Raw genomic sequence first — 52,801 nt, forward strand, 5'->3', positions numbered from 1 at the left:
GGGCTGCTCGGTGAGGGCGTGAGTCCCCTGTCATCAGAGGCATGCAGGCCAAGACGGGAGGCCACCCATGTGGAGGCGCAGAGGTGTTTATAGGGTATAAAGCAGGTCATGGGAGGTGGGCTCTGAGATCCGCCTTTGGGGGGAGGGCCGCGAGTTCGGGGGGGCAGAAATAGAGGCCCAGGCTCCACGTGAGCGATCAGCACGCAGTCCCGTTTGCCTTCCAGACAGGCCCATGTGGCGGGCACAGGTAATATCGCCACCTTACGGACAGGAAGCCCAGAGGCATTAAGTGACCCACCGAGGAGCCACAGCTAGAAGTGGCAGGGCAGGGGGCACCACCCGACCCCATCAGACTCCACGGAGACGAGTACTTCCTCCTCGGAGACCCTGAGCACCTGCCACGTGCGCCTCCTCATAACCACCCTGTGAGGCACGTTCCCAGTTTACAGATGAGCAAACCAAGGCTCCGAGAGGTCACGCAGCTTTGCTAGGCTCACTCAGCGGAGCCAGGGCAAGACCCACGTTCACTCCCAGGCCCGCACACTGCCTGAGAGGCCTGCCACGGTGCAGAGGGTGGGCCCAGTCCTAACGAGGGGCCAGAGAAAGGGGCCAGAACGCTGTGGCTGGAAAGAGCCGGGCTGTGCAGTTTGGGCCTCAGCAGCCCCGTCTGTCACATGGGATGGGTGGTGCGGGACCCTGGAGACCTCCCCACGCCAGCATCCTGTGAGGCCGGAAAGTGCCACGGGCCTTTCCAAAGACCCCATCTCCCCCTGCACCCCTGCCCCAGGCCCCCTGTGTCTCCCCACCCATCTCTCAAGTGGAGGAAGGCACACTGAAGTAAGGGGACACATCTGTACAAACCATTTTTAGAAAACGGGGTCTTTTGTTACAAAAAAACAACAGTTCTGAACAGTTAACATTGTAAAAAGGTATAAAAATACAGGGACTCTGAGGAATTTCCTGACAAACCCTCTGAACTAAGGCGGAGAGATCTCTGGGAAACCAGGGGGGAGGGTCTGGGTCTCTGACTCCCAGGCACCCCTCCTCTTTCCCATGAGCCCATGCTCTAGGGCCAGCCAGGGGCAAGGGGGTCTCCCCGACCCCCTGGCTTTGGCTCAGACACTCAGGTGACCTGGATGCTCCTCCCAGGGGTGGGGACTGGACTGAGGTGGGGCCCCCGATGCCGCTAAGAAGCTGCTACCGGAGTCCCTGGCATCCAGCACGGCCACCTGTCCAGGGGGCCACCCAGGAAGGGGCTCATTCTCCTGGGGGACCGGAGGTTTGGGGGAAGGATGCTGTGGACACCTGGGAAGAAAGAGAAAGTAGGGCCAGCCTGGTCCCCGGCCTGATGCCAGAGAAAGGGGCATGTGGCTGCAGCTGGGACCCCAGAAGGGACCCAATCCTGCCCGCTTCAGGAAAAAAATGGGTCTCATTAAATAACACCAGGGTGCTTCCTACCCCTTCCGTCCCGACCCACGTGGCAGCTGCTGACTGCTCCTTGGCATCTTGTCAGGAGCCACCCGTCCCCACTCTCATCACCTAGGCAGGCCTGGCACCAGCCCCACCAGGGGTGCCTGTGACCCAGGCCTGGCCCTACCCAAGCAGCCTTGTCCTGCACACGTCAGGTCAGGGATGGCTGGGAAGGAGTCAGGGACTAAGCAGGCCAGGAAGGGTCATCCCTGGGACTTCTGCTGTTGCTCTAAGGAAAAAGGCCCCCTCTTTCCTCTGGGATGGTAGCTTGTCGGGATAACCTAGGCTGGGGCTGCTGAGGCCACGTGTGCCACCCAGGAGACAACAATGAGGACAGCAGAGCCACAGCACGGGGACGGAGTTCCGGTGACATCACTTGAGCCCGTGTCCAGCCATGACGGAGACCAGCACAGATTCCCCTGGACCACTGCGGTCCTAGGTGCCGCCGACTGCTCCCACCCGAGGTCACAGCCAGCCCTCTCCCGCTCCTCCCCCCGAGGGCGCTTCTGCAATATCCTGGGGCAGGGCCAGAACCCGGCCAGGCCTGAGCACCTGCTCTTCCAGCCCGCGCACGCGCTGCCGGTGGGCCCGCTCCCGAGCCTCCAGGGTGCGCTCTGTCTGCACCTGGGCACTGCGCAGGCGCTCCACCTCCCGCTGTTGCTGCTCCGCGGCCTCCAGCCGGGCTGGGCTCTGGTCCTGCTCCAGTGCCACCACCTGGGCCTGCGGGAAGAGGAGCAAGTCAGGGGTGTGGCCCTGTGCGTGGGGGGGGGGGGGGGGGGGGGGGGCGGACACTCCCAGGAATGGGAGCCTAGAAGGCCCCTGAGGACAGTGCAGGCGGGGGGGAGCAAGAGATCCTGGTTTGTCCCCCATGTTCCTGGCCCCCCGGGTCCGCGAATCCGGGGTCAGGGTACCCAGTGACCCCGCTGACAGGCGTGCACATGCGCGCAGACGTAGTCAAACGTGGACACGCCCACATTCGTACCGGCCCCAAAGCAAGCGCGGAAGTACTTAGGCCCTGGTCACAGGGACGCGTGCCTACGAGCAAAGCTCCAATACTCCTACATCTACAGACAGGAAGACTTCGGTACAGGAAGATACACACACACCTGGAACACGTTCCTGACACGCAGACTTGTCACATCTGTGCACAAGAGTCCCGTTACGTGCAGAACACTCCCATGCACGCTCACGCCTCCATGTTCCACAACACGCAAGCACACAGGCTCACACGCTAACCGGCATCTCTCTCCTCTCCACTCTGGGGAGGACCCCTCCCTCTAGGACCTTGCTCTGGGCTGTGCCCTGCAAGAGTCTGGGCTCGTGGGTTATGGAGGTTGAGGACCCTGGGCCGGCTGAGCCATCAGCAGCTCCTGGGACGGTCTGGCACTCAGGCCTGGGGCTGGGGTGGGGCCCGGGTCCAGGGCTAGGGAGAGAGGGGGTGGCCAGGGGCTGGACCTCCAGCAGCTGGATCTGCCTCTGGGCCTCAGCCAGCTCCAGCTCGGCCCCCGTGAGCGTGCGGTCCAGGCGGCCCTTCTCGGCGCTCAGCCGCACCGTGTCCTCATGGCTGCGAAGCTTCTCGCGCTCCACCTAGGCCGGGAGAGGAGGAGGGCGTTAAGGCCCCCCGGGGGGAAGGGGGGGGGGCCTCCCGTGAAGAGGGAGGGGCGCAGAGAGGGGTGTTAGGTTAGAGGCAGCAGGAGCAGGGGCCGGAGGGCACCTGAGGCCCCCGGCCCCGGGGACGTAAGGCCAAGACCCCGAGGAAGTGGGGGGACAGCGCCGGCGGCTCAGCCCACCTTGTCCAGCATCCTCTTGAGGGCCACCCGGTCCTTCTCCAGCCGCAGCGCTGACCGCTCCACCTCCCGCTTCTCGGCCTCCAGCTGAGCGAGGGCTCGCTGCAGGCCGTCCAGGCGCTCCTGGAGCAGCCGCCGCTCCTCCTGCAGCTTCTGGACCGCGTGCAGGGCCGCCGCCTCCCCCTCCTGTCGCTGCCGCAGCACCTGCGGAAGCCGGCAGGCCCCTAATGCCTCGGGGCCTCGGTGCGCGTGCGTCTGAAGCTTGGGGATGGGGAGGCCAGCCTTGGCCCCGCAGGGGGGGTGGTGAGGCCCCCATCAGAGAACTATCACCCGAGGCCACGCTGTTCTCTGAGCCTCAGCTTCTCCATGTGCGTGATGGGGGCGCGGGTTGAATGAACCACGCTTCCTCACGGGAGGCTGGGCCCGGGTTCGGGATGCGGTGGGGATACGGAAGGTCCCGCTGCATCCCGAGGGCCTCGGCGTCCCGGGGACAGAAGGGGCCCATCGTGGCCCTCACCTCCTGAAGCTGTTGCAGCTGGCCCCCTGCCTCTGCCCGCTGCACCTCCAGGTCCGCCAGCTCGCCTCGCATCGTCTGCACCTGCTCACTCAGGGAGCTGCTCTGCTTCCGGGCCTCCGATAACGCCTGCCGAGCGGCCTCCAGCCGTTCCTGGGGGGCAGGGGCGTTTGATGCCAGGATGGAGCAAAGGCTCCCCTCTACTCTGTACCTCTGGGTCAGGGTTCCAACCCACAAAACAGCCCCAAAATCTGGAGGGCGAGGCAGACAGCAGGCCTGGCCCACTGACCTGCAGGACCCTGGATCTGGGTCCCTCAAGCCTATACCAGTAGGCGTATTCTTACTGCCCCCGCCCACCCCAAGCCCCCTCCTATTGGCCAGTGCTCCTACTGGGCCCACCCGCCTCAAAGCGCTCATGGACTGGCTCCCTGGGGTTCCCAACTGACTGTCCTCCAAGGGCCCCTCCAAGCCTGCCCTTGTTGGCTCTCACTGGGGCCACCCCCAGCCAGGCCCTGGAACCCCCCGTACTTGGAGAACTTGGCGGTCATGTTCACAAGCGGTCAGGGCCTTCTGCAGATGCAGATTCTTGTCCTGGGTGCTGGTCAGGTTGGCGCTACTCTGGGCCAGCGCTTCTGACAGGCCCTGCGCCTTGTCCCGCAAGGCCCCCTCGCTCTCTTCCATCTTGGCCAGGGCCCCGTTCAGCCGCTCCACTGTCAGCTGCAGAGTCCCCGCCTTCACCTCACTGTCTGCCACCTGGCAGGAGGGGAGACAGGACAGTAAAGTGGCTCTGCTCTCACCCTGGCCTCCAGCAGGAACGGTGAACCCAAGCCAAGCTCCTCCCACCCCTGCCTAGGCCTTCATCATCGACCCTCGTTGTTCCCATGCGCTCCCACTGGCTCAGCCCACTGCAGCCTAGGCTCCATCCCACTGCTGGGTTTAACTACCCTCACCCGGAGTGCCACAAGCCCGGATGTCCCAGACCCCAGGGTCTCCTCCCCTGCCAGGGAGGAGAAAAGGTAACCACCACAATCCAGAAATGTTCTGTGTTCTTGACTTTGGTGGGTGCCCTTGTAGGACTAGCAGAGTAACTGAACGTTCTAGTTAGAGCTGAGCTTCCTGGCAGCCAAGGCAAAAAAAGGGACATGAGTGAAACCTATATCTCTAACTTGTCCCACATGTTTCCTAGGAATGAAGATTCTGGTGTCAAAGAGTCCTAAATTCTAATTTTGGCTGTGTCTCTTATTAGCTATGTGATCTTGGGTGATGGCAGCCCCTCTCTGTCTGTCTGTCCACGAAATGAGGATGATGCTTGCCTCGGGGTTGTTGGGAGTATTACGTAGTCCCCGTAAAGCACCCGGCACTGAGCGTGCAGATGAGAAACCCGCAAAGGGTAATGGGGACCCACCTGTCTCTGCAGGGAGTCCACCCGATCCTGGAGGGCCTGGGCCTGGGCCTCACGGTCACTGAGGCCCAGGCGGCTGCGCTGCAGTTCCCCCTCGAGTGAGCGCCGCTGCAGCTCAAGCTTGATGGTGCGGCTCTCAGAGGCATCCAACACCTCCTTCAGACGTCGCTTGTCACTCTCCAGCTTCACCTCATTGGCCTTCATCTTGCTGATCTTCTCCTGCGGGTGGGGGAGGGGTCAGGCCCCGGCCGCCCGGCCACCCCCGACCCCGCGCCTCCCACACCCCGTCAGGACCCTCAGGAGAAAGTGGGGAGCAGCCTTGAAGAGGCTGGCCCAACCCCTCACTGTGTGACCTGGGGCCAGCCTGTGACCCTTGCGAGGCCCTCCACCTCCCCGCATGTTCACAGGATGGGTTGGCCTGAGGATCCCAGAGCGCTTTCTGGATTTGGCTGATCTGGCCTTTCTAACAGGCTCTGTGATCTAGGATGCTCCCTTCCTGCTCTGTGGCCCTACCGCACATCTGTGCAGTGGGGAGACTGCACGGGCCCAGGGGTACCACGAAGTGTTCGCAGAGCCCCGGGGTGGGAAGGGAGGGTGAAAAGGCAGATTCCAGGGCTTCCCTGTTCTGCTGCATCACTCCCCAGAGCCAGGCCCAGAAGCTGCATTGTGTGATCTGAGCTGAGTCAGGTAGGAGCCTTGGGCCCCCCCTGGTTTTAGGGCATGATGTTCCTCCCTCCCCCACACGGGGTCAGACAGTAAAAAGAGGCTTGAGGAGTAGGGAGAGGACAGGAAGACAGACTGAACCCCCCCCCCCCCAGGCCCGGCCCCCTGCCGCCGTGCTCAGAGCCCCAACTCTGCCATGTCTGGGCCTGGCAGCCCCACTCTGGCCCCTGCCCAGCTTTGTTCCTGGCCTCCTCCCGCGGCCCCTGCGGCTGGGCCGGAGGCCAGACCTGGAACCACAGACATAACAATCCAGCTCAAACTTGACCTGGAGCCAGAGACAGGGGGTGGGCTGTCGGGGCAACGATGGAGAGCTGGGGAGGAAGGGGGAAGGAGTGAGGGGACCTTTGGCATGAGAAGGGCTCAAGGCTTCGGTGGCCTGGACTGTCGCCCCCAGGGCCAGGGTGTCCTGCCCCGGGCACGCACACATGCGCGTACACACACACACACACACACACACACACATGACACGTGTACACAGATGTCCCCCAAACACATATAAAAACCCCAGAACACCACTCATGTGGCTATACAGAGACAAAGGAAACCGACGTCCCCTGAACACCATATGTTAAAAGCATTCACGGGGCGCCTGGGTGGCTCAGCCAGTTCGGCATCCAACTCTTGATTCCGGCTCAGGCCATGATCTCACAGTTTGAGGGATCAGGCCCCGCATCGGGCTCTGCGCTGACAGTGAGGACCCCACTTGTGATTCTCTTTCTCCCTCTCTCTTTGCCCCTCCCCTGCTCGTGCTCGCTCTCAAAAACAAATAAACTTTAAAAAAAAAAAAAAAAAAAAAAAAGAGCACTTGTGTATCGTCTCTGGGAGACGATTGCTGGCCTCCCTCTTTTACGCAGGAGGAAAACGAGACCCGGCAGGCAATAAACAGCACGGCCGGGGCTTGAACAGACTTTCTTCTGTCAGGCTCAAAAGCCCAGGCCTTTTCTTCTGCAGCCTAGTGACCTCAAGGAGGAGCGAGCGGGTGCAATCTGAACGGGCTTCCGGACAGGGTCACAGGTGGCTCACTTCAGTGGGTGCTGCAACCCAGGCAGACGGCAACGGAGACGCACACAGTAGGACTCCCAGACAGCCTTTCAAGCACAGGCGGACGCCCCCCTGCCCCCGCCGGCCCTCAGCTCCCATCTACCTGGCTGGCCCGGAGCTCACTCTCGGTGGCCTGCAGGCTCCTCTCCAGGGCGGCCACCTGGTCCAGGGCGGCCCGGCGCTCCCGCTCGCTGCGCCGCACATTCTCCTCCTGCAGCACCAGCTCTGCCTGGGCCCCGCTCAGCCGCCCGTCCACGCGGCGTCGGGCTGCAGCACCCCAGCCCCGTCAGGCCTGGCCGGGCGCACCCCGAGACCCGAACCCGGACTCCAGGTGCCCGGCCTGCCCTCCGCCCGCCACAGGGCCTGCCTCTCCGAGTCCTTGAGGGTCTGCCGGTCTGCACACGTGGAGTGGAGCTGACCAGGGAGGGACCCCCAGAGGAGACGGCCCCCCATTCAGGTCACGGTGGGCAGGGCAGGGACGGAGGAGCCGCTCAGGCCAATCCCACACGTCCCACCTCAGCGGCTAAGAGCACAGAGAGCAGGGAGCCGGGGGTGGGGGGTCAAACTCACCTTCCGCACCGTCGGCCACAGCCTTCTGCAGCTGCCTCGCCCGTGAGGTGGCACTGTCCCTCTCAGCCTCCATCTCAGCCAGCTGTCGACTCAGGACACCGGTCTGGGCCTGAAGCTCATCCTGCGGCCCCGACGTGGGGCGGGGGAGGAAGGGAAGACCCCTGGTCTGACACCTGCAGCCCCTCGCAGGGCCCTCAGCCACCCGGTTCCCTACCCAGCGGCTCACACCCAGCCTCACCCGTTGCCTCTGGGCACTCCGCAGCTCCTGCAGGAACTCCCGGAGGGCCCCCCGTACCGCCTCCGGGTCCAGGTCTGGGGATGCCGGGGAGGTGGCAGGTCCTGGGGATGGTGGCTCGGACCCAGGGCTGCGTTCCAAGGGGCTGGGGCTGCTGAGCCCTTCGCCGCTTCCTGGGGGAGGCGGCATGCTTAGGGCTGCGGGAACCCGAGCCTCTCGGGCCTGGGTGGTGCCTGTGGGCTGCTCGCACCCCTCACCGCACACACCCCCCCCCCCCCCCCCCCCCGCCGAGCCGCACCCAGCAGCTTGCAGGAGCTTCCCACCGCACGCTGGCCCTCACCTTCTTGCTTAACCCTTCCCTGGTCCCAGGCCCCTCAGAGTAAGCCCAGCTTCCCTGCCGTCGTGCAGAGGCCCCGTTGCTCACCCTAGCACAGCCCTCTCACCTTTTACAAGCCGTCCATTCCACACGACCCTCGGCTCCCAAGTTCTAGAACATTCCCTCTTCCGGGACCAGGGCCTTCGTGCATGCTGTTCCCTTCTCTCCCCACGGCCTCTCTTTGCCTGGCCCATTCCATTAGATCTGCTCCCCAGACGTGTCCCTGATCCCAGGCTGGGTCATGAGGCTCCAAGGTCTGCCTCCCCGCCAAGACCAGGGGCACTGTGAGGGCTGCACACCCAGGACCCAGTCCAAGGGTGGACGTTCCACCACCTCAACATCTCCCTGCTTCCTATCTGCCAGGCACTGACGGCCTATCCCACCTTCACGATAATTCTCTGAGGAGTAAGAACCTTCACAGGCTGGACGTGCTCAAAGCAGTTAAGCGATCTGCTTGGTCTCAAAGCTGGGAAGATCCCACAATGGGATTTAGAACCAGGCAGCCCTACTTCCAGGCAGAGAAATGAACGCGGTCTGCTTGAAGAGGCCGGAGGGGCGCACAGAGACAGGGCGCCACCTGGAGGTCAGCATCGGAACCACAGGGCAGGGCGTCAGCCTGCCCATAGCATCCTCCTGCCTTCGCAAGGGACACCTAAGCTGCCCCACAGCTCCGTCGACAGCCACAGGACCTGGAGCAGGATGTCTACCCACTGCCCCCAAGGGCCCCTACCACAGAGTGGCCTGCAAGGATTACTCAGGTGTGTCCTTTGTCCTCATGTCCTCACCTCCCACTCGTCTGTACCTGTTCACTGCCCTGTGCCTGCTGTCCCCTCGGTGTTCACAGGGGAACTGCCAGTCAGGACCTTCACTTGTCCCTTGTCCTCAGAGTCTCCTCTCCCACCCATCCTTCCCCCACCTACCACCTCCTCACCGGGGCTCTCCATTTCCCACACAAACACCCCTACCCCTGCCCTTGCTGTATCTTTAAAAATTACTGGGGCGCCTGGGTGGCTCAGTAGGTTGAGCATCTGACTTCGGCTCAGGTCATGATCTCATGGTTTGCAAGTTCGAGCCCCGCATCGGGCTCGGTGCTGACAGCTCAGAGCCTGGAGCCTGCTTTGGATTCTGTGTCTCCCTCTCTCTCTGCCCCTCCCCTGCTTGCACTCTGTCTCTCTCTCTTAAAATTATTTTTTAAATTTCTTTGCTGTGATAATACATATAACATACAATATGCTTTCCTAGCCATCTTTTTTTAGGTTCTTAATTTTAATTAAGTAACATTTAGTAACATTATGGTTAGCAGGGTGTGTGTGTGTGTGTGTGTGTGTGTGTGTGTGTGTGTGTGTGTCTTAAGAAATCCTTTCCTGTCCTAAAGCCGTAAGGATATTTTCCTATGTTGTCTTTTAAAAGCTACAGTTTTGCCTTTTGTATTTAATCTTCAAATCTACTTAGGAGTGCCTGGCTGGCTCAGTCAGAAGAGCATGCGACTCTTGACCTTGGGGTTGTGAGTTCAATCCCCACAAGGGGTGTACAGATTACCTAAATAAATAAAAAACTTAAAAAAAAATGCAGTGCATCTAACTGAAATTGATGTTTATCTAAAAGGTGATGGAAGGGTCTCTTTCTTTTTTATTTTTCTGTATGGATTCTCAATTATCCAAATACTTTTGGGACTTTTGGGAAAGTCCATCACAGATCAAGTTTCTTTGGACATGCAGGTCTGGTCCTTGACCACACAGCCAGTGTTGGTCTCAGTGGCACAGCACCTGAATTACTAAAACTTTATATTAACTTTTATCTTTGGCAAGGCAAGCCCCTACCCCTAGCCATCTAGTTCTTTTTCTTCAAGAGTGAGTTGGCTTTCTTGGCCTTTGTTTTTCCATAGATGTTTTAGAATTGGCTTGTCAAGTTTCACACACACAGAAAGAATTTTGCCGAAATACCATTCAATCTATAGATGAATCTGGAAGAACTGACATCTTTATAATAGTGAATTTGTTGATACATACAATCATTTCTCCTATTTAGCTTTCTTTTAATGTCTCTCAACAACATTTATGGCTGTCTCCATAAAAGTCATATTAGATTAGAATTATTTTTTCCTTGGATAGTAGACCTTATCTGTAAAGTCATCTAGATCTGGTGTTTTCTTTGGGGGAGAGATTTCTTAGTGCCAGTATAAATGATATTTTATCAATTCTGCTGTTGGCAGTAAACAACAAACGTGTTCTGCTTCTGTTGATATAATAAAATATAATTAACTTTTGTATGTTGATCTTGTTTCCAGCAACCTTACTAAAGCTTCTTACTTGTTCTAACAATTTGTTGTAGCTTCTCCTGTATTTTTTTTTACAAATTTTTTAACGTTTATTTATTTTTGAGAGAGAGAGATAGAGCATGAGCAGGGGAGGGGCAGAGAGAGAGGGTGACACAGAATCCAAAGGAGGCTCCAGGCTCTGAGCTGTCAGCACAGAGCCCGACACGGGGCTCAAACTCACAAACCATGAGGTCATAACCGGAGCCAAAGTCAGATGCTTACCTGCCTGAGCCACCCAGGTGCCCCCTCCTGTATTTTCTACATAGAAAAATCACGTGATCTGTAAATAGTGGCAGTTTTGTTTCTCCCTTCCTGAACCTTAAAACATTAATTCTATGTTTCTTACCATAGTGTACTGGCTAGGACCTTTGAGACTTCCAGTACAATATTAAATACAGGAGTCAAATGTAATATTTGCTGTAGGGTTTTGGAGAACTAGTTTATCAGCTAAGGAAACCTTTTTCTAGTTTTCCAAGAGTTTGGATCATAACTGTATGTTGAATTTTATCAAATGCTTTTTCTACATCCATTTTGGTGGCCTTTTTTTTTTTTTTTTTAATTTTTAACGTTTATTTATTATTGAGAGACAGAGCGTGAGCAGGGGAGGGGCAAAGAGAGAGGGAGACACAGAATCGGAAGCAGGCTCCAGGCTCCGAGCTGTCAGCACAGAGCCCGATGCGGGGCTCGAACGCACAAACCGCAAGATCATGACCTGAGCAGATGTCAGACACTTAACCGACTGAGCCACCCAGGCGCCCCAATGTGGCCTTTCTAACCAATTATATTCACATTGTTATGTGACCATCACCACTATCTGTTCCCAAATCTTCCATCATACCTATTTTGGGTTGAACTATGCCCCCCCAAAATTCATTAGTTGAAGCTCCAACCCCTGGCACGTCAGAATTGAATTTATTTGGGAGTAACCTTCTTGGAGACGTAATTAGTTAAGAGGAGGTCATCGTGGGGATGCCTGGGTGGCTCAGTCAGTTAAGCACTTGGTTTCAGCTCAGGTCATGATCTCAGTTTGTGGCTTCTAGCCCCGTATTGGGCTTTGCACTGACAGTGTGGAACCTGCCTGGAATTCTCTCTTTCCCTCTCTCTCTACCCCTCCCCTGCTCTCTCTCTCTCGCTAAAAAAAAAAAAAAAAAAAAAAAGACAAGCTCATAGTTGAGTATGGTGAGCCCCTAAGGGGGAATTTGGATACACACACAAGAAGGCCAAGTGAAGCTTGGGTCCTGCTGCCACAAGCCTAGGAACTATAGGCAGCCAGGAGAGAGGCCTGGAACAGATCCTTCCCTAGAGACTTCAGAAGGAGCATGGTCCCGCTGACACCTTAATCTGGGACTCTGGCCTTCAGAACAGTGAGACACAGACTGAAGTTTAAGGTACTCTGTTTTGCAGCCCCAGCAAACTGACAGGTACGGCCGCAAACAGAAACTCTGTGCCCACTAAGCAGTAACTCCCAAGTGTCCCCTGCCCCCAGTCCCTAGTGACCTCTAATCTACTTTCTACCTCTATACATGTGTCTCTTCTAGGTATTTCCCGCAAGCGTCCCTTTGTGACTGACTTTTCACTTAGCATAATATTGTCGAGGCTCATCCCTGTTGTAACATGGATCAGAATAGCATTGCTTTGTAAGGCTGAATAATATTCCTTTGTGTGGCCACGACACATTTTGTTTATCTACTCATCTGTCGATGGACACGGGTCGATTCCACCTTTTATGATGCTCTGAATGGTTGGTGTACGCATATCTGTTCAAGGCCCCTTTTTCAGTTCTTTTGGTTATATATCTAGGGGTAGAATTGTTGGGGCACATGGTAATTCTAAGGTTTTTTTTAAGGTTGTTTTTTTTTTTTTTAAACCGTTTATTTTTCAGAGAGAGACCAAGCACGAGCAGGGGAGGGGCAGAGAGAGAGGGAGACACGAAATCCGCAGCAGGCTCCAGACTCTGAGCCATCAGCACAGAGCCCAACGTGGGGCTCGAACTCATGAACCGCGAGATCGTGACCTGAGCGGAAGTTGGATGCTTAACCGACTGAGCCACTCAGGCAGCCAGTGAATCTAAGGTTTTTGACGAACTGCCAAACTGTTTTCCACAGCAGCTGTGCTGTTTTACATTCTCACCAGCAATGTCCTTGAATGCATTTGTCCTTGCCTATTCTCCAACCCTTACTACCACCCAGAACATTCTCTATTTCATCTCTATATCACATTTATTGTCTGCTCCTCTCCCTAGACTAGAAACTCCCTAAGCGCAGAAACGCTAGTCTGTTTACTGCTCCATCCCATAGTGAAGCTGTCTTAAGCACCCAGCCAGCGCTTAATAAGCATTGCATAACTGATCGAATGTGATCCAGGGGTTAAATCTGTGGATTCGAAGAGGCAACAACTCAGTATCCCATAGTGAATTGCCCACAGTGCTAAGATTCCAGAGGTTCTATTCTAGGCCCTAGGAGTCAAGATAGAATTATGTCAGGCTGAGACAAGGATGCTCTCCAAAGGTGTGCTCACCCCTGCTATAGCACAGCGCTGACCTTCCCGGAGTCATCCACGGGGCCCTGGGAACAAATGGGACTGGAACGATTTCTGAAGGAGTTGCTGGAAGAGGTTTTAGGCCGGGTAGGTAACTGTCTGGCTGTGATGCTGGGGTCACAAGTCTAGTGTGGAGGGGTATCAAGCTAGGGGTGGGAGACTGATGGAGAGAGGGAGTGAGGATCAATTATAGAGGACAGAGCCTCAAAGTCTCAGAGGAGTCAGGGGCATTAAGAACAAGCACCATCAGGTGCGCCTGGATGGCTCAGTCGGTTGAGCGTTGGACTTCAGCTCAGGTCATGACCTCACGGTTCCTGGGTTCAAGCCCCGCGTCCAGCTCTGTGCTGACAGCTCAAAGCCTGGAGCCTGCTTCGGATTCTGTCTCCCTCTCTCTCTGACCCCTCCCCCACTCTCTCTCTGAAAAACACTTTAAAAAATAAAAAAAAAAAAGGGGCGCCTGGGTGGCTCAGTCGGTTAAGCGGCCGACTTCGGCTCAGGTCACGATCTCGCGGTTCAGGAGTTCGAGCCCCGTGTCGGGCTCTGTGCTGACAGCTCAGAGCCTGGAGCCTGTTTCAGATTCTGTGTCTCCCGCTCTCTGACCCTTCCCTGTTCATGCTCTGTCTCTCTGTCTCAAAAATAAACGTTAAAAAAAAAAATTAAAAAAAAAAAAAAAGGCACCAGCACCTCCTTTAAAAATGAAGCAACCAGAGGAACACAAATCAGCGAAGGGGAAGAGCCTGGGCAGACTCCCCAGAGGGAAGGAAAGTGATACGGGGCGGGATTGAGACTGGTCCGTTAAAGGAGAGGCATGGCCCAGACAGCAGCCCGCTCTCAGGCGGAGCCGACCTAACCGGGGGCGTGGCCAGAGTGAAGCCCGCCCACCGCCCCGCCCTTTCCCTCGTGGCTCCACTCACCTCCAGCGGGCGCGCCCCGGGCCGGCGAGCCCGGCGAGGGCAGCGGGGCCGGGCTGGGAGTGCGCCCGAGGCCCAGGCCCCGACGCAGAGCTGAGCGCAGGCCGCTCAGCTGGGTCTCGGCTGCGCGCCGCTGCGCCTCCACGCGGGCCAGCTCGGCCTCCAGGCCTTGCGCCCGGCCCTCGGCCGCGCTCAGCCGCAGCCCCAGCTCCGCGGCTTCGGCCCGCACCGCCTCCAGCTTCAGCTCCAAGCTGCGGGCGTGGTCCAGCTGCAGCTTCTCGGCGCCGCGTGCCTCCTCCAGGGAGGCCAGCAGGCCTCGCTCGCGGGCCCTGAACTCGCCCTCCTGTTCCTGCAGCTTCCTCTGGGCTCCCTGGAGCTGGGTCGGGCAATGCCGGGAGGTGGGGGTCAGCAAGGCCACCCCCAACCCGACGCCCCGCCTCCCAGGCCCAGCCTGGAGCCCACCCACCCAAAAGTGGCTGGCACACCATCTGCTTCTTTAGTGGCCTCCACCAGGCAGTTTGTGCGGGAATATCCGCGGGAAAGTGGGAATTAACTACTAGAATCTTTTTTTCTCTTCTTTCTGTGTACATGCCTTGTAGTATATACAATTCATTAGTAATAAACTAACAGCCCACACTTCCCTGGACAGGACTTATCAGTGCCAGGGACTAAGTACTTTCCCCAAAAAACTTTACCACCATGAATCATCTCCATTTTACAAGGGAGGAAACTGAGGCACAGAGCAGCTGTGCCAAGGCCAAACTGCTAGTAAGCTCAGAGCCAGGATTCAAAGCCAAGCACAGTAGCTCCAGTGGCCGTTTTCTTTCTTTTTCCTTCTTTTTCTTCCTTCCTTCTTTCTTATATTTTTAATGTTTGTTTATTTATTTATTTATTTAAAAAAAAATTTTTTTAACGTTTATTTATTTTTGAGAGAGAGAGAGAGAGACAGAGCATGAACGGGGGAGGGTCAGAGAGAGAGGGAGACACAGAATCTGAAACAGGCTCCAGGCTCTGCACGGTCAGCACAGAGCCCGACGCGGGGCTCGAACCCACAAACTGTGAGATCATGACCTGAGCTGAAGTCGGACGCTCAACCAACTGGGCCACCCAGGCGCCCCTCCAGTGGCTGTTCTTTCAACCATTAGGCTGTACTGTCTCTCAGTGCACATAACTTATCAATAAATCACACAATGAGGCATGTACTAAAAAATTATTTTCTGATGGAGTGCATGATCCCACACACCCCCCTCTGGTTTAGAGGATAAATCAACCACTCACAGCCATCAGTTTCACTAGAAACCACCATTCACAGAGCCCCTGGATGCCAGGACTTATGCTAGGGCCCCCAGCCCATCAGTGCTCTGAACCACAGAGAGGTTAAGTGATTTAGTCAAGGTCACACAGTAGATGCACTAAGGTGAAAACAGCCAGAAAAGCAGAATGGAAAGAGTATAGGCTTGGGAGTCAGACAGACCTGGGTGGCTGTGTGATCTTGAGTAGACCCCTTGACCTCTCTGAGCCTAAGTGTCTGGTTCTCTGTGAAAAATGGGGTAAGAGAGCCTGCCTCATTAGGCTGCTGAGAGAATCAAACAAGCTTATGTCTGCAGAGCTCCCCCTACCCCCCTCACCCCTGCTACACAGTTCCCGCAGCTGTTATTACTATTATACCTGGAGAAGAATCTCAAGGAGTGGAGGACAGGAACGAGTCCTCGGAAGTGATGTCTCAGAATGACTCCAGCATTGGAGTCCCCACCCGCTTCTTGACGGGGGGAGGAAACCCGGGGTACCCCCCAATTGCCTCCTAAGACCCTCCCCATCCACACCCGAGTTACCTCCTGCCGAACGGCCTCCAGGCTGGCCTCGCCCTTCAGCAGCTTCTGTCGGAGGCCCAGGGCCTCCCGCCGGCCCTCCTTTTCTGCCCGCTCGCCCAGGGCCAGGCGGCCCTGCAGCTCCACCAGCTCCCGGCCCAGCCTGGTGTTCTCACCGTCCAGCACCTTCATCTGTGAGAGACAGCAGACAGGTAGGACCCAGCATCCATTCTCGGCATCCACAGCCCCTTCTAGCCCAGGGTGGCAAGGGCCCGTCCAACTCTGCCCCTAGACCTTGTCCTGTCCAGGCACAGGGAGCACTCAGGGCCCACCGCTCCAGGGACACAGACATTGAACACCACCTCGAATCCACTGGGGACCTGCTCCAGATAACTTCACCAAGCTCCATGCCAGGCACCTGGACACCAATCACCTCCATTTATTGCCTCACTGCAACTACTTATCATGGGGCGTGCTGGACCCACATCAGAAAAGGAATTCTGCAGGGCAGGAAGCACAGGCCTCCTGGTCACCTTCCTCTACAGTGATGCCTGACCTACGGAGTGCTTACCATGTGTCCACATCTGTTCTAAGCGTTTCGATTGTACGAACTCATTTAGTCTCACATAACTGTCTACAGGGCAGGTACTGACATTATCCTTATTCAATAGATAATGGAGCCTAGAGAGGAGAAGTGACTTGCCCAAAGGCACACAGCCCACATGCAGCAGACTGGGATTTAATCTCAGATGCGCGGAATACAAAGGTATGTTCTAAGCCCCCATTTCCCCACAGGAGCAGGTGGGGGGTAAGGCCCATCTACCCCATGCCGCTAGAGTGAGGGGGCTGCATGCACAACACCCAGCAAGAGCCTGGCACATAAATGTGACTTCCTTTCAGACACTCCTGTGGCTTCCCAGGACTTCAACCCAACAGGAAGGCGCCCGAAGCGGTAAAGCGGGGGCCCTGGTGGGAGATGAAGAGAGTTTGGTAGTCACGCTGTGATATCTCTGGACGAGGTAGAGCCTAGGAGCCAAATGGGGCTCTTGCCTGTTCTGTAAGTCTTCTGGGAAAGCCTGAGCCAAGGACGGTTTTTACATGTTTGTAAATAGTTGGACATGGTTCATTTTGAAATGGTGGAAAGAAAATCCAAGAACAGGGGCGCCTGAGTGGCTCAGTCGGTTAAGCGTCTGACTTCGGCTCAGGTCATGATCTCACGGTTCGTGAGTTCGAGCCCCGCGTCAGGCTCTGGGCTGACAGCTCAGGGCCTGGAGCCCCCCTCGGGTTCTGTGTCTCCCTCTGTCTGCCCCTCCGCTGTTTGCACTCTGTCTCTCATGTCGTCTCAAAAATAAATAAACATTAAAAAAAATTTTTTTTTTAAAAACCCAGGAATATTATGTCTTACACGTGAAGAATGATATAAAATCGAATTTCGGTGCCCATCAACAATGTGTTCATGGAACACGCGCCCACACACGTACGTACTGTGTCGGGCTGCTTTCTCGCTCTGCTGGCAGAGTTGAGTAATCGCGACAGAGACCGTATGGCCCGTAGAGCTGGAAATAGTTACTGCGGGCTCTTTACAAGTGTTCGCCAGCTCCCGATCCCTCTCACAGGGTCTACACCTTCTGTTGTTCGTGGATTCCTCTGAGATTTGGACAAGAGGCAACACGCGGCAAGGGCCCGGGGCGGGTACCTGCCGCCGGAGCTCCTGCAGTTCCCGGCGGGCCTCCAGCCGCGAGCGCTCCACCTCCTGCAGTCCGGTCCGCAGCTCCTCGGCCTCCCTGCCCGCGGCCACCCGGGCCTCCGTGAGGAGCACCAGTTTCTGCTCCCTGTCCTCGTTGGCAAGCTTCAAGCTGGAGTGGGGGGGAGGGGGCAGAGGGCAGAGGTCAGCGGCAGCCACGGGTCCCGGGAAGAGTGCAGGGTGGGGATCTACACAGAAGCCTGTTCTCCTTGGGGGCCTGGGTGGCTCAGTGGGTGAAGTGTCTGACTCCCGTTTCGGCTCAGGTCACGATCTCATGGTTCGTGAGTTCAAGCCCCGCGTCAGGCTCTGCGCTGACAGTGAGGCGCCTGCTTGGATTCTCTCTCTCCCCCTCTCTCTGCCCCTCCTCTGCTTGCTCTGTCTCTCAAAATAAATAAATAAACTTAAAAAAAAAAAGTCTGTTTCCCTAATCCCTGGAGTTGGTCGGACTGGCTCTTGGCCTAGAGGTGCCCCAAGTGTTACTTGCCCCTCATGAGCTAAGCCCTGTGGGGCCGGGGGCCAGGCCCGAGGCTGCCAGAGGCCAACAGGTGACTCCAGGGTTGGGGCTAGTCTCCAGGGTGACACCAGCAGGTGGGGTCAGCTGCTACCTTTCCCCTTCTTTCAGATGGGAAAATTGCCTAAAACCACCCACGTGGCCAGCTGTGGTTCAAGGGCACAGACTCCCCATCTGTGTGATTTCCCCAGAACCCTGGGGGTGAAGTTAGCTTCCAGGGACGTGATCCAGGGTGAAGGATGGGCCCGGTGAAGGACCGAGCTGGCCCCTGCCCCCACGTTGCCCCACCTGATCCGTTCGCTCTCAGCCTTCTTCACGGCCGCCCGCAGCTCCTCGTTGGAACGCCGCAGGGCCTCGCGCTCCTTGACGCCCTCACCCAGGCTGCGCCGCAGCTCGCTGGCCTCCTGGCGCTGGGCCTCACGGCCATCCTGACCGTCTCGCACCTTGCGCTGGGCCTCGAGCAGCTCCCGCCGCAACCCGTCACGGGCGTCCTCCAGCAGGCGCAGCTGCGTCCGAAGCTCTTCTGCCTGCGAGGGTGGCAGGTTGTCACGGGACAGGGTACGGGCCCTGCCGGAGCCGGCACTTGGCAGAAGCCAGCCCGCACCTGTATCCCGGGCCACAGGCACCTGCCCCGCGGCTCTGCAGCGACTCGGACCACAGGTGTGAGTTCTGATTCGGGGGCAGAGCGTGCTGGAGTTAGTGGTGTCTGGGCCTGAAATAATCATCCACCAGGATCTTTCTATGGAGGGACACCAAGAGGGCAGGGACCCCACCAGTGCCGAGTCCCAGACAGATACAACGAGCGCTTAATAAAGGCTTACCGCCTCCTTTCTACATTGGCCGTTCGCTCGTTCTCAAATGCAGGGACAAACCTTACATGTTCTTCTGGGCCCCTAGTGGGCCAGGCCCCCCGCGGCATTTAGGGTGTGCTGCCCGGAACGGCTCACCTCGCGCATGGAGGACTCCCGCTGCCTGTCCAGGTTTCGGGCCTGTTCTTGCAGCCTCTTGGCCTCCTGGGCGTGGGCTGCGGCAGCCTCCTCAAGCTGGGCCCGTAGGTCCCGCAGCTCGGACGTCAGCGCGTTCACAGTGCTCTAGGACAGACAGGACTCCTCAGACTTGGTGCTCCCGTCCCCCTCCCCCGGCTGTTTCCAGGAGGGTCGGCTCCAAACGCGGCCCTTCCCGCGGGCCTGCCACACCGTCTGCTGATCCCTTGATGCCCAGTGAGTGCTGTGCCCACAGCCGCTCTCTCCCTCAGACTAGGATTCACCGGGCAGAGTTGTGCCACCTCCCTCTCATGGGGGGCCCCACGGAGGGGCTGAAGCTCCCCCCACAGCCTGGGAGAGGGGGCCCCTCCAAGCAGGGTGGTGCCTCCTGGCTCGGATGGAGGCCCACCTGCCTGGCCTGCCCTACCCGGTCCTGCTCCTGCCGGCTCTGGGCGTCTCTCTTGTGCCGCTCCAAATCCAGGGAGACGGCGGCCAGGCTGTGCTGTGTACCCATCAGCTTCTCCGACAACGCCGTCTTCTCGGACTCCTTCAGGGACAGGGCCTGGGCAGAGGCGGGGAGCAAAGGGCTTGGGGGCTCGGCTGGTCATGGGGGCACGCTTGGGCCCTTCCCCCACCCTGCCCTGGGAAATGTGCCCCCTGGGGGCTCGGTGCCTTGTCTGGGTCACCACAGGTGGACCCGGGGCAGCGGTGCGGACTCACCCCCTCCGTAGCCCCCGAAAAGGGCACGACCGCCATAACAGCAAGTCTGGACGTGGACACAACTTAGAAATCCTGCCAACTTCCCACGGTAATCCTGGCCCTTCGTTATTCCCCTTTTACAGATGAGGAAAGGGACTCAAAGAGGCAGAGTGGCTTGCTCAGAGTGACACAGCCAGTAAGGACAGGCCTGTCTCCTTTACGGTATGGGAAAGTCAGGAGTTAGCTCTTTTGAGGAGGGTTCAGCTGCTACACGTGGGCAACGCAGGGACTGCTCAGAAGGCAGCCCCGGGGACACCATGGCCAGCCTGGAGTGGCAGAAGGGAGGGCAGACTGTGGGTCAGCTTTCTGGGACCCAGTGCTCACAGTGCCACGAATGTGACAGCCGCTCCGGGAGTTCCCAGGCACGGCTCACTGAACGTGGTCTCAGCAATGCTTCACACACACCCCTGGAGTCCCCCCATCCTGCAGGTGAGAAAACTGAGACCCAGAGAGGGACTCCCAGCTCCCAGCTACTGAGCGGCTGAACAGGGACCAGCCTCGGGAGAACAGGGGCCCCTGGGGCAGCAGCGGAGGCCACCCCGGGGCTCACGAACCTGCTGCTTCTCGCTCTCGGCCAGGAGGAGGCCCTCGTCACGTTCCTGCTGCAGGGCGGCGATCTCCTCGCTCAGCTCTTCCTTCTCTGCCTCCAGCCGTGCCAACAGCTCCTCTCGCTCCCGGTGCATCTGACCCTGCAGCTGGGCCCGCTCGGCCTCCAGCTCCCGCCACGCTGCCTCCTGTGGGCCAGGCCCCGGGCACGTGTGACCCGCAAGGCTGGACTCAGGCGGCCCCTCACCGACCTCAGGCCAGCGAGAGCCACTTGTAGCCCAGAACCTGAGCGGCAGGGCAGGCCACCAGGCAACTACAAGGTGGGGTGAATGATAAGGGCTGTGACGGGGTCGCGCCGGGGCTGTGTGCGCCCCAGGGAGCGGCAGGAGCCTGGCCCGGGGGCCAGAGAACGCTTCCCAAAGGACGGATGAGCCGCAGTCCCGTCAGGTCAAGAGAGAAACAGAACCCCAAACCCAGAGTCCAGCCCCGGGCCCGGAGGGAAGAGAAGACCCGACACACTGTATCTAAGGTCACTGGAGCTTGAACTACGAGGGGGACATGCATCAGAGCCATGGGCAGCGGCCAGGCCAGACCAGGCCCTGTGGGCCGTAGAGAGGGGTGGGCTGATTCTGAGAAGGGTCGGGGCAAGCCAGGGATGAGCCGGATCGAGGGGCGGTTTGGAAGCTGTGGAAGAGGGATGGGGATCGGGGCTGAGGTAGTGAGGGGCGGGGTGGGCTGTGGGGAGCAAAGGGGGTCTGGGGATGTCAGAGCAGCCCGACAGAAGAGAACAGATGCGGTGATGTTAAGAGGCCAAGCCAGAAGGCACAGGAGGAGTCAGAGAGGACACAGGAGTCTGGCGCCCTGGGGACTGGGTGGATGGGCGAGTAGGTAGAACCCACAGGCAAAGAAAGAACGGCCCCCTGGTGGTCCCAGGCGGGTACTCGGCCCCAGCAGCAGGCCCTAGCAACCTTGCGAGAAGTAGGCCCAGGTGCCCCTTCTTCAAATCTTTGCTGCCCCCTGCTGGAGAAGGGAAATACTATCCACCCAAATCTAAGACGACCGACTCTAGGCGCGATGGGGTGGCCCCTGGAGTCATAAAGCAACAGCCTGAACTGCTGAGAGACGCAGCCCTGTCCAACACGGGGCTCTGGACAGTATCTTAGGGCCATGGTAATAACAACCAGCGTTTATGGAGCACTTATGAAGTGCCAGTCATTATTCCAAACCCTTTTTATGGATTATCTCACCTCACCTTCACAATACTCTATACTATCATTATCCCCATCGTTACAGGCACTGAGGCCGTACGCAACCTAACCAATATATGACCAAGATCAGGTCCAAACCCAGGCAAAGAAACTCTAGAACCAGTGCTCTTAGATAGCTCTGTTTGGTCTTCTGGTGACCTGGCTCTTTGCCTAAGTGCTCAGGTCCCAGAGTGGTCTTTCGTATGCAAACAGCACTTCTTAGCAAATGAAAGTGTTTTCCAGGGGTGCTTAGGTGGCTCAGTCTGTTAAGCTAAGCTTTAAGCGTCTGACATCAGCTCAGGTCATGATCTCAAGGTTGGTTTGTGAATGAGTTCGAGCTCCGCATCAGGTTCTGCACTGATGGTGCAGAGCCTGCTTGAGATCTTCTCTCTTCTCTCTCTCTGCCCCTCCCCCACTTGCACACACGCTCTCACTCTCTCTCTCAAAATAAATAAATAAACTTAAAAAAAAAAAAAAAGTGCTTTCCTACTATACATTAGATCAGCGTTTCCCAAATGTGGCTGTGGACCCCCTGCATCAGGATCACCAGGGCTGAACCAGATTTGGGGCCTGGGAATCTGCATGTTTGATAAGGCATCCCCAGTGGATCCTCACAGGTGCCCTCAGGGCCCCTGGGACAGGGATGAGGTTCCGTTTCACAGATTTGGAGACTGATGCAGAGTGAGGAGGGTGAGTTGCCTGAGGTCACAGAGGAGACACCGGTTCAGAGCCCCGCCTGCCCCAACCAGCTGCCCGAACCTTCTCTCGCTGGAGTCGTTGCAAGTCCTCCTCATGGGCGGCCCGCTGCTCCCGCAGAGAGGCCTGGGCCTCCCGCTCAGCCTGCACCAGCTTCTGGGCCATCAGCTCCTTGTCCAGAGCCACCTTCTCCTCTGTAGTTGTCATCTGTTGCCGTAGGCCCACCAGCTCCCCTGCACAGGACGGGACAGCCTTGGGTCAGAACCTCCCCATGGGCCAGCAGACTCAAACCTGATGAGCCACGTGGGCAAGTTCCCAGATGATCGAGGGTCCCCCTGGGATCTAGGCTGAGTTCCCTTGGAGAAGCTCCCTGCTCTCTCTGGGCCTCAGTTTCCCCATCTGCCACATGAGTCTATTGGCCCTGTCTCCCTCCCTGTCGACTGCGAAGGGCATCAAAGAAACGAAACGACATGAGGAAGACCTCCCTCCCCCAAATGGGGAGGTTAGCAAAATGGGGTTAGCAATAATGGGGTTGACTGAATTATTGACTGAATGCTTACAAGGGGTCAAACTCCTGGCTGGGCACATGAGAGATATATTCTCACCACACCTTCGTAACACACCTACGTGGCTTGTCTCATGCCCAATCTACAGATGAGGAAATGGAGGCTCAGGGAAGTCAGGTAATTTTCCAAAGCTGCACGGCTTTCCATAAGGCGTCTCCTTTAATGACTGATTGCGATAAACATACTTGCTGGGCTGTCAGCACTAATGGAGGTGACCATGGGGAAGTCATACCCCACTGGGAACAATCTAAAAACCATCTCCTGGGTTGGAAGCCCACCAGAGACTCTGTCAGCACGCCCCTTCCTGGTTCTGTCTGGCTCAGGTAGATGTGGACAGCAAAATTAATTTTGACGGCCCAAGTAGATGTCTGGTAAATGCTCGTTGAGTAAGAGGAACCCCTGAGTTGAGACACTGGGTGGGGAACGCGGAGGGAAGAGGGGCTGCGGGTGGGGGGCCGAGAGAGTCCGTGGCTCTGCAGAGAACTCAGACCTAAGTGCCCTGACGAGGACAAACAGCCACCGCTGGCTGAACCAGGCCCTGGGCCAAGGCCTTCACACGCTTTTCTCGCCTCATCCTGGCAACAGCTGTAGAGGAGGAGCATTATCACCTCTAACTGCCAATGAGGAACCTTCGGCCCAGAGAGGGAAGAGGCTTGCTCGAGAGAGCTCAGATCTAAGTAGCAAAAGCAGAATCGGAACTCAGGTCAGCCAGACTGCAGGGCCAGTGCTCCCAACCTCCAGAGCCCCCAGAACCCGATGGGTTACAGACCGGGCTGGAGCCTGGGGTTCCCTACCCCCGATTCGGGCCCCCCATACCAGTCAGGGTCTCCTTGGCCAGCAGCAGGGCCTGCCCGTCGGCTTCCAGCTGCTCCCGGCGGGCCTCGAGCTGCGCCAACTGCCGCTGCACCTCGAACAGGCTACTCTCCAGGGCTTCCTTCTCCAGGCTGCGGCACATACAATCCCTGAGGCCTTGGGACTCAGCCTCCTGGGCCCCAGGAAACTGTGGCTCCCAGGGCGTGGCCGGCCGTGGGCCAGGTGCCAGCCTACCTGCTCAGCCAGGCCCACGCTCCCTGGGGGGAGGCTGGGCCCTAGCTAGAACCTGTTGGCAAGCCTGGCTCCTAAGTAACTGCCCCCATGGGCCAATGCCAGGGCGGGCCCAGGCAGACCCCCCTCCCCCCCGTCCCCCCGCCTGCCCAGGGTGGGCTGGGCAGAGCCTAAGGCCTTACCGCAAGCGTGTGGCCTCCTCCGACAGGGTCCGGCTTTCTCGCTCAGCTGCGGCCAGCTGCACCGCCAGGCCGGCCCGCTCTTTGGCCAGAGCCTCCTTCTCCCGGGCTGCCCGCTCCAGCGCCTCCACCTGCCGCTGCGTCTCCCTCCGTGCCTGTTCCAGCTCCTGCTCGCGCCCGCTCAGCTGCCGGGAGAGCTGGCCCCGACCCAGGCACCATGAGTACCACTCCCCCAAACTCCCCGGCTTCTCGTCAGGCAGCACCCCGACCCTGAGCCCGACCCGGGCCTGGCCTGGCAGGCGGGAGACCTGGATTCAACCTCAGGCTGTGTGTGCTGTGTGTACTTGGACAAATCACAGCGTTCTCTGGACCTACGATGTACACGCATACAAAATAAGCGTCAGGGGGCGCCTGGGTGGCTCAGTGCGTCGTTAAGCGTCCGACTCTTAATTTTGGCTCAGGTCATGATCTCACGGTTTGTGAGATGGAGCCCGCCCTGGGCTCTGAGCTCACAGCACAGAGCCTGCTTGGGATTCTGTCTCTCCCTCTCTCCCCGCCCCTCCCCACTCATTTTCTCTCGTTCTCTCTCTCTCTCTCTCTGTCTCTCAAAACAAATAAATACAGGGGCGCCTGGGGGGCTCAGTCGGTTAAGCGTCCTGACTTCAGCTCAGGTCATGAGCTCATGTTCATAGGATTGAGCCCCACGTCAGGTTCCGCACTGAGCATGAGGCCTGCCTGAGATTCTCCCTCTCTCCCTCTGCCCCTCTCCCCCATTCTCCTTTTCAAATAAAATAATAAGTGTCCTCACTCAGTTTGGGGAGTGCCAGAATGCTTTCTGTGCCCGAAAATTTCCAGAGGAGCTGAATACACAAAACAGAGCGGAGCCCTGGAGCCCTGTGTCCTGTGCCCCGTAGCCCATCGCCTAGAGGTCCCTCCCAGGAACCTGGGCTCTCCAGGACAGGCACTATATCAAGGCCCCTGGATCCCTGAAATCCTAAGGTGCCTTCCCACTGGGTCCCCAAAAGTCTAAGATGCCAATTCAAAACTTCTCTATCTGGTATCGTATCATGAATTTTTACCGGGTGGTGATCCGTCCACCAAGTGCCTCCGCGACTGTGCTGTTCAGAACAACACTTTGTGGTAAGAACTATTAGCCCCACGTGACAGAGGGCTCCCAGCTAGCAAAGGGAGGGCTGGACTTAAACCCAGAATCACGCTCCTAGGCCCGGGAGCTATCCCCTGGATCCCAGGATGCAGGAGGCTGGGAGGCTGAAACCCCTTCCCCCTCCTCGCTCCCATCCCCATCCCCCCTACACCCACCTGGGCCAGCTGCTCCTGCAGCCGGCAGCGCTCCTGGCGCAACGTGGGGAGCTGGTGCTCCAGGGCCTCCCGGGCCTGCTCGGCCACCCGCAGGGAGCCCTCCAGGCCCTGCTGCTCCACCTCCTGCTCTAACCGTAGGTGCTCCAGCCGTTCCTGCGCCTCCCGTGCCAAGCAGGCCTCCTGCTCCACCTGCCGTTGCCGGCCCAGCAGGGCCGCCTTTTCCTCTTCCAGCTGCGTGCAAGCAAACCAGCCGGAGGCTCAGCTCAGCCCCTCCCCACCAGTGGAAGGACCGCGGACGCCCCCTCCTCTCCACCCCCCACCCACCTACCCCGGGGGAAAGGGTGTGGGGACACTGAGGAGGAGGCAGCAGGGAGGAGGGCCCACGGAGCTTCTTTTCTCTCAGACCACGAGAGAGAAGACACAGACAGAGTCAGAACAGACACAGAAAGAGAGGCAGTGACCAGGACAGGCACAGATGGACCAGGCACAGGACAGGACCAGGACCTGTCCCGACAGGTACAGGGCCAGAGGTGTACAGGGAGATATGCAGCGAGGGTGAGGGGCAGTGAGTAGGGCTTCTGAGTGGGGCACACGGTGGGCGGCCTGCGGGCACACGGCATACCTGGGCGACGAGGCGGTTCAGACCCAGCTTGTCCTGGGCGAGGCTCTCGTTGAGGGCGCTCAGCTTGGACAAGGAGTCCCGCAGAGAGGCCTCCTCGACCCTCAGCTTGGTCATTGAGAGTTCGAGCTCCACGCGGCCGGCCTCTGCCTGCGGGGTGGGGGCCAGGGTGGCCAGAGACAGCCGGATGGGAGAGATGGAGAGAGGGGAGAGGCGGGGAGAGGCAGGAAACGACGTGCAGAGGCACGGAGATGGGAGAGGGTGGAGGCATGGAGGCGGGAGGGTGGGGAGAAACACCCTCAGAGACGGGGTGGGGGGCGAGGGAAAACACACCATGAGACAGAAAACAATCGCTACAGGCCGGCTGCCTATGAAGTTGCTCAAAAGAAGCCATACACAGCAGAGCTGTGCGGGAGCCAAGGGAACCCCAGCTCTTGTAGGGCAGGGCGGGGGTCAGAGGGTCCCACAGAGCGGGGTCTAAGGGGACACTGCTCAAGACCCAGAGTACAGGGGTGGGGCAGGCACCCGCCAAGGACTGTGTCCCCAGCTCTCACAGACCCCAGGACCTGTGTCCAGAGGTGGGATGGGATGGCCTGAACAGCACTGCCCCAGACGCATCTGGAAAAGCAAGGACATGACCACTAATAGAGGTCCGTTCACTTATGACTGGGGTCCGAGGACAGCCTGTGGTCTGGGGGGCCGGGATCAGCCTGTGCACAGGGTCAGAGGCCAGCCGGAAACAGGGGGCAGTGTGTGGCCAGAGGGAGAAGGCCTGGGGCCTCGGGGACCCACCTTGGTCAGCGCCTCAGCCACCTCGGCCTTCTCGGCCTGTAGCATGTCCCTCTGCAGCGTGGCACAGCTCAGCGCCTCCCTCACCTCCACCAGCTCCTTCGCCAGCCCTGAGCGCTTCATTTCCAGCTGCTCTAGCTGTCTGTGGCTGTGGGACACAGGGTGGGCGGGTGCCCCACGTCACTTCCCTGCTCAGAGTCTCCCGCAGCCAGACGGCGCTGGCACAGGCCAGGGACCAGGCCTGAGACGGGAGCCCTGGAGGCCAGAGCCTCACTCACAAGGACAGCCAAGCCCACCACTCTTGGCTCTGGGCCTCTGGGCCTCTGGGCCTCAGTTTTCACATCTGCAAAATGGGGTAACAGCTGCCTCATGAAGTTGTTATAAGGATATGTGATCTACTGAACATGAAATGCTTAAAACAGTGCCTGACATATCTCCCCAACAGTCTGCAGAAGCAAGAACAATATTCTCTACCACAAGGTACTAAACAGCACTGTTACTTATGCCTCAGAGGAGGAGGCAGTGCAGTGGCCAAGACGTTAACTCTGAAGGCAGAACGCTTGGGTTCAAAGCCCGGCTCTTTACTAACTAGCCGTGTGATGACCTAGGTCAAATTACATGGCCCTTCTATGCCTCAGTTTCAGCATCCACAAAATGGGGATGAGAGCTCCTACAGCAGAGTTGCCATGAGGGCTGAACAAGAGAACCTCAGTGTAGGGGTGCCGGGGAGGCTCAGTCGGGTGAGCGGCCGACTTTGATTCAGGTCGTGATCTCACGGTTTGTGAGTTCGAGCCCTGCGTCGGGTCCTGCGCTAACAGCACAGAGCCTGCTTGGGATCCTCTCTCTCTGTCCCTCCCCTGCTCTCTTTCTCTGAAAAATAAATACACGTTAAAAAAAAAGGGGGGGAGAGAGAGAACCTTAGTGCTTAAAATGGTGTCTAATACTTGGTAATATTAGATTACTCTTTCAATTTAAACAATGATATTAATTTTTTTATGTTTATTTATTATTGAGAGAGAGAGAGAGAGAGAGAGAGAGAGAGAGAGAGAACGTGAGCAGGGCAGGGGCAGACAGAGAGGGAGACACAGAATCCGAAGCAGGCTCCAGGCTCTGAGCTGTCAGCACAGAGCCTGACGTGGGACTCGAACTCACAAACCTCGAGATCATGACCTGAGCTAAAGTCGGACTGAGCCACTCAGGCGCCCCTAAACAATGATATTAGTGTTACTACTGCTATTTTAGTTATCGTTGTTGTCACCGTCCACACTCCTGCCTCATAGCAGTCCTCTGATCCCAGGTAAGTGACTGTATCTCCCTGAGCCTCAGTTTCCCGAAACGGGGCTGGTGAGAAGACCCTTCCTCAGAGAGGTGCCACAAAGACTCCTCAAGACAGTAGGACGTCTGGGACACCGTTGGTCCTCCCCGGCCCCCAGGGAGGACCGTCGGGGCTCCCAAGGTCCGTTCTGGGCAGGGGAGGCCAGAAGCCGCTCACCTGCGCTCGAGCTCCCTGCGAGTCCGCTCGCTGTCCCGCGCCGTGTCCTCCCGCTCTTCCTCCAGCCGGTCCCGCTGGCGCCGCAGCTCCTCCTGAGCCGCCTGCAGCTTCTCTCGCTCCTGCCGTAGCTCCTCGGCCTGCTGCTGGGCCGCCTGCAGGCTGCGGGCCAGGCTGTCCTTCTCCCTGGAGGAGGAGGGAGAGCCGAAGGTGCTGCTGGGGCGGCTCTCCCCGGCCAAGAGGGCCGTGCTGCTGTCCTCCCGTGAGCCCCGTCCTCTGACCTCTAAGGCACCTGCCTCCAGGAAGCCTTCCCCGACCCCGCCCCAGCATGACTCACTTCATCCACATCTCCCTGGAGCGGACTCTTCCCGTCAGAGGACACCCAGCTTTCCTTCTCCCCCCCAGCCCACCCAAGGGAACGGATGGAGGCACTGGCATGGCCCCCAACAACCCCACCAGGCCACGCTAGGCTCTCGGGACACACGGGCCAGTCTGTATGACCAGGAAATGCCCCTCAATTCTGGAAGGCCCAGTAGAGCTGGGTATGCCCAGCTGCACACGGTGGCCAGCGAGGGAGGGAGGGGACTGCAACTGGGAACTCTGGAGGTTCACAGAGTGTTGCCTCTTGCCCCAGTGCCAGTGGTCACAGCAACGGAGCAGGGGATGTCACCCCTCCTTCCGAGCCAGCCGGGGTTCTTAGCTTGGGCATCAGCTTAGGGCTGATCGCTGGCATAGCCTCCACTGCCCGCCTCTTCACTTGAAGGGGCAACCGGTAAGTGTACCAGACACAAAGGCCGCAGTGGGTGGGAAAAACCATGTAACATGATATATGAAATAAAAATAGCAGAATGCAAGATGAGGAGTTCACCGTGAACACAGCCACGTATCAGGCCCTCCTTCCAAGGCATGGGGAGCCCGGGTTTTGCTCTCAGAAGGACCTGAGTTCCAATTCCTACCCCCAGCCACACTGCCGCGTCAGCTGGGACAAGTCTTTCAACCTCGGGATAGCCCCAGCTCCAACCTGCGGGAGTTTGATGGGAAGACTAATTTAAATAATCTGCCCAAAGCACTTGGCAATGAGCCTGGCACGTGGCAGGTGTACTAGAAGCCTTATCTACGTCACTGCCAGGAAACACAACGGGGAGCAGAGTCCGTGCTCCCTAACAGAGGTTAGGACAGGCAGGTGAGGCTGTGAGAAGGTCCTGCCTTCTTATTTCCCCTTCTTGTTTCTTTTTCTTTTTTTTTTAATTTTTAATGTTTGTTTGTGTTTGGGAGAGAGAGAGAATGAGAGACAGAGCACGAGCTGGGGAGGGCAGAGGGAGAGGGAGACACAGAATCCCAAGCAGGCCCCAGGCTCTGAGCTGACAGCACAGAGACCAACGTAGGGCTCGAACTCATTCACCATGAGATCATGACCTGAGCCAAAGTCGGATGCTTAACCAACTGAGCCATCCAGGCACCCCTCCCCTTCCTTTTTCAAACTTTTAATTCTGCAGTTACATTGAGGAGAAACAGCAAACAACAACAACAACAACAAAAATAACCAGATAGCTAAGAGTGGGTAATTTCTTGTCTCAAAGATCTCCAATGACAGAGTCTAAATGGCACTGTCATTAGAACTCTCTGGGATGATAGAAACGTTCTGTAGCCATTTGTGGCTACTGAGCTTTTAAAATGTGTCAAGGACAACTGAGGGACTGAACTTTTACTTTTTAAAATGTTTACCTAATTTAATTTTTTTTAATATTTATTTATTTTTGAGAGAGAGAAAGAGATAAGAGAGGGAGTAGAGGAGGGGCAGAAAGAGAGGGAGACAGAGAATCTCAAGCAGGTTCTGTGCTGTCAGCGCAGAACCTGACACAGGGCTCGAACTCACAACCTGTGAGATTATGACCTGAGCCGAAATCAGGGTCAGACATTTAATGGACTGAGTCACCCAGATGCCCTCAATTAATTTGAATTTTAACAGACATATGGCCAGTTATGACCATGTAAGTGCAATCCACATGCTTACAGGCTCGGGCTGGCATTAGATCCAGGCCCCCACCTCTGACCTCTCAGGCACCTGTTCAGAAGGTCAATGGTGCCCCGCAGACGCTGGGCCTCACGCTGGGCATCCTCATGAGCCTGGGTGGCCCCGTTGGTCTTGTCCCGAAGACGCTGCAGCTGTTCCTCTAGGCTGCGGCGCTCACCCTCGCTGTCACTAAGCTGCTTCCGCAGGGTGCCCAGGAGGTCCTGGCTGGCCTCATAGCGCCCACGCATGTCCTGTGGCATGGGAACCGTTGAGCCTGGGGGAGCCCTAGGAAGCTCCCGGAGCGCCCCCTACTCTCTGCTCATTCCAGGAACACACCCAGCCTACTCTGTGGCCTAAGCCTCAGGCAGGAGAGTGGGGCTAAGCCCTCCAGACTAGGTTTCCGCTCCCGTTCACTGTGCCCCCACCCCGCTTCCGAGTGCTCTGCCGGGGCTCTGACCGCCATTTCCTCAGACACACTGACCTAAGTAAGCTCCAGGCAAACCACCTAGCACATTCCGACCTCTTCCCGGTTCTGACTATCCCAGGGCTCCCAGGCTCCTCCCCTTTGCATTCTGGTTCTGACTCTCCCCCAGACTCCTCCTTGCCCCTAGCTCCCCCCGTTCCTCTCATCCTAGACTGGTTCCTCCCCCCCAGGCCTTTTCCCAGGGTCCTGGCTCTGCCTGTCCCGGAACCTCTTCTCTAATTTCGGTACCAGGACTCTAGCTCTGCCCCAGGCTCCGCCCCCAGCTGCCCAAGCACCTCCCACTCTGGACTCAGATCTGCCCCAGAGTTCTCACCCACCTCCATGGGACCTGACTCAGTAGCTCTAACTCCGGGTTTTGGCTCCACCCAAAATGCTCAGGTCCAGCCCAGGCTCCTCCCTCCCCCCCGCCCCCTCCTTAGCTCCACCCCCACAACACTGGCTCCGCCCCAGATGCCCCAAGTCCTGCCCCCGGGACTCTGGCTCCGCCCCAGGGCGCTGGTGCCCCGCCTACCTGGACCTGCAGCTGGCGCTTGTGCAGGGCCGAGTGGATCAGGGCGAGCGTGGAGGAGTCGGAGCAGGCCGGGGATGGGCCTCGGCGCGGGGATCGGCCGCGGCCGGGCGAGGAGCGTCGCGGCGGGGAGGGGGTCCGGGGGCCCGAGAGCCCCCGCAGGCTGCCGTCCGACGCGTCCCCCGTGCGCTCAGAGCCACTTAGCTGGACACCGCTCTCCATGTCCGACAGGACGGCCTGAGGTGGGGGGGCCAGGCCAGTGAGGAGGGGGCCGCGGGTTAGTTGGACCAAGAAGCCCAGGCGACGCAGTGGGGTGGCGGGTGCCCCGTGTCCGGCTTCCGCGCTCCGCCGCACATTCTAAGCTCCCTTCCTACAGGTCCTCCCGATTCCACCCGCCCTGGCTCACAGGCCTCAGCCCGCCGGCTATTCTCCCGTGTATTGCCGAGACGACATTGGGCGATTCTCCCAGATGGGCCTGGAATTTGCAGCGCCTCCCCATCTCGGACTGGGGCTCCCCTCGGGGTAGAGGCCAGGCTCAGCTGGCAGGGGTGTCCAACAGCAGCATGGGTCCCCAGGGCCCCCAGCCGCTTGCGATTCAGCGCAAGGCCACCAGAGGACGTGGTGGCCCCAGACTGCCCGGCCCCTCCCTGCCCAGGGCTCCTTCCCACCTCCCACCTGTGCCAGGTCTCTCAGGGTCTGCTGCAGCCCCTCTCCGTCCTCTGTCTCCAGGGCCGCCTGCTCCTGGAGCCGCAGGGATTCCTGGAGTGGTGTGGAGGAGACAAGGGATGGTCAGGGTCTCTGCCCTAGTCTGAATCTCCACCTTATTCTCCCTCCCTGGCTCCCCACCCATCAGGTGGCCTCTAAGGCCCTGCTCAGAGGCCAGATGCTTGGTAGACCCCATGGCATCCCCCGTGCCCTCAATACACAGACCAGGCCCGGAGAAGTGCAGTGTCACTATATAGGTCACACAGCCTATTGGAGGAGAGCCGGACATAGGACCCAGGCCAGGCCCCACACAGAGGATGACCAACCCAGGCAGTACCCTTGAAGGGTGTCCCTCTGGTGGGGAGGCAGCTCAGTTCCTAGAGAAGGAGCCCTGTGCTAGCAGGGCACAAGCATCTTTTCAAGCCCCAGCTTATTGGCTCTGAGACTCTAGACAGTATCTCTCCTTGGGCCTCAGTTTCCCTATCTGTGTAATGGGGATCATGCCACAGGGCTGCTGAAAGAATGAAATGGGATAAAGGAGGTGAATGTACTTACCACTAAGCCTGGCACACACTAGGTGCTCAATTAATGGGGGGGGGGGGGGGAGGGTGAAACCAAATCGGAATGGAATGCTAGGGATGGCCCTAGCAAACATGGCCCTCATCTGTGGGTGTGGTCGGCCTCCCGATCCCACCCTGCCACATCTCAGGGTCAGGTGCATCTCACCAGGGCCTCAAGCTTCTCAGTAAGGGCCTTGTTGACCCGATCCTTCTCCAGATTCTGGTTCTGAAGGCGCTCCACTGTCAGGGCCAGCTCTGTCACTCTGGAAGAAGAGCAGTGACAGAGGTGAATGCGAGACCCACCCCAGCCTCTCCTCACACCCACCAGCAATGTGTCCTTCATGCTTTCCCAAACCTTCAGGGGGGACGCTCGGTTCCACCACCCTAACTGTGTGACCTTGAGCAAGTCACTTCTCAATGGACTTCAGATTGCTCATCTATGAAAGGAGAATGAGGGCACCTGGGTGGCTCAGTCTTTAAGCGTCTGACTTTGTTTGGCTCAGGTCATGATCCCACAGTTCATGAGTTCGAGTCCCACATCGGGTGAGCTCGTGCCCTGCTTTGGGTAAGCTCGAGCCCAGCTTCAGGTAAGCATGAACCCTGCTTCGGGTGAATATGAGCCCCGCTTCTCTCTCTCCCTCTCTCTCAAAAATATAAATAAATAATAAATAAATAAACAAACAAATGGAGAATGAAGTTGCCACTCACTTTATCTCTGGGGCTCATCTAGATCGCAAGAGCTGGGAGCGTAAGTTCTAGCCTCAGTGGTTAAACTGCTCATAATGTGCCCTGCACAAGAGCCCCCTGAACCTCAGTCTCCCCCTCTGCCAAATGGGGTGCCTGGGAAGACTGGCTGAGCTCACACAGGGGAAAGGCCCAGCCCCGGTGAACAAACACTCGCTCTTCCCTGCGCCCCCAGACGCACACTCCGCAGGGAGGCCTGCCTCACGTGGTGCCTCCCAGGCACGCACCTGGCACTGAGGTTGGCCTTGTCCAGGTTGCTCTGCGCCTGCAGCTGGGCCAGGTCCTTCTCCTGGAGCACCTTGTCCCGCAGCTGCTCATCCAGCTGGGCCTGTAGCAGTGTCTGCTTCTCCAGGGCCGCCTCTGCCCGGCTCTCGGCCAGCCGCAGGCCTGCGCTCAGCCCCAGGTCCGCCTCCTGGATGGCCCTTGAGGTCCGGGCCAGCTCCCCTCCCAGCTGCAGCAGGTCCCTGGTGGAGAGAGCACAGAAGGGGGATGGGATGGCGGGGTATAAATTAAAACCATCCCAGGATAGTTTAATAGTTTAATTTAACTATAGTATAAACTAAAGCTATCCCAGGATGTTAACAGTGGGATGCCACTATTGGATGGGGGAAAAAAAAAAAAAAAAAAAGTCCCATAACACACAGTGTAGGTGAGGCTATGGAGAAACAGGCTGTGCCTACACTGCTGGCAGGAGGGTAAGTGGGTGTAACCACAGCGCAGGGCAATTAGGAAGCACTCTGAAAAGTATAAATGGGCAGGTTCGTTGACCCACCAACTACACTCCTAAGAATTTATCCTACAGATATGGCCCAATGCAAGGGAAGTGACCTGTGTATAAAGTGATCCACTGCAGTACTGCTCATGTAAGAAATACCGGTGACAATCTATATGTGCATCAAAAGAAGGCCGCTATTGGGTGGCTCAGTCAGTTAAGCATCTGACCAGGTCAGGTCATGATCTCGTGATTTGTGGGTTCGAGCCCCGCATCGGGCTCTGCACTGACAGTGCTTGGGATTCTCACTCCCTCTCTCTCTCTCTGTCCCTCCCCGACTTGTGATCTCTCCCTCCCAAAATAAATAACTTAAAAAAATATTGTGGGGCACCTGCGTGGCTCAGTCAGTTAAGCATCTGACTTTGCCTCAGGTCATGATCTCGCAGCTCATGGGTTCGAGCCCTGCGTCGGGCTCTGTGCTGACAGCTCAGAGCCTGGAGCCTGCTTTGGATTCTGTCTCCCTCTCTCTCTGCCCCTCCCCTGCTCATGCTGTCTTTCTCTCTCTCAAAAATAAATTTTAAAAAATATATATTGATTTGTGTAAAGTAAAAACATAACTTAAAAATAGAACTACCCTACGACCCAGCAATTGCACTACTAGGCATTTATCCATGGGATACAGGTGTGCTGTTTCGAAGGGACACATGCACCCCCATGTTTATAGCAGCACTATCGACAATAGCCAAAGTATGGAAGGAGCCCAAACGTCCGTCGGTGGAGGAATGGATAAAGAAGATGTGGTATAGATACACAATGGAGTATTACTCGGCAATCAAAAAGAATGAAATCCTGCCATTTGCAGCTACATGGATGGAACTGGAGGGCATTATGCTAAGTGAAATTAGTCAGAGAAAGACAAATACCATATAACTTCACTCATATGAGGACTTTAAGGTATAAAGCAGATGAACATAAGGGAAGAGAAGAATAATATAAAAGGGAGGACATAATATATAATAATTATATAATAATATAATAATTATATAATTATATAATAATCATATAATATATAATAATAATATTATTATATAATAATATTATACTATTATATAATAATATAATACAATTATGTAATAATTATATAATATATATAATAATAATATAAAAGGGAGGGGGACAAAACATGAGATTCTTAAATACAGGGAACAAATTGAGGGTTGCTGAAGGGGTTGTGGGTTGGGGGATGGGCTAAACGGACAAGGATGACACTTGTTGGGATGAGCACCGAGTATTATACATAGGGGATGAATCACTGGAATCTACTCCTGAAATCATTTTTGTACTATATGCTAACTAACGTGGCTGCAAATTAAAATTAATTAATTAATTAATTAAAGAGGTCCACAACAAAATTGATCACTTCTAGGTAAGCAATGTAGATAGAAAACAATTGAAAATAAGTACACTAAAAATCTTAGCCATAAAAAAAAGAAAGAGGGCTACTATTAAATAAATCTGGCATATCCATTCAATGGAATACTCCGTAACCAAGAAAAATGCATCAGCTATTCAGAGCTTAAGAGGGAGCAACCTTGAAGTTATAACTATTAGGTGAAGAAAGTATCTTCAAGAACTCAAAGACAAAATTCTACCAAAAGTATAGAACAAGGAGGGGGGCAGAAAAGAGAGAGAGAGAGAGAGAGAGAGAGAGAGAGAGAGAGAGAGATCTGCTATATTTCTTGTATAAAATAAGGCTGGCAGGTCATGTAGGAAACTGGGAGGGAAGCATCTGGGCCAGAAAGGCGAGGGAGACTTTTCACTGTACACCCTTTTGAAATTTGAATTTTGTGAATATGTAAGTTATTCAAAAGTAAAATAATTAAATTTTTAAATGCTAAATAAAAATAATACATATTTGGGGCAACTGTCTGGCCTAGTCTGTAGAACATGCAGCCCTTGATTTTGATGTCCGGAGTTCAAATCCCACGTTGGGCAAAGAGCTTAAAATATATATATATTACATTATACATATATATGTTAGATATATATTATATATATATATGTTATATATATTATATATATATATATAATATATATAATATATATAACATATATATAATATATATATATATTATATACACACACATATATATATATATTTTTAGTATATCAGGCTAAATCCTTTCCTTTCCTGAATCAACTATACCACTAGGTGCCTAATACTAAGGAGAGGAAGTGCCTCATTGAAGAATTCCAGTTAATACACAAAGAAGTGACAGAATGGGACATTCATGATTTGGTGACCCCTGATGAGTGTCTGAGTCTTGGCACTGAGCATCAAGGGCCTCCAATGTACACAAAGAGAGGCACCCAGGCATTGGGGTTTCCTAATAGAAGAGCACACAGCACTTAGGAAGAAGTCTTGTTTAAAAAAAAACCAAAAAACAAAAACCTGAACCTGAATCTGATCAAGGCTTAGATCCAACATCCAATTTACAAGAAATACAAGGGACAAAGGTGTTAAACACCACCTCAGAATCTAGACTATGGGAATCACTCAGGACAACTGTCCCAGTTTCCTAAACAAATAAATGAAAAGACTTAAGAGGCAAGTCAGCCAATCACATTTGGTGAGCATCTATGATGGGTCCTGATTCCAACAAATTATAAACACAAAAAGTGAAGCAAAACCATCTGTGACACTGATGAGCCAATTAGAAATTTGGACACTGAATACCTGATGACTTAAAAAAAAAATCATCTGGGGTGCCTGGGTGGCTCAGCTGGTTAAGCGTCCGACTTTGGCTCAGATCACGATCTTGCAGTTTGTGGGTTCGAGCCCCACGTCGGGCTCTGTGTTGACAACTCGGAGCCTGGAGCCTGCTTCAGATTCTGTATCTCCCTCTCTCTCTGCCCCTCCCCTGCTCATGCTCTGTCTGTCTCTCTCTCAAAAATAAATAAACATTAAAAACATTTTTTAAATCAAAAAACAAATTTAAAAAAAAGAAGCTTTAACAAAAGATCATCAAATAAATAATTAAATAAAATTGTAACGCGAAAAAAGAAAGGAACTACTCTGCCTGTCTCAGCTCTCCCTGCCACCTCACTTGCTCAAAGATCAAGCAGGACTGAGCTCCCCTGCTGACATGGGCCTTTGAGGCTCTCCCAACCTGACCTCCCTTCCCCTGCCTTTTGTTCCAGACCCACTGGCTGCCATTTCCTCCTACCTCCGAGCCTTTGCTCACGCTCTTTCTTCTGCTTGGAGTGCCCCTGTCTCTGGTGGTTAAAATCCTACCCAGCCCTTGAGGTCAGTGCCAGTTCCACCTCGTCTATGAAGTGTTTCTCTGACCTCCCCAACCCTCCCATCCTTCTGAGCATCTGGGATAGTCTCTCTGCTCTGTTCACTCACCACTCACTTCCTCGGTCTAGAATTTGGGGGGTCCGTATCTTTTCATCACTAGAGCTGGCGAGGTCTTGTGGCAGAAGCTGCACATTCTAGCAGATTAAAAGCAGGAGCTGTAAATCCTGACTAGGCCACTTACTTACTGCTGTGTGACCTTGGGGAGGTCACTCTACCTTTCTGAGCCTCAGTGCCCTCATCTGTGAAGTGGGGAGTATCACAGCTCCTACCTCCTGGGGCCCTGTCCATATCAGAAGACACGAAACGGCCAAAGAGCCTAGCTCAGAGCAAACACCTAGTACTTGCTGACTGCCATGACGGTGGTAGGAATTAACTATTACTAGTTGTCTCTGCCTCTCTACAGGGCCTGGCACACAGCAGGTGTGTTAGGTTGGACTAAAGTTCAACTGCGGAGTTGAATTCAATTTAAAAAGCGGGGCTGTCTCCAGCGGCTGCAGCGTCTCCCCAGGCCGCCCCTCCGCCAGCCGGGCCTCACCTCTCGGTGGACATCTTCACCTCGCTGACCAGCCGACGGAGCCCCACAACCTGCCTCCAGAGGAGGAGCAGGCGGCTGTGCTCGTTGCTGATGTAGGTGTTGAAGGACTGGAGGGAAGGCGGGCTGAGTGAGGGCCGGCCCCGCCTCCTCCCGGCCCCGCCCCGGCCCCGGCCCCGCCCCCTCCCCAGCTCCGCCTCCTCCCCCCACTCCAACCATCGCGGGAGACCCGGTCGGCGGTCCGGGAAGCGGGTCTTCCCCTGGGCCCGCGCCCGGCCTGCGCGCACCGCGCAGGCTCTCAAGCCTCCCTCTCGCACAGGGAACGGGTTGCAACGCCTCCACGGGCTGCGGCCGCGCGAGGCAGCGCGAAAGGCAGAAAGTGCTGCAACTAGACCTAGGTTTGCATCCCCGCTGCCAGCTGCATGACCGTGGGCGGATGACTTAACTTCTCTTTAAAATGAGGATGACAGGGGGAACAGAAGAGAAAATGCATGCCAGGCATGTCGTGTAGGCTAAGCAAGGCCAGCTATTACGACGACAAACTGTTTACCTCTCCTAAAAGGCTCATGGGCCAGCGGGCCGTCCCTCTCTGTCTCCCTCTCCCCTCGGCTCCTTAGTCCTCACCACTCTACGGTGGCCCTTCCCCGCCGGCCAGCCTGGGACCCCGAGGCCCCAGGGGCCTCCCAGGAGCCCCGTGCCCACCTCCTCCTCACGCCTCCACGCCGCCTCCCGCTGCTCCAGCTCCTTACGGCTGCGTGTCCAGTCAGAAGTCACCTTGCGGATGTCCTCACTCAGAGCCTGGTTGGCCGAGTTCGCCTGGTCCAGCTGCTCTCGGAGCATGGAGTTCACCTGGGCCAGGCTGGAACTCCTGGGTGGGGGGGGGGGGGGGGGCATGAAAGGGACCGGTGGGCACATGGCAGGAGAGGCCAGCCCCACCAGCTAGCCTCCCTCCCTACCACGCCCCACCTCTGCTGCTCCTCCTCTAGGCGGATGAGGGCGCTCTCCAGGTCATGGCTGTGCTCTGTGTCCTGGGGGGGGAGAAGTGGGGCATCAGCCTGGGCAAGTAGAGGGAAGGGACCGCCTCGCGCCCCGCCCCCCGCCCCCCGACGCCGGCACCCACCCTCAGCCGCTGCCGCTCCAGCTCTGTAGATCTCTCTAGAAGCTGTTGCTCCAGCTCCGAGCACTTCTTCTTGTACTGCAGGGTCTGCGGGTGGGTGGGGAGTGGAAGGTTAGCCCCAGGGGCTGGGGACAGGGCAAAGCGAGCACACGGGGGACAGGAGCAGGAGTGGGTAGCCCTGACCTTGGCCTGCAGCCGCTGCACAAGCTGGGCCTGCCGCTGCTGGCCTTCCTGGTAGGCCTGCAGCTTGCGCCGGTAGGAGGCCTGCTCCTCCTGCAGCTGCCTCCGCAGCTCCACGCTCTGCCGGACCAGCCCCGTGGGCTCCTGCGTTTCTGGCTCCCCAGACTCCAGCCGCACAGCCTGCTCCAGCTGCAGGGAAGGTGCCTGGGTGAGAGGCGCAGGCCTCTCGGGAAAGCAGGCCCAGAGCTCTGCAGAGGGTGCCAGGCTGGGCCCAGACCCACAGTGCCTTGCAGGCATAGATGGGCAAGCCCGGGATGCGATGGCGCGCGTGCACAGGGTAACGCCGCTGTGCGTGGACACAGGCTGAACATACATCGACACACAGGCAAGGCGTGGATGGACACATGCAGGTGGGCCCAGGAACATTTGCATGCAAAACACTAAGTTGCACCCGGAGATAAACATTACAGCCTCCATGCACCGTGCACAGTGAGCCTCTCCGCCAAACACCTAACCCGCGGCGGTTGATTATTAGCTCCATGCCTATGTCTCCCCACCACCACCCAAAGCGTGCTCAGGAAAACCTGGATTTCTGTTCCCCGCTGTATCTTAGACCCAGAGGAGTGGCAGTGGCATGTTTGTGGAGATCATGAATTAATCGCATGAGCAAATGTGAACACATTCAAGCAGAAGCAGAAATATACACGTGCGTATCTGAGCTTAGAGACATGCACACACATAAGGACAGGGGCGGTCTCAAACATCCCCAGGGTGACAGAGGTGAAGTCCCCACCCCACCCCTACCCCCACCCTGACACGCACACAGTGCTCTCTCTGTAAGAGGCACAAACTCTCTAACATAAGGCACGCTTCTTGCACGCTTATTAATAGCGTCTCGTCTCGGCCCCAAGTTACCCCCACCTCCCACCTTGCGGGAAGCTGCCGTCAGCACCCTGTCCCACCCCCAGGCAGCTGGCAGCCCCTTCTTTGTCAGAGCCCGTGAGCACAGGCGGTGCCCCACTCTGGCTGAGCCTCCTAACCCCTTAGGCACCTGCTGGCCCCGGGAGGCCCAGCAGCCTCCTCAAGCTTTGGGGGAAGGGAGGAGGGAATGGGCAGTTGGGGGTGAGCAGGACTGAGAGAAGAGGGACACTCGTCAGGGAGAATCAAGGGGAAGACAGCCCAGCCCAGCTGACTCCAGCCCAGGCCCACACTCACCATCCACCTCCCCACTGCCTGCGCTGCTAGCCCAGGCCCGGCATTCGCGTGGGTTCCAAAGCTTCCAGGGTTATTTGCCCTGGCTAAATAACAGGCCCAGACCAGGCTAGCCCTCCGGGCCTATATTCACACCCAGGACGCCCAGGGGCCGCTCAGCCACGGACAACTGTGCTGGGGCAGGGCGACAGTGGCCACTGGGGTGCCCCCCATAAAGAGGAGCCGGTGGGGACTTCTTGGGGGCTTCTGCCTGGAAGGCAGGCTGCAGGCCCGTGACCAGGGTCTGCCTGGAGCCTACCTAAGGCAGGTGACAGGCAGACTATTTACATCTCAGCGCAGTGAGATACTATGTGTATCTGGCGGCGGCTGGGTGTGTTTTGGCATTTGTTTCCATAAGGGACCCCGTGTATCTCTGTGTCCAGGCCTTCAGGGGGACCTCCGCGAGGAGCCCTCTGGGGTCACAGGTCTCTGTTGCGGTGCAAGCACGGGGGTGCCCGTGTGTTCGTGTGTTTTTATGTCTGCATGCAGGCCTGTACGTGGGGGGGGGGGGTCTGGGGCACGTGTCTGGGCTCCACATGTGTCTGGGGCATGTGGATCAGCGACTCTAGGCCACGTGCAGGTACGCACGCCTTTGTCTGGGCGTGTGTGTCCGTGAGATGTGAGACCACGTGTCGTGTTGTCCGTAGGATGGTGCGTCTCGTCCGTGTGGCTGTGCGTCTGGGTGGTACGTGCTGTGAACGGGGGGGGGGGGGGGGGGGGGGGGGGGACTGTGCGGTGCCCGGCTGTCGGTGTGACTTATGCTGTGTCCGGTGACGAATCCGACGAATCTGAGCGCGTATCACCGCGGGGGACTCGTGTTTCCGTGTGATGTGTCTTGTGTGGGGTCCGATCGCGGCCTGTGCTCTGTGCGTTCTGCACACGGGGGCTGTTTGCTGCTGTGACGTGGAGGGGTTCAGGCCGTCGCTGGGTGCTCCGCCCGCTTCCCCAGTGCTCACAGCCAGACCAGGGCCACTCCCGGCCACACCTCACCCCTTTCCACAAACTTTACCCCTCACAAAACAGCCTTTCAGTTTTACTTGTAATTCAAAAGGGAAAGAGGCGGTCACCACGCTGGGGATGAAAGAAGTTTACTGTCTCCCCTAGCAACCCCTGCCCAACTACCCGCCGTTCATTCACTCTGTCCAGGTTGCCATGGACACTGGGGGAGCCCAGGGGGTCTGTCCTGTGGAGCCCAGGGGATGTGGCCATGGCTTCCTTCCCATTCGCAGCTGCCTCGCCCAACACCTGCTCCACAGGGACAGGAAGATGGGGGGGCCTCCATAGGGACCGTGAGGTCCTCCTTGGAACCTGGGAAGTGGCCACTGGGAGCCTCTGCCTCAGTTTCTCTCCATGCGTCAACAGGACACAGACCTTGACCTTGCCTCCACTTGTTTTTCCCAGGGATGCTGCGGGGTTTAAAAGAGTGAACAACCTCACCGACTGGCTTCCAAAGCAGCCCGCATGTAACACTTATGGCCACCGGGGCAGGCCCCACCACCGGTACCCTGGGAACAAGTGGGCAGCAGGGACAGAGTGCCACAGGACTACAGAGCCCTAGACCAGGGGTCTCAACCCAACTCCACCACTGACCTTGGGCCTATCATGCCCCTGCTCTGGGCCTATTTCCCCATCTGTAATAAAGTGATCTTCAGACTCTCACGTTCTCTGTGAGCCCACCCCCCAGGACAGGCTTTGAGGTCATTCGCACCCAAACACTGCCTGCAGGTGGGGGCCTCGCTCACACCATCTCAGACAGACAAAAGTGAAACACCAGGCCCCCTCTACATGCTATTCAGGGGCCTCCCCAGCCACGAGGGAATCTTCTAGACGAATACACCCCGCCCCCGCCACACACACACCCCAGCCTCTGACCTGCTGCAGCCCAGCCTCAGCAACATGTGTTAGCAGAAAAGAAGCCTGCCACCTCCCCCCCCACCTCTCCTTTTCTGCCCCTGCCTGCTTGGGGCGCCGTGCTAGCCACACTATGAGTCAGAAGTTGGCATTTAAGAGACAGCCCCCGGGGACCTGGCATCGTGCCAGTGGCCAAAAGATGAGAGGGCTAAACTGGAAGAGGGCTGGCTCAAGGCCCCGTCACCACCAACAATGTGGGATTCGGGCCAGCTCACCCACCACACCTCCTGAAAACTCTGGGAAAAGTAGCTCTACACTGTCCCCGGAGCTGGGGCCACTATGGGCCCCCCAGTCTGTTCCTCTGCATGTCCCAACACGTCGGGAGCCTGTCCAGGCAAGCAAATACCAGGACACTGGAGGACCTCACAACCACAGGCACGAACACATATCCCTCTTCCCAAAAGGAGTATGCATGCCCCCGCGTGGACAGGCCCAGCCCAGGGGTCCTCGGCTAACCTGTCTCTGCCTCCCGCACAGGGCGTTCTGGGCCAGCCTCAGTCTCTGGGCTCCAGTCTCTTTGTTACATCCAGAGGATCATGTCCGAGGTCCTTCCAGCTTTCCAACTGCCCCCTGGAACTCCCAGCCCAGTCGTCTCTTCCTACACCCAGAAAACAAACCTGCAATGCACATCTGGGGCTGGGGGTAGAGAGACCTAGCCTTCACTGGCTGTGGGACCCCAAGCACGGTGCTCTCCCTCTTAGAGCCTGTTAGTTCCTCTGCTACACGAGCAGCATCATGGTCCCAAGCTTGGTGCATCAAACGTAAAGCACCCAGTAAGTGCCTGGCACACAGTAAACACTCCATAAACAGTAGCTACGATTATGACTGTTATTACAACCCACACATCTCCCATCTAGACACTCCTTCCCCCGTGCAACTCTCTCCCAAACTTGCAGCCATCAACTCCCTAGCGTCACCTCTCACAAGAATGGGGGCCCAAAGGAGACAGTGCTCCCGGCCCTGGCCCAAAGCGACCCCCTGCTCCGGGAGCCCCACAAGCCTGCAGCACAAGCCTGGGGAATGCGAATCCTGTCTGGACTTGGAGGCAAGCCTGGATTCTCTTTCCTTCCTTTGCTGGTCCTCAGTCCCACGGGGGGTGGCAGCAAGTCTGTGGTGGCCCCAGAAGGCCTGCAGAATGCTGCCTGGGCCCCCTCCACCTGCCTGCCTCCGTGTTCAGCCGCCGCTGGGTGGGCCCCAAGAGCCCCACCCATGGGAGCACAGAGAGACGTCCAGACACTCGAGGGGTGGCAGGGGTCTCTAGGGGTCTTACTCTCTGTGCTCCCACCCCCGGTGTCACCCCTGGTGACAGGTACTCTCAAGCCCACATCATACTAGCCTCCCCAAGACAGAAAACAAACTGGGAGAGCACAGTGATTTTTCTCGAGGCCACTTGCGTCGGCAGGGCCACAATCTACACCCGGCCCAGCCGGACCCCAGGCCCACCTTCGGCCCGGGGCACAGGCCTGGCCTGGCTGTCTCCCTGCCCTCGCATCAGGGGAGCACGGTGGCCCAGCTCTCGGCCCCCAGGCAGCACCCACCCTCTCGCTGACCGCGTTGTACTTGATGGCCAGCTCGTCACGCTCCGCCCGGCTCTGGGCCAGCAGGTCCTCCACGCGGGACAGCTCCTGCTGCAGCAGCTGGTTTTCCTCCTGCAGCGACAGCACTGATGCCATCTCCGCGGCCGGCAGCGGGGCTGGAGAGGGACAGCAGGCACATGGTTGGCTTCCTTCCCCCCCGCACCCCCAGGTCCACACCCTCCCACAATAGGTGCTCTACAAACATCACTGGGCAGGAAGAGGGACTGGGCCCCTGAGAGAGGACATCAGCACCAGAGCACGCAAACAGAGATAAGAACAGGAAGGTGGGCAAAGAGACAGGCCTAGGGCTAGACTCAGAGCGGACCCAAACACCGCTGAAGGGTGGCCCCAGCGGGCCCAGAACGTGCTGGAGGGAGGCTCTGTCCAGCAATTCTAGCTCCTTCTTTCTCCAAGTATTACTCTTCTCTGGGCCTCAGTTTTGCTGATCTGTAACCTGGGTGGAATTGGTAAACAGGAGACCAGGAGACCTACCAGGAGACCAGGAAGACCTCACTTAAGGGAAGGGCTTCATGTAACCTCTGAAGCCAGGGCTTCAGATAGTATAGGTCATGTTGGGAGGAGGAGGAGGAAGAGGAAGAGGGGGAAAAAGGGAGAAGTCGAAGTGTCCCCCCGCCCTGTGGGCTCCCCTTCCATCCCAGGAGAACTGGACACACGCCACAGGTCTCCAGGCTCTTTCAGCCTGAGGTGAGGGTTCTCTAAGTCTCTCCTTGCCTGGGGCTCCCAGGGGCCCCAACACCCCTGGTCGTCCCAAAGAGGTTGGACAAGGACTGTGGCGGAGCCCCAGAATCACCACCAGGGAGAGCTGCCCACACACCAGCTGTAACTGAGTGTGCCCTCCCCAGACTCTCAAACCACACAGGAGGTTGTGGATGGCACCCAGCAGGAGGAACAGGGGCCCATCAGCCTCTCTGCCCTGCTGGGGAATGGACAGAACCATCCCTGGGACTTCTGCAGAGCCCTGAGCTAAACTGAGCTGCCCTCCCCCTGTAATCTGGGGTTCAGCCAAGCTCACACCTTCCCTGGGAGAGAAAGTGGTGTTTGGGTCTAAGTCTCTGCTGTGGGCTGCGGGTGGGGGTGCTCATCCCCACTGTCTCACAGCGTCACATGGAGAACGACTCTGGGCAAACTATACCTCTGAGCCTCCATTTCCCCATCTGTAAAATGGGTCCCTCCATCACAGGGTTGTGCCCGCCTCACAGTGATATTTGAGAAATGGAAGCTGCGGTCATTCCTGTCATTACGGCCGTGGAAGAGGGGGATGTGAGAAGGGGTGAGGTGCAGGCAGTGTCTGTGGGGGCAAATGAAGAGGGGCACCTTGGTTCTCAGGCTGGGAGAGGTTGCGGGTGATGATCTCCCTGATGCGGGCAGGTAGGCAGGCGAGCTGAGAGTCCTGGGATGGGTCCTGCTCGCTCAGGCCCTTCTCCCGGCCTGCCCTCAGGACGCTGCTCTCCAGTGTCTGTGGGGGGGAGAGAGAGAGTGTGAAGGGGACCGGGGGCCCTGGTCTCCCTGGCCTGGATGGGAGAGGAACAAAGTCCTGCTGCCCAAGATGTGGGGGCCCGTGAGACCCTCAGGAAGCCCCCATGCGGAGGGAAGCCTGGGAGCTACAATGGAAAAATGCCCCACGGAAGGGCACGCTTCAGCGCCTCCTGCCCCGGGAAGGAGGCCCCATGGAGGGCCAGAGAAGCGAACCAAACCGCATGGCTCACTCACAAAACCCATCGGGGCAGCACAGGGCTGGGGGCTCCAGTCCAGCTCCAACCCCACTGTGCTAGCAGATGTCACCTCAACCCTTAAATCTGGGAGCAGGGATCCCCTTTTCCCACAGGGCCCTGGGATAAGGGGGCCAAAGCAGTTTTGCTCTGAGCACCTCTGTACCTCCAGTCCAGCTGGGAGTTGCAAGCTGGGGCCCCCGTGCACCCTACCACCCACCCCTCCCACCCCATGACCCCAAGATGTACCTACCCATCATCCATTCCTGCTAGACCCATGCTCCCCTGCCCCGGACAGGGTGGGCACAGTCCTCGGGACCCACCTGGATAACCGTCTCCAGTGCCAGCTGGGCCTCCACCGATTCCTCCAGCCCCAAGCTCATGGAGGGGGAAGCTGTGGGCACCCCCCTCCAGGCCCTTCTCCAGGGCCCCAGAGACTAGCTCAGCTCTCCCACCCCACAGCCAGACCGCTGTGCTGAGCACAGGGCAGATTAGGCTTAAATCCGGCGGTGCCCCCCATGTGACCACCGAGGTGGGAGGGGTGAGGGAGGGGGAGGGGCTGGGGAAGGAGAAGAGGGGAGGGAAGAGAAGAAAGGGGAGGGATGAAGAGGGGGAGGGGAGGAAAGGGGGAAGAGGTGGGGGAGAAAGGGAAAGGCTGGAGAGAGGGAGGAGGAGGGACCTGAAGATGAGGGGGTCCCCCCAACACACACACACACACACACACACACACACACACACACACACACACAGTCCACCCTCCCCAGCTGCTGGGTCCTAGAGCCCTCCAAGCCTAGGGGGCGGGGTCAGCATCAGGAGGCGGGAAAGGCTAGTCTTTTGAGACCTCCTTTGCTGACCCAGATGGGGATCACGTGACTTGCTAAGAATGTATTCAAAGGGTGCTGGGATGACGTTTTCCCACATCTGGTTCGGGGCAAAGATCGCAGGCTGTGGAATCGCCCACACCCCTTTGCCTCCATTCCCCTCTCCTCCCCCCGCCCCCCCCCCCCCCCCACACACACACAGGCTGTGTGCCTCTGGGAAAGGAACTTTGCCTCTCTGAGCCTCACTGTCCTCTTGTAAGATGCGGATAATATCGGCTTCGATCTCATGGAGTTGTCTGGGAATTTAAACAAAAAACTGGGGTGTGCACAAAGAGTGTGTGACTCCGGCTCATACTAAGTATTTGATAAATATCGATTTCATTCCTTTGAAAATCCCAAATGTACAGTCCCTGTACCCCCACGGCCAGGGGTCCACCCACCACCTCCCACGGTTCCTGCCCTGTGGCAAGGAAGCTGCCTGCTGCAGTTCGGCCCGAAACTCCGGACTGAGCGGCAGATCTGGGGTCACATGGGAGTCCCAGCTCTGCCCCTCGTTGGCAGTATGACCTTGGACAAGGTACCTCTCAACCTCAGTTTCCTCATCTCTAAAACGGGACTGAAAGACCTACTACGCAGAGTCACTGAGGATCGGGTGGGTTGAAAAGTATAAGGAGGTTAGAACCACATGGGGCACATAGCCAGCAAGGAGAGCCAGCAGTGGTGGGTCCTGTTTGCATGAGCATCACTCCTGCTACCTATGGGCCCCTCCGCCTCAGGATGCCCTCTGCCCTACACGCCATGTCCCACAGGAGTCATATTCGCATTATCTCATTAAATCCTCAACTCAACCCATTTCCCGATGAGAAAACCAAGGCTTAGAGAACTTAGGGCTCGTACCTGTTCAAAGTGACCCGCCACAGGGAAGTGGGAAGCCCAAAGCTCATGCCACTTGGCCCAGGCAGCCTCCCAATAAGTGCCCAAAGGCCAGGCATTTTCCCTTGAAGACTCTACCCCTGTGTCTAGGTCAGACCCAGGAATCAGAAATGCACATCAGTCAGGCTGGACCCCTCGCCCTCAACTACGAGATCCGTTCTGCAAATGGAAAACCAGGAAACAGGGCGCGCCAGGCCAAAAGATAAGTGCCACCGAGTTGCTGTGGCAACCAAGGCCACATTTAGGCAAAAGTGAACTTGGCCAGGGGCAGAGAGCTGTCGCTACCAAAAACTGAGACTCCCGTTTTCCCACCTCCAGACACCCTCCAGAAATCCCCTCCAGAGGCTGCACACCCAGAACCAGAGCAGGGGGCAGGCCACAGACACCCCTAGGCCAGGATCTCTGCCCCTGCTTGCCCGGCTTGGCAGAGAGGGGGCCCCAGATGTGCCTGATGAACTGAACGGAATTATTCTGTGCCTTCCCCCTAGCCAGTGCCCTAAGGGATAAGGAGAAGGGAGCAGGATGCCAGAACCCTGGGCACTGGAGGTCGCCTCTGCCCAGAGTTCTCCCCCTAGAGTCTGACTGGGTTCTCTAGATCCCAAGAAATCACATCTAAATCCTGTGTGTACGTGTCACTCTCCAATGTCCACAGCTTCCAATTCTCAAAACAATGAATTCCTCATAGGAAAAGTCTGGATGTTATAGCTTCGGCATCCAATTCCAATCTGGGCTATGCCTCCCCGCCAGCTGTGCGAGCTGAGCAGTGACTTTGCCTCTCTGAGCCTCAGTTTCCTTATCTGTAAAATGGGGTGATAATGGCACCTGCTTCTATCATGAGGCTTCAATGAGGTGATCCACGCTTAGCTGTGCGCTTGGATACGGTGTGGCAGACGCTTCCGTGTGTTGAGCAAAACGTATTTCCGATTCTTCTCCGGAAATGGGACTCCCTTGCAGTCAGCTACGGCCATGTGATCACATTCCGGCCAGGAGAATTAAGATAAAAAGAAAGCAGACCTGGCCCATGCAAGAGCTCTCATGAGGAAATGCTTGTCTCCTTCCTTGTCCACCAACGGGAAGGCAATCGTGCTGAGGCCCTAGGGGATGCCAGAGCCACATGCTGGAAGGGTCTGGGTCTGTGGGTCACCACGGAGAAAGCCAAACACCACGGGGAAAGCCAAACACCCAACAGGACTTTTCATGAATGAGAAATAAGCTTCTGTTAAGCCTCTGAGATTTCAGAGTTTTGCTGTCACGTCAGCTAGTATTACCCTAATGATGACACATGCTGTTAAATAGTGGATAGTGTTGGGTCTTATTACCGTTATCATTACCGCCACTGATATTATTGGCTCGTCCCAGGACCCAGTCTAGAACCTTGTTGCCTGGTACACGGTAGCATGCCATGACAAGACTAAGGCTCAGTGAAGTTAAATAACTTGCTCAAAGTTACCCAGTAGGAACAGCTGAAGCCACATGTGAGACCCAGGCAGGCCTGGTTCCGGAGTTTTGAACAATAACAGCAATGGCTACTATGTGCCAGCCACCAGCCTAGGTCTCTGACGTGTGTCACATAAGCCACTGCCACCTTTTTGCCTGCCATCTTTTGCCTGCACTGGGTCTCCCTGCCTCTCCTCTCGTCCCTCCATTCCAGTCTATTCTTTTTCTTTAAGTTTATTTATTTTTGAGAGAGAGCGCGAGAGCGAGCACAAGAGAGCAGGGGAGACAGAGAGGAAGAGAAAGAGAATCTCAAGCAGGCTCCCAACCATCAGCATAGAGCCCAATGCAGGGCTGGAACTCACAAACCGAGAGATCATGACCTGAGCCGAAATCAAGAGTCGGACGCTCAGCCGATGGAGCCACCCAGGCGCCCCAATTCCAGCCTATTCTCACACAGTAGAGACCACATCCCTCTTCTGTTCAGTCCCACCCCTCCCCCAACACACACACGGCTTCCTATCACACTCAAAATTAAATAACAAAATTCAAGGTCCTGCCACAGCATTCGAGGCTTACCCGATCTGGGCCCTGGTCCACTTCTCCCACCTCATCATCCCCTTCTCTCTTGCCCCTGCTCATTCCACTCCAGCCACGCTGGCTTCCTTGAGTCTCAGCCATACGTATCAGGCATGCTCCCACCTCAGGACTGTTGCACCTGCCATTTTCCCTGCCTGCAATCCCTCTTTTACATGACTGACTACTGCTTGTCAGCCAGATCTTGCCTCAAAAATAGCACCTTCTGAAAGGGCTAATCCTGACACGAAGCTAAAGTGGTCCCTGCCGGTAGTCATTCACCATTTTCTCTAACATGTATGTGGTCTACCTCCTCCAAGGACAGGGATCAAGCCGGCCTTGTTCACTGCTACCTCCGCAGTGCCTAAGGCCCTGTTGAATGAATGAATGCATGCACGCAAAGAAACGATAATACAGGAAACTAATGAAAAAATTTGAAAAAGAAACCGTTCCCCTGAACTTTGGTGGGGGGACACATAGGGCAAGTCCTGGCCATATGGATGTCACCCACAGACTGGAATTCCAGGCGGACCCCAGGGAACACATATCCAGCACCTGCTGTGTCCCTGGAGCTCAGGGTAAAAACCCGACAGTGTCCCCAACATGGGACCGAGTGGGAAGGGTGCCTAGTGTCCAAGGGCTGACCCTCATCCCCAGGGCTTGAGAGAAAGCCTGGGGGAGTCCTCTCCCTGAGCGAAGTCAGGCAAACCCTCAAGATCCAGGGGTTCCGACTCCTGAGGTCTTTCCTGAACCCTGCTTCTGACTAAGGAGCCCGCCGGCCTGGCTATACAGCCTCGGGTCTGCTGCTAACACAGGACTTATTTATTGAGCACCTGCTGTGAGCTCAGCTAAGGAAAATAGCAAATCTCGGATGAAAACAGAAAGGTACCCTCATGGGCCCTCCCCCACGGTGTCCCAAGCTCCCAGACACGACCCAGCCCCAGAGGGAGCTGGCCTCTCGGGTTTGCATTAAAATCCGGAGCGAACCCGTTCAAAACGCCAACCCCAGGCCCCATGTTGAGAAACCCAAGGAGGGCCCAAATCCCTGCACAGGCCGTGCCATCGTGGGCAACCCTATTGACCGCTCCGGGCCTCGGTTTGCTTATCGGTAAAAGGGGGCTACTTTGCGTTTTGCCGATCGCAGCGAGGGTGAAACGCCCTCCCGCGCGAGGAGGGCAGGGGCGCTGCTGGGCCCACAGGAAGCCGCAGCCCGGGAGCCGCTGTTAGTGGCGACGGTCGGGAAGGGCCTCCCGCGGCGGCCCGGCCGGCGGAACGACGGGACCCGGGACGGGGGCGCCCCTCGGGGCCTCAGAACGCCGAGCCCCGCAGGCCGCCGCCGCCGCGCCCGGCCCCTGGCCCCCCAGAGTCCCGGCAGGGCTTGGAGCCGGGGACAGACAGGGCGCGTGCCCTGCCGGGGGGTGCGGGAACGCGGCGAGGGCGCGGGGTTTCCCCAGGGCCCGGGGACGCCGGCTCCGGCCCGCCCCCTGGCGCGCGCCCGCCTTCCCGCCCGCGCGCGCCGCCACCTCAGCCTCGCGGCCTCCGCCCGCCGCAGCGCGCGCCCGCGGCCTCCTACCTTCGCGCGCCGCCACCGCCACCGCCGCCGCCGAACGGGCCGGGCGGGGCGGGGCGGGGCGGGGCGGGGCCAGGGCAGGCCCGGGGGCGGTTCCGGGGGCGGGAACAGCGTCAGCGCCCGCCCCGCCCGCGTCCCCGCCGGGGCCGCGGAGGAAGGCGCGTCCCTGGGCCCGGGCGCGGCGGCGGCACAAAGGGTGCCGCGCGCTCGGTCTGTTGAGCGCTTGCTGGTGGCGGGTACTGGCTTGAGGGCTTTTCCAACACGGTCGCATTGACTGTTCCTGACGACCCGGCCAGCGGGGATTATTGGCTCCTTTTGCGTAACGGGAAGCTGTAGACGAAGCAAGTCAAGGTCGCGAAGCTGCAAAGCGGAATCGGAGCCCACTCCCAGCTGCGGAGTCCGCCGCGGTCTCGCTTGTGTTCACTGGCCACGACTTAAGGGTGTAAAACTCTTAAGCTCTGGCCTCCGCCCATCGCCCCACCAGACTGAGGGGACATTCCCTGCCCTGCTCGCCCGCACCTTGGAGTCCCCGGTAATTGTACTGAGGCTTCGCTGACTCCACAGGCAGGAGAACATTTTCTGATTGTCCTGCTAATCGTGCCTGAGGCATTCTGGCCTCGGTTTGTTCATCTGTGAAATGGTGGAAACCCACCTGCCGCCCACTTCTCACAAAATCATGTCTTCCCCAAATGGGATAGGGATCAGACCATAGAGGAAACTATGTTTTTTATAGATAGATAATAGAGAGATAGATAGATGCCCTTTTTCTTTAAAACATTTTTAAAAAATTTTTGTGTGTGTTTATTTTTGAGAGAGAGAGAGAGAGAGTGAGCAGGGGAGGGGCAGAGAGGGAGGGAGACACAGAATCCAAAGCAGGTTCCAGGCTCCGAGTTGTCAGCACAGAGCCCGACGTGGGGCTGGAACTCACAGACTTGGAGATCATGACCTGAGCTGAAGTCAGACGCTTAACCCACTGAGCCACGCAGGCGCCCCTAAAAAATTTTTTTTAATGTTTATTTTTGAGAGAGAGACAGAGCATGAGTGGGGGAGAGGCAGGGAGAGCAGGAGACCCAGGACGTGAAGCAGGCTCCAGGCTCCTCACTGTCAGCACAGAGCACGAGGCAGGGTCACACACACAAACCATGAGATCCTGGCCTGAGCCCAAGTCAGATGCTCAAAGGACTGAGCCACCCAGGCGCTCCCCACCCCCTTTTTAAAAAAGTAATGTCTATACCCAACGTGGGGCCGAGCGGACAAACCCAGGATCAACAGTCGCATGCTCCCTCCATGGACTGAGCCAGCCAGGTGCTGAGGAAATCATGCTTTGCAAAGTAAACAGTGATAGGTCATTTCTATTGTAACAAGAAGTTAGATTCTGTCCGCCCACTGGGCCTCAATCTCCCTCTGTTCTCCAAAGCACTGAATCAAATCATCCATTTTCAAAGGAGGAAGCAGGTCTGAATCTCTAGGGCTGCGAGGGGGGGCGTGCTTTGTCTGAAAAAGCATGTTTAATTTTATATTTGGAAAATAGAAAATACCCAGAAAGAAAAGAAGGCCTATGGCTGGGTATAGATGGGTAGGAAGGGGTGAATGGGAGTTTCATCTTTGTCGAAGAGCCTGGGTTTTACATCTGAGAACCCACGCTTGAGGCTGCGAACGTGGCCTACAGGCTCTGCCAACCTGGGATGGCACAGGCAAGGCTGCAGCCTGGGGTGCCTGGGCGTTTCAGTCAGTTAAGCATCTGATTCTTGATTAAGGCTCAGGTCACGATCTCATGGTTCATGAGTTCGAACCCCACGACAGGCTCTATGCTGACAGTGTGGAGCCTGCTTGGGATTCTCGCTCTCTGCCTCTCCCCCATCTCCAAAATAAATGAAAACTGGGGGGGGGGGGGGGG

The 52,801-nt window shown here is 57.1% G+C and overlaps 1 protein-coding gene across 2 annotated transcripts; it reads right to left on the reverse strand.

Annotated features, from left to right (window-relative positions):
* Positions 1–1,302: 1,302 nt before the first annotated feature.
* CROCC (ciliary rootlet coiled-coil, rootletin) lies at positions 1,303–46,551 on the reverse strand. Of its 2 annotated transcripts, XM_058718933.1 has the most exons (36): positions 45,894–46,551; positions 45,176–45,317; positions 43,802–43,956; positions 39,105–39,290; positions 38,925–39,008; positions 38,771–38,832; positions 38,507–38,672; positions 37,808–37,914; positions 33,427–33,663; positions 32,622–32,718; positions 31,866–31,949; positions 31,194–31,427; positions 30,250–30,449; positions 28,188–28,370; positions 26,699–26,843; positions 25,910–26,056; positions 25,288–25,518; positions 23,971–24,164; positions 23,561–23,688; positions 22,242–22,411; positions 20,244–20,423; positions 19,358–19,492; positions 18,895–19,038; positions 18,236–18,474; positions 17,389–17,548; positions 15,717–15,884; positions 13,888–14,260; positions 7,746–7,915; positions 7,508–7,628; positions 7,041–7,204; positions 5,177–5,392; positions 4,300–4,524; positions 3,775–3,924; positions 3,261–3,461; positions 2,926–3,057; positions 1,303–2,190 (listed from the first exon to the last, which is right to left on the reverse strand). In XM_058718933.1, the coding sequence occupies exons 1-36, from the start codon at positions 45,951–45,953 to the stop codon at positions 1,936–1,938; spliced, it is 6,045 nt and encodes a 2,014-aa protein (XP_058574916.1). In that variant the 5' UTR covers positions 45,954–46,551; the 3' UTR covers positions 1,303–1,935. The 2 variants fall into 2 exon arrangements, with proteins under 2 accessions (XP_058574916.1, XP_058574918.1); XM_058718935.1 differs by lacking the exon at positions 39,105–39,290 and having other exon boundaries at positions 45,894–46,550.
* Positions 46,552–52,801: the final 6,250 nt, after the last annotated feature.

Source organism: Neofelis nebulosa, chromosome 2 (assembly GCF_028018385.1).
Source record: "Neofelis nebulosa isolate mNeoNeb1 chromosome 2, mNeoNeb1.pri, whole genome shotgun sequence".
Taxonomy (NCBI): Eukaryota; Metazoa; Chordata; class Mammalia; order Carnivora; family Felidae; genus Neofelis; species Neofelis nebulosa.

Excerpts from the sequence above, each read along its gene's own strand:
- CROCC (XM_058718933.1), bottom strand. The coding sequence starts at position 45,953 with ATGAGCTTGGGGCTGGAGGAATCGGTGGAGGCCCAGCTGGCACTGGAG. Across the intron at positions 17,549-18,235 it reads GCTGAGAGCGAACGGATCAG|CTTGAAGCTTGCCAACGAGG; the intron begins GTGGGGCAACGT and ends CCCCCACTCCAG. Across the intron at positions 14,261-15,716 it reads TGGAGGCCGTTCGGCAGGAG|CTCCAGGGAGCCCAGAGGAA; the intron begins GTAACTCGGGTG and ends TGCCCGACCCAG.